Source organism: Dipteris shenzhenensis, chromosome 32 (genome assembly GCF_047967505.1).
Source record: "Dipteris shenzhenensis isolate YYH24624 ecotype China chromosome 32, Dip_SZ_1.0, whole genome shotgun sequence".
Lineage (NCBI taxonomy): Eukaryota > Viridiplantae > Streptophyta > Polypodiopsida > Gleicheniales > Dipteridaceae > Dipteris > Dipteris shenzhenensis.
In genome coordinates this window covers 32,981,417-33,053,505 of record NC_141627.1, presented here as the reverse complement: position 1 = coordinate 33,053,505, position 72,089 = coordinate 32,981,417, and positions in this window count along the sequence as shown.

Here is a 72,089-nt window from a genome sequence, read left to right as displayed (position 1 = left end):
AGGGTCAAGCTAGCTGATTTTGAATGAGACCTTGATGTGAGGGCATCCAGTAAGGCACGTATCAGCACGAGTTGGGGCTCCTTGCTACTGGTAGAGGGACTGGTTACTTGCAAGGTCTCTCCCATTGGCTACTAGCTGCTCTGAAAAGGGCCTGGTTGCGCAAGGTCTACAGGAGACAGGTCGGGGTCTACTCATTGAGACCAGCCTGGTCAACAGTGGTTGTTTTAATGTCTCAGTTGAGCTTTGAAGCACAGGCTGGTTGCATAAATCAGCTCACTTGTGTGAAATAGCTCTGGTAGCTTGCCTTGTTACAAAGAGCTAACTATAAGCTACTCTGAAAAATCAAATGGGCACATAGGGAATCTCGGCTTATTAGTGAGCCGATTTTGGTAGTCTAGCTGTCCGAACACTCTAATGCATTTACTGAACAGAGGAGCTCTCGGTGTGAAGTCCTCCTCCTGGTCCAAGATTCCATGGATGTTAGCTAAAAGTTTATGCTTCTTTCCTTACTCAGAGGGAATAGGTGATTGAGAAGGCACTTGAGGCAGTAATTTCATCCGCCTTTTTCACGTCTTCTGCTTAGATGGAGACCATAGTTGGATTGAGAGCTCTGTTGTTGTTATCTTTCATGAGCAGGATATCAAAGATGGAGAGCTTAGTTGGAGCTTACCATTGATTGATCGGTCATGGAAGGAATTGATAGCTCAATCTAAGAGGTAGAGTTTGATTTTACTTTTTCGCTTCCATGGGAAGAATGTTATGTACCTGGATACTAATCCTCAGATTTAGGGGAGTTTGGGATTAAGCCTAGCAGCTAACGTGAGGACTTGTGCAGTAGAAAAGGGCCAACTGTCTATATCTGATTGGGAATGCTATTTATAGTGGGATGCTATTTATAGCAAAAAAATGTTCGTCTATAAAAGAGGCCAAGGGCACTGGCTTGGACCAAAGGCCGAGACTTCGGCCATATTCATGCATATCACAAGATGGCATGTCTAAGGTTCCTCATGGACGGGTTCTAAGGTTCCTCATGGATGGGTTCACAGTGTCACTGATCTCTATGCAGCACCTCAGCAGGGTTTGACAACAGCAAGGTTGAGGTTTGTCAGTCTGTTTCAATAGTTCTATTCCAATTTACAGCTCAGCAGTTCATCTCTCAGTTCTCAGCCATCTCTCTCACTCACATAGTAACTACTGTTGGCAAGATCCATGGTTCGAAATGTATTCGAAGCTTTCATAGGTCATATCCAATAGTCTCTAGTCCTATTATTGAATTAGGATTAGCATTCATTTAAAGATATTGGTATCGAGGACTTCTTTCAAGGAATTGATATGTATCTCAATTGTCTTAAGGGTTTGCATTGCAATGTCTCAAGGGTTACAAATTTCACTATCTTAAGGATTTGAATCATTTATATATGCTTATGCATTTTATATTCTACTATCTTAAGGATTTGAAACATTTTGTATATACAGGTTTCATAGTAGTGAGCATTTTCATCCTGACAAGATGGCACCAAGGCGAAAGAAATCAACTACAAGAGGTAATTCTAAAACTTTTTGGTACTGATAACCTTGGCATTTCTATGATGGACGTGAGCAATATATAACTCATCCTTGCTGGTTGTGATATATATTCAAAGGAACTAAAACTTATGCATTGAGATCTAGACCATCAAGAAGATCTGTGAGTGAGGAGTGTACATCTCGTACTCCACAAAATGATGCAAATAACCCACACATGGAGACACTTGCAGAAACTGAGGCTACTATCACTCGAGAAGAGTCATCATCTCATCCCGTGATTAGTCTTGAACAACAGGAGGTGCAAGAAGAGCCTCGAGGCCAAGGAGAGCAAGAGAGTCCAGAAAAGACAAAAGAAAAAGCTCCAACACATGTAAGAGTACTTGGGAAGGAGATTCAAATTGGACTTTTGCAAGATGTCCTTGATCAGTTTCGGATGCAAAGAAGAATTGAACCCCCTCTGATTCCTCTCTGTAGATTGATTCTTAATGAGGCTATTCGAACATCAACGTCTGAGATTACTGTTTTGAGAGATAGTTCTAGAGGCTATGCTATAAATAGTGCACCTTTTCTAGTATCCTTGCAACGGCCAGGAAGTGATCAATTTTTCTATGTTACTGCACTTGATCGTTGGTGGGGGCCTATTTGGAATCAAATAAGTGAGGACTTCGACAACCAGCTAAGTAATGAGTGGCAAGACTTGAAGGGGAAGAAGTTCCTCGTTTGGGATGGAAATCATAGGTTGAAGGCATGATTTTCTCGGATCAAAGATGGTACTCTCTTGATAAATCTATCATGCATAAGGAAATGTTCTATTATAGTTTGCATTGCACATGATTATGTCATGCTTACTTGTGGAATTGATATGTTGTAGCTTATTCAATAATGCCAACTCGCCATATCCAAGTGAGATGCCAATTCATAGAGGTGCAGAAATCTCAAGAGGGAGAGCTACTTCTTGCCTTAAAATCAACCAATGAGTAAGATAACTTTTTATAATACTTCTATGTATAGCTAGTTTAACTTCTTCTCTTTAGAAACTAAGTCTATTGGTATTTATGTCTTTGACTTCTTCTCTTTAGAAAGTAATCCCCACGTGAATATATGTTGGTATTGCAGACTTGTTCGAGCGCATGTAGAGCATTCATATGGGCACGAGGTCTTCCTCTTTCAAAAATTTGGCATGGCAGATAAATCCTCACTTCTTGAGTTATTGAGAGTGAAGAGGATAAGAGATGGGTGGAAGTGGAGATGGCAATAGAAAGGAAGAATAGTAACCCATGGTACACAGCACCAGCTATTGTCTTGGCACAGCTTGTTTGGAAGGTATCTGCACGAACTATAAATATCCCTTTGCTCTATGAAAGGTGTCCCAAAAAGGATAATGTTTTGATTTCTTGTTTTCATGGAAGGTTGATTTTTCATGTGCAATCAAGAAAGCTACTCAAAATCTTAATCAATCGAAGATGGAGTCTGGAGGAGTATACTTATAAATTTAGTAAGGCTATTAAGAATGTGGAAGTCATCTTTCATGATCGAGCATACAATGTTTTGATTTCTTGTTTTCATGGAAGGATGATTTTTCACATGCGATCAAGAAAGCTACTCAAAATCTTGATCAATCGAAGATGAGTCTGGAGGAGTATACTAATAAATTTAGTAAGGCTATTAAGAATGTGGAAGTCATCTTTCGTGATCGAGCATACAAGATGGTACCTGTTGCCAATCCCACAAATGGTGATGGCTTCTTCGAGCTTCTATTTAGTTATAATTGGAATCAAAAGGGTGCTACGGCTAAGGACAAAGTGCATATATTAGCCTCATCACGTCTCAACCCTAATAGGTAATGTCAATTAATGTTTTTGCACAATCACTCCATAGTGATGCTAATATTTTTTTCCTTTGCCATGATATTAATAGGAAAAAAGAGCTTCTACAACAATTGATGATGGCACGTGGAAATGATACAGTTGCATCTGCTAAGTATGGGATGTGAAAAAGGAAACATATTGGCAATACTTGTTTGAGCGAGGGATTTCCATCATCAACAATTTGCGAAGCCATGATTTGGAACTGCCCGATGGGTTTGAGACATTTGCTCGAGAGCAAAGACGACTTCACCTCCAAGAAGCCTTCCCTATGCTTTGGAAGGATATGAAGTCTACTCTTGAAGCAAATAAGCAGCCAGAAATGCAAGAGTCATCCTTACACTTGGCGTATAGGTGGTACAATAGCAACCCTCTCCTTTCTCTTAGGATTAATAAACTGTTTTATTCATATGTCTACATTCTTTCATACATAATAGGTGGATACGGTCTTGGCATGATACCAATTCATCTTCAAGGATGCCATATGAGGTCATGGCATGGACAAACATGGAGAAAGAGGGAAGCATGTATCCCTTATCTTGGAAAGACAAGGGCATAACGATTTGGGAGATTAATGTGTGTCCTTGGTGGTTGGATTACCCACTGGGAAAAGTACATCCCACTAAGAAAAATAGACGTGAAGGTAATACTCCAAAGTTCCCTATTCCATAGGCATCTAGACCAATGTCTATATATGCGGGTATCTACCATATACTTAAGTTTGCAACATTTACTGCTCAGTCTTCAAGAAGAACATGGAAGACAATATGGATGAGGATGAATTGGATGCAGAGAACCCTTATGTGGATATCACATTATGACCTAGATCAACGGACGGAGAGTCAGCTATCAAGAAAAGACCTGTGAGACCTCTACTCCTCATACTTATGTAATAGTTAACAACTAACACTAAAGAAACAATATAGTATAACCTAGAGTCTTGTCCTTTGTAATTCTTACAAGTAGGTTCTATCGGAGAATGTAGAGTCCTCTAAGAATCGAGAGCTGAGAACAAAGCAACGACTCGATTTTCATGCTTTAAGAACCAATTCCATTAATCAACAACCGAGTTTATCTAGTGAGTATCACTCCTCTCTTTCTTGGTTATGATTTTTTGATTTTGCAGCCAAACTGAAGCTTTCATGCTAGGATTTGATGCAGATGTAAAGTTGTTTGCATATATGGATGTAATTACAGAGGATATCATTCAGTTGTCGAATGCACCAAAGCTGTAAGTGTTTCTTTTTTTAAGAAATACGTACATTTAAGAATCTATTTTGGAATATAAGTCATTGATCTAGGGAGATTGAATTTTTCTTTGTAGGGTTGATGAATTTTTAAGAAAAGTGAAAGCACCAGGTCTGTCACACAATGGTAATTCTTGTGTCGAGGTGGTTCGCTTGGTATGGGCAGATTTTCCCACAAGTTTGGCAGTGGAACTCATAAGTAGTACTACATGCCCAGAGTGGAATAGATTCTCCCTCAAGCTCTCTGCAAGGGTGGCAGAGTTTGCCAATGACTTCGTAGCAGACCAGGGGTGGTACGTGACTTGCTCTCTCCCAGAACATTGGGGCTATATATTTGCACATGCGAAGAGGGCCGAGTTCAAGCTCCGTCGATCATATACAATGCTTCTTGACTTTGGTTATTTACGTGATGATGGTGAGGAGGTACATTAAATCACCTAAATGTTTGTTTATATTGGTCTAATAAGCATGATTTAGATGTATCTAACTTGAGGTGTCATCATCCATTAGATTCGCAATCTACAAATGGGTATCTTCTGGCGTGGAAAATCTGACCTCCCACACATGGATCGACAGGCAGGTGCAAATGTCTCTAATAAGCTTTTTCCAGCAAAGACATCAGTGCTACACGAGTGTGACCGTAAACATGTCTCAAAACGGACACAAGTTGCATCAACTTACTTACGAGGAGGGGCAGAAAGATCAGATTACTTGCACGAGTAAGACCCTATACAAGCACAGATTGAATTTATGGGGTATAATTGAAGTTCTTTCAAGGAAAACAAATATGGATTGTCAAACATCCTCTGATCCCTTTTAGTGCTTCTTGTAGGTGGATACTCAGAACATTCACAGACCCTGGTGATTGCATCATCGATGTCTTTGCAGGTTGCTTTGGGATGGCGAGGCTTTTGTTGACTCAGCCACTAATATCCGATAGGTACATCAAGTGGGCATCATTTATACAGAGTTTTCAGCCCATGATTCAGTATCAACCTGGGAAGGAGAATGTAGTTGCTGATGCTCTTAGCAGAAAGACAAGTATTAATCACATCACTATTGTAGAGACCCAGCCTTTTGAAGGTATGAAGAATTCTTATCAAGGGGATCCAGACTTCTCCGATATATGGAACTAATTAGAAAATAACAATTGGAATCCTATGTTGGACTATTCCTGCAATGATGGATACCTCTTTCATCAAAAGAATTTATGCATCACTCGACCCTTTAGACAAATTGTAATGGAGGAAATGCACCAACCACCATATATGGGACATAGGGGAGTGACTGCCACTTTACAAGTGATAGCAAGAGAATTCCATTGGCCTACTATAAGAAAAGATGTGGCTAAGTTCGTAGCTGAATGCATCACTTGTCAGAAGATCAAGAGTTACAAAGGAAAGACCCCAAGATTTCTTATGCCTTTGCCTATTCCTATGCAACCTTGGGAACAAATATCGATGGATTTCATAACAGGTTTTCCTACTACAACGAATCAAAATGATATGATTTGGACGATAATAGATCGCTTTAGTAAGCAAGCTTATTTCATCCCATGCAAAAAGACTTTAACAGCTCAGCAAGCTGCACATTTATTCATCAAGCATATCTTTGTTCATCATGGCTTGCCAAAGATTATAGTGTCTGATCGAGATTCAAAATTTTGCAGTAATTTTTGAACTGCATTATTTCATAATCTAGGCACTAAATTAGACTTCTCATCAGCTTTTCATCCATAATCAAATGGACAAATTGAAGTTACAAACAGTACTATTTTGGATATGATAAGAGCTTATGCAGGAAGTCAACCAAAGACTTGGGACAAATACATTCATCCCTTACAGTTTGCCTATAATAATACTCCTCATTCTGCAACTGGAAGATCACCCTTTGAGATTATCTATGGGAAAGTTTTACCTATTCCTATCACACGATTGACCCATAGAGTGGAGATGCATTTACCCATGATTATCAAAATATTCTCAAAGAAGTTCAAGAAGCGATTGCAATAGCTCAAGAGAAGTACACAAAACAAGCTAATAAGAAACGAAAACACATGCTTTTTAAAGAATGCGAGTATGTACTTCTTCGGATTGATAAAAGAAGATTGAAGAGTGTTGAGAAATGGCCAGTAATCAAGATGTCACCACGTTTTTATGGACCATTCAAGGTGATTCAGAAAATCAATGATCTAGCTTATAGGCTTGAATTACCTGATAATTGGAAAATACATAATTCTTTCCATATCAGCCTCTTAAAGCCCTTCAAAGGACCTTTACCTTTTCATCCCATCTATGAAGAGGCTCCATTGATTGTTGATGAAGAAGAAATTCTAGAACCCGAATGCATTGTTGATCATCAACAGACCTCGACACGAAAAGGAAATGTCTATACTAAATACTTGCTCAAATTTAAGAACCATCCAAGAGAAGATGCTCAGTGGATGCCTGAGAGGTTCTTTCGAACTTTTCCAGACCTCCTTAGTTCCTATAATCAAACACGCAACTGAGGTCAGTTGCAATCCAAGCAAGAGGGATATTACGGAAATTATATTTATGATTTATCTTGCTTTGGATATTATTAATTTTAGTCAAGTGTGACTATGGCAAAGTACTCCATAGGAGCGCACCAGACGTGGCGGTGGTCCTAGTGGATACTTTATGTGGTTAGTTGGGGACGCATGACTAGCTTGTGTTTTGCCATGATAGATGATCGGTATTGTGGGTGATTCCATGTTAATACTGATGTCGCTAGTGTTATTGGTGTTGTGCTTGATTATTGTGCTTTGAGCGCGGTTATGTTGGGATCGGTTGATTCGGTGATTCATTCAATCGATTGTTAATAACTAATGTAATTGGCGGCTTGAGTACAGGTGATGGAACTCATAGCGAGGATTGGAGTTAGTGTGAGGGTACCGGTCGATCGAGGTGTCGCACGACGCATTATATATGGCCATGGGCCAATTTTGTATTTTTTAAATTATTGCAAGTTTGAGCAATATATTTTTGAGGACATAAATCATTTTGGGCCCTAAGATGGCTATGTAAAGCAAATCCCTCATTTTTGGATGAGAGGGATAATTTTGGCTCCTTGGTGCTTTTATGAAAAATCTTAAATACTCTAGATGAGGAAGCGTGAGCCACTCATCTAGGGGGGGGAGATTGTACCCATTCTGCTGTTGTTTTCATGGTGTGCTTGTGTTCTCTTACTCCAATTGATTAAGTGGTGAATTTGTGTGAAGATAATTACCTTCTGGTTTCACCTCTATAGAAGTGACATCTTATCAGGAGTAGATGAGTTCAATGGTACTGTGAAGGCAAAAGACTTCAGAAGCGATGCCTTATCAAGAGTTGATGAATTCACTCATGTCGAGAAAGATAAAGATATCATCGGTGAGTTCTATGGTAATGTGAAGGCAAAAGACTACAGAAGCGATGTCTTATCTAGAGTCTATGAATTCACGCATGTTGAGATGTGGTCTCCTCAAACTTGGATGATTTCAATGCACTTAACTATAGAAGTAATATCTTGTCAGGAGTTGGATGAGTTCATTGGTACCAATAAAGCAAAAGGTTTCAGAAGTGATGTCTCATCTGGAGGGGATGAATTCATACACATTGTCAAGGAGTGCAAAGAGTTCGAAAGTGTTGGCTTATCAAACATGGACAACATGGATATCGACTCAAATGGTCCAAAGATTGCTTCAAGGGCAAGAATGAAATCAACAAAGGACTATTCGGTATTTGACTTTGACAGTGATAAGATAAATGATGCAACATCTGATGAAAACACGGTGACAAATAAATTCAACATCTGATGAAAACACGGTGACAAATAAATTCAACAGTGAGAAGTGTAGAATTTCCAAAAACTTGGATGTACAGGAGAAACCAACAAAAGACTATTTTGTATTTGACTTTGATTGTAATAAGATGAAGGATGCAACATCCCATGAAAATAAAGTGACAAATAAAATTGATAAGGAGAAGTGTACAAGTGTACACAGTAGAAACATACATACATATGCATGAAAAGAAAGCGAGTCCAGGCAAATGTAGAAAAGAAACCCAAGAGAATAAGAGTATTGAATGAAGATGTTATGCTAAAAGAAATACGATCTACATGTTACAAGCGAAGTTGTATGCATTCCATTAACTTACTTGACATCAAGGGATGTAGAGAACAGGTGTGGCAAAGAAGAGGGAGCAAAAGAAATGAATACCTACTCACGAGGCTCTCTTGCTTTCTGGTAAATGATACGAAAAAGCCAAATTTTGAACAATAGATAAAGACTCGTATAAATGGAAAAAGCATTTGCAATAATGCATATCGCATTACTACAGGATTATCACAGGGATTATCACAGGGCACATACTAGGATTTTGCAAAAAAAGCAAAGTATAGAGTAAAGTTTAACATTCATGGAAACATAGGAAGGCCCAAAACAAGAGCCTCAACAGTCTCGACAATAGCAATTTTAAAAGACTACATTCGTGAAAATGCTTTACCTCATCCCCATCTATCTGAAATGCATCTTCCGATAGGTTTGACAAAAAAAGAAGTGTTTAAGTCTATTGGAGAAACACAGAGGCAAAGAGGGCATGCTCTGACATCTTTTCACAATTTTTATACTCTTTGGAAGAAGAGCTTTGTATGTTAAAATCCCAAAAAGGCAAAAAATGTCAAAGTGCAGTGATTGTGATGATCTAAAGCGAGCACTTGAGAGTGCAACGTCTCCAGAACTCCTCCAGAATAAAGAGAATCATACAAAAAAAAAAGAGAATTTCATCATGGACTGGTTCGGCATTCCATTTTAGAAGGAGCAAGCTATTTCTCATCCAAATGAGTACACGTGCGTTATTGTAGATGGTAAGGATCATAACACAACAACATTACCTCGATTCATAAATACTCCACCTAAGCTACAAGGAAAATACTTTTTGAAGACACATATATGTAGAGTGTTAGTGCATGGATTTAAGTTTTTTGCAGACATATGGATTGATTCCTTGCATCTACATGATAGCAATCAAGTTGTAACGTCAGTTATGAAGGCAATTCACAATGTACATGTAGAAAAAGGTCACCTACCAGCAAATTTGAGAATACAGGTAGACAATTGCGAATGAGAGAAGAAGAATGTACTCTTTTTTGCATTTTACTCAATGCTAATCGCTCATCAAATCTTCAATGAGATTGAAGTTGGGTTTTTGTTGGTTGGACACACACATGAGGATATTGATCAGGTTTTTAGCACAAACTCAAGAGAGCTAAAACACAAGGACATGGAGAGATGGTTGACTTTATAAGAAAATGTGGGAGGCAAGTGGTGGCTACAAGGAAGGTACAATATGCTCCATAGTTGAAAGGATGAATGATTGGAAGAGCTTTATTCTACCTTTCATACAAAAAGGTGGTGATGCCCTGGGTCATAGCGCTCCATACTACTTTTGCTTTTTATTAAAGGATGAAAACCAGTGATGCAGTGGCAACACTATTCTCATGATACAATATGGGAACCCAAAGAACCTTACTGTCTCTTAACTTCAATCCCGAGCAAAGAAATACATCCAATATGGGCTCCTATAAAAGAATTCAGCAAGAAATCTAAAGGTGAAATAGAAGGCTTAAAATCTTTTATTGCATATAAAGAGGAAATGCTTTGTAGATTTCTTGATTGGAAGCCCTCTTGGAAGGAACACACTGTTGTTGTAATTAAGAAGACCTATCAATTGATAAAGGACCTTGAGAAAATGCGAGCAGATGATGCCAAGGCAAAATGGCCTCTATTTTGGCCAAATGTTGGTAACGACTTGTGCCCAATATTTGATGTATTTGAGAATGAGTTTGATTCGCTACTCCCACGTCCATATTGTGGTCCAAGGAAGAGAGAGTTTATGCCAGAAGTAAACATAGACATCCACTGCTTTGTTGCAGTTCGACCATCGGATGATGAGCATGAGAATGTTAAGTTCTGGGTTGCAAAAGTGGTGGACGTGAGCATCGATGACAAGGGAAAAGTTGCAACATTTACAGCACTATGGTATGAGTGAAGGGGTAGGAAGGAGAACCACGATAACAATACACTGTATATTGACTGTTTGAAGAAGGAATGGGTTCCAAACCATGAAGTAGTTTCAGAGCTTTCCACAGAGACAGTCATAGTATCTTGGAAATCACGGACAAAGAAATCAAGGAAGCACATGGGATATGATGTAGAAGAAAAAATAAGAATACCGCTACCCATTATTTCGCACATTATAGAGTTTTTGAAGATGCTCGCTAAGGAGGAAGTAGAAGGAGATATCGCAAATGAAGAATGCCCATGACAATACCCAAGCAACAAGTGACGATGAATCGGACATTCAAACAAACTAGTTACCTATTTGTACTTAACACATTTGTAAAGGAAAAATTGAGTTATTGAAAAGATTGCGTGTGTTAGACTCCTTTGTACAAAGACTCATGGAGAGCAATATTTCTTGTAAGCATAGCTATGACTATTTTTGGAGCACATTTAAAGAGTCTTCTATGCCTCTTGTCTATTTTAACCTTTAAATTTTTTGGGCCTTCAAGAGTGTTATAGTTTTCTACATCAAATTTGAAGTGCATTCTTTTGGATTAAATTATATTAATAAGTCTTTATTTTGAAAGTGATTTTTCATGGATATAAATTAATAACTTATGATTTTCTTTTAAGGTGAATAGGATTGTTAAAAAGAAGAAGTACAAAAGTAGGATTTAATCAAAGTTTTGCATTAGTAGTGCACCATTATAGAGACAGGTTGTGAAATTTATTATGTGGAAATGATAGTGCCAAAAAGTGAACTTTTGATTCTTGAATGATATTTTCATAAAGTAAACTTTTCAATTGGGAAGGATTTTTGGGATTAGTCCAAGAGTAGACATATGAGTCCAAAATTAATGAAATAAGTGTTAATTGATGATATGGCCCTTGAGGGTCCCCTTTAAACACCATATTAGAGAATTTGGGAAAATCTTGATAATTTGGGAACTTTTGAGGGGTTGTAATTATGTAACATTTAATGTTTTTCATTGATTTTTCCCATAGATTTGGCAGTCCATCCAAATCTCGCAAATGTGCATGGTTTGCATCAACATAAATAAAATGTCAAATGTTGAGGTTTCGACCAATGCATGGTATTTTTTGAGGGGTTGCAATTACAATGCATTGAGTGCACTCCATTGACTTTCTCCCTGGATTTGGCCATGTATATGAAACTCACAATTTGGAGTGTGCTTGTTTTGCATTAGCCGAGAAAAAAACATCATATGTTTGAGTTTAACAAAGCATTTTTTGCATCTTCTCGGAAAAATGTGGTGTTCAGAAACACCATTTTAGTTTAGTTGGAGAAAAAGTAAGAATGCAACACTAGTCCTTGATATTTTGTCGAGTGTGCAGAACTTGCAACCACAAAGCAATGGTCTGCAAAAAAAAGATAAAGAAAAAAGATCAATGTCATACCTTCCAAATATTTGTCAGTATTCAATTAAATTATCGTTGTGCAAGGAAAAAAAAGTCATGCTTTTCAAGTACCTTCACTCCATTGTGGAGTCAGCATCAGAGTCAGAATCTGTTCTATGAGACAAATTGGATAAATCTCGCTTGCGTGCAATGGTTGGTATCTTCACCTTGATGGGGAGGTTGCTGCTCTTCGAGGAAACCTTCTTTGAGAGGTTACATTTTGGAACCCATGACCATACAATAGCATCAACAGATTCCCAACATGGAGGATCACCTTTATTGTGCATCCAAATCTTGTTCCAACAATCTGCATACACCTCCTCAATTTGTGCATTGTGTCTTTTGCATATAGGTGCCCAATATTGTATGAAAACCTTCTTGAAATTTTTAGATTTATTATCCTTCTGTACATTAGTTTGAGCAATGCCTAGCCAAATTGGGTAAATTTTTTCTGCTGGTCGAACCAAAAGAAAGTGTCCTTTTTGTACATCAACCATTGGATCAAATGATTGTTTTGGCTTTTTCCTTTGAGGTCCACAGTAGTGATCATTCAACTCTTCAATTCCTTGAAACTCATCGTTTTCATTATCAACTACTTGCACACAATCAATATGTTGCATCTTTGGCCAAAATCTCTCGTACATGCCCTCTACACTATTGTTTGGTTTATCAAGCTCATCAATCATGTTCTTCTAGTACTTCACTACCGGCTTGTAAAACTTTGTGAAAGATGCTTCTGGACCTTGCAGGTGTGCCCATTTTTCCCAAAAGCGTACATACTCCTTGATACCAACTATCACATCTAAGTGATCCTTCACATACTCGAACATGGTTACACAAGGCGGCTCTCCACTTGGTAGCATTGGATGACCATCCCGATGTCTCTTCCACAACTCAATGCCACCTTCACTTGGTTGCCAATCTAATGATCGTGGATGCACTTTATATTGCATGATAGGAACTTCATTTTGCATAAAGAACCGAAATTGGAGAGGCTTTGAGTGTCCCACTAAAGAATCTTGCCCATCGCATAGGCATCCATCAACATAGCTCTTGAAATAAGAGACTTCTGTTACCAAAAATGGCATTGGAGAAGACTCCTCACATTGTCTAAAAGTATCCATGAGATGTGCAAATGTCAATGTTTGGCTAGTTCTTAACCTCTCTGAAAACGTGCTAAACATTGCATGAATATCCTCATGTGTATGCCCAACCATCAAGAATCCCAATTGAATTGACTTGAAAATCCCTCGAGCAACAAGTAATGATAGGTATGCAAACAAGTACCTATTCTTGTTTTCAGAACCACAATTATCCAACTGCAACAATAGGTGTTCAGGTAGTTTCTTATAAGGATTTTCTTGATGGGAACTTCCAAGTCCAAGGTTTTTGAATGTTCCACCCACTGCTCCAAGATGAAGTTGTTGCTTGCTATTAGAAACATAGTGAGAATCCAATGCTTCTCTTGAGGTTAGTGCGTTAAGCAGAGCGTTGTCAGACCTTGGCATCCATGTTGAGAGTTCACGCTCAACATCATGTGATCATGTGTGCATAGCACCATCACGTGATCATATGTGCATAGCACTAACCTTATAGAGTGCTATAAAGGAAAGGGTTAGATCCCCTAACCCTAACCCTAAAAGGGTTTGTATATATTCTATTTTTTCAACTAATTCTAGTGTACAGTTATTCATTTGTGGTGTGCTCTCTAGCTGTGCCCTCTCTCCTCATCTCCACTCTTCTCCTCTCCCCTCTTCATATTTTGTCATGGTATCAGAGCTCCCTTGTCTTCCGCTGAGACATTGAGTTTCTTGAGAGTGTGAGAGAGATTGAGAGATAGAGAGTTTGTGTTCATTCTTTCACTTCCGTTGAGTGATAGAATTTCCGTCCATGTGAGAGAGATTTCTGTTCTTTCTATGAGAAAAAGAGGAGTCTATTCCCTTGTGAGAAATATTCGAAGAGGAAGAGAGGTTGTGAAAACCACAAGAAGGAGAGAGAGACCTTTTTTCAAGACTCTACAGCAAGCGGGTTCAATGAATGGCTCAACAAGCATCTTTGATTTGAGGAGTTCTTTGTGAAAGGTTCGGTTCTCTTCTACATCTACCCATTGGTTTGGTTCTTTGAGAGAGGGTGCTTATCTTTTTTCATGAAGGTTCTGTGAGGTCGCAATGAAGGTTTTGTGAGGCCTTCATCTACCAGCCGTCTATACACCTATTGCCTCCAATGCGACGCATCAGCTGCTCTAGCAGCCTTGGCCACGCTCCAACGCATACAAGCTTTCATAGCTCTAACAGGCTCCTCCGAGTGCTGCATAATGACCAGCCATAGAGTATCTCCTGCTATAGTAGCTCCATTTAGTGGAGCTCCTCAACTCCGCAAGGCACAGCCGTGCGAAAGCATACAAGCTCACGAGGCTCCAGGTGCAGCAAGAAGGTTTAGCGAATAGCTCTTTGCCTCCTACGAGCCGACTCCAATGAGCTCCAACCCATGCAACCTCCCGTGAGCTCCTAGCCAGCAACACTTCGAATGCCAGCAACAATACGCCTCTCAACGAGTCCTCACGAGCTAGCTTAGAGCCAAGCAAGCAAGGCTACGAAGCAAGCGACGCTCCTTCAATGGCTTAAACAGCCCGCCTCCGAAAACGACCCTTTCAAGGCCTTCATTTTGACTTCAAAGTTCAGCCTCTCCACCGACGGGTAGCCTAGAGCAAAAACTCCATCCACGGGCGTCCTAACGAGCCGGCTGACCTGACTACCTAACGAAGAGGAAGTGAACTTCTCGGCTGATTCCAACACCCCTCGGCAGACTTCTCGGCAGCATCTTCTACGATCGACAGCTTCATATGCCAGCCCCAACAAAGGCAAAATCAACCTACAGCCGACGCTCTGCAGCATAGCCTCCACTCAAGGCTCTAACATCAACTCTCCAGCGGCTCCCTTTAGAAATGGACTGCAGCTCCGCAACGCTCGTAGCTCCTCCAACGATGCCCCCTATTGTCGTCTTCAGTGCAACGCCAAGCTCTCTAATCCGTCTCGCCATCGCCAACCTGTAGCTGCAACGCTCACCTCCGCAACGACAGACTCCTGCGAAACGACCGACTCCGTCGCCTTCTCGCCGTGGACGTCAGAGAGCCATAACTATTCTCTCTCTACATTCTCTCACCTCACCACTAGCTGACACGTGGCAGATAGCCTTTCACTTGGGTTAGCGTACGATAACCAGAGGTTGGGTTATCCTCCCAGGGTTGGTTAGCCTTAACCACAGTTAACCCTTCACTACTGCCACCTCATGTGACACATGGCAGTGCCTGCCCACTGTGCCACCTCAGCACTGCCACCTCAGCAGTTCAGTCAGCACTGACCCCTGCAGGCACAGTCTCTTGCCAGGCACACTGTGCACACACTGCATGTGCACACTCCTGCCACCTCAGCACAGAGCTTCATTGGCACACCTCTTGCTAAGCACAGTGCCACATCATCACTGCATGTGACTCACAGTGACACATCATCATTGAGCACCATTTGCACTCCTTTTGCCCCTCCACCTAGATCAAGTCATATCTCTTGATCCAGGAAGAATTTGAGGGTGCTCCAAAAAGGAAAGTCGCTCATTTTTTTGTGCTCTACGCGCTCGTTACATCACGCGCACATTTCGGCGCAAGTTACACTCACATTTGAGCCTCGCCGACAAAACCACTTACTTCACGCACATTTGCCTCTACATCGACGCATCTGACCCAACACTTAAAAAGAACAAAAGAAAAGGAATTATTTGCTGCTCTTTCATCGATCGACGGTTGGTTTAGATCTAGATCAGAGTAGACTAGATCGCCATAGAGGGGACGCTTTAAATTCCCCAAGTTGCCAATCTAAGCCATGCCCGAAATTCCCGACTAGTACCTACTCGGAGTCAGTCCATACGCTCACATCCGATTTCACATCATTACATTACCTGAAACCTTACGTTCATCAGTTCAGTGAGCAGACTTCAGAGTTCAGAGGCATTGCAGATTGATTCAGTGGGCAGATAGCACTTGATTTCACACACACATGCCACCATTGTAAAGCCTATTTGGCTATCTCACGGCATCGTGCACATCATTTTTTCAGCCTTGTAAAGCCTCTTGGCTATTCCCGACATCATTGCCACAAGCCTTGTAACACAGGTCAGATCTTATTTACTGCAGTTCTATCTTCACCGATGGTACATAGATTTCACTTGGCATCTTCAGTGTATTTGCAGTTGATTCATACAGAGTTTTTCAGGACACTTTTGAGTACATTGTTTGCACCATGTCGACTAGCAACCTCAATCTGGAGGCATCTGCTAAGTTAGACAACTCCAATTACGGTACATGGAAATACCGAATGGAGACCATTTTTGTGCTTCAGGACAAATGGGAGTATGTCGATGGATCCATACCTAGACCATTGGCCGATCCAGCCACCAATAGCTCTACTCCATCTGTTGTCACAGCACCAGCAACGGGATCTACATCGGGATCTACATCTACACAAACAGTTTCCGCACCAGTAGCAGATCCTGCCATTGCCCGAGCTCAAGCAGAATGGGATAAGAAAGACAAGTATGCCTATCACACCTGATCAAGCAAAATGTGCAAGATGTCATGCTAGGACAGCTCAACACAGTCAAGACATCAAAAGAAGCATGGGATATGTTCGCAGCTCTCTACGAGTCCAAGAACACATCCAGGATTCTCACCCTGAGAAACCAGATCAACCAGAGTTTCCGCAATAGCAGTGAAACCGGTCATGCTTATGTACTCCGCATCAAAGACTACAACAATCAACTTGCAGCAGCAGGAGAGACTATGAATCCCGCAGAAATGGTTCAAGTAATCCTGAATGGACTAGGAGAAGGATATGAGAATCTACTCCAGAGTATTGCCATCCAACGGCAAATTCCAACACTAGAAGAACTTCAGTCAGTTCTACTTGGTGAAGAACTCAGGACTCAGGCCATTCAAGCACGTAAAGGTCACTCTAATGATCAGGCATTCACAGCTTCAGACAGAAGCAGAGGCAAAGGCAGAAACAGAGGTAGATCATATCAGAAAAGTGGTCATCATCAACAAAATCAAAGTCAGAATCAGCATCAGCATCAGCATCATCCTCAGCAACATCAGAATCAGCAAAGAGGAGGCAAAGAGGAAATCATTCCAACCGAGGAAGATTCCAAGGACGAGGGAATGCATCCACCAATGTGTCAAACATTCAATGCAACTACTGTCACAAGTTTGGACACTATGAAAGAGATTGCCGCAAGAAGCAGTATGACCAAGGCGGTCAATCCAGCGAGGGAATTCCCGAGGAAGAGGAAATCATCGTGGTGGACATTCTAGTCACAGTCATTTTGCAAATGAACATGGCAATATGTTTCTTGCAAGTTGCAACCATTTGAGTAGTTGTACTTATTACGGGAGCATCTACTGCATTTGTTTCACCAACAACATGTTGATGCAAATTATGTACTGCTGAGGTATCCATTACGTTTCTTCCACCAGCACATTGATGCACATTCAATGCAACATCAGGGGCAGATGTAATCTCCTAATCCCAAATGGAAAGAATCCCTTCTTGCATGTAGCTACTCTCCCACAGTACTAATTGCAGCCATAGGAATTGCATCAGACTGATACAATGCACCTAGACACTGATTTCAATCCCAAAGAGGATTTCAGTTATCAAGTCGACCAAGTGGAACAGGATCCTTGGTACATCGACAGCGGTGCATCATCTCATATGACAAATCATCAGGAATGGTTCACAGAAATGAAGCCATTAGAAGGTCAAAAGAATGTCATCTACATAGCAGACAATACACCGAATCCGGTTCAAGGGACAGGTGTTATCCCTATGAACAATTTCACTGGTACAAAAGGATTAGTCAAAGATGTGCTCTATGTTCCAAAGCTCAGCAAGAACATTTTGTCAGTAGGTCAAATGACGGAACACAACTACAAAGTCATCTTCGACGGTGATGAATGCACTATCAGAGACAAATCCAAAAGAGGTCAGCTAGTAGCAAAAGGTGTCAAGGAAGGACGCTTATACAGGATGCTAGCTACAGTACCAGATAAGCATGCCATGTCAGCTCAAATGCAACAGATGCCACTATCTGCAAAATGGCACAAGAGATATGGTCATGTCAACTTCAAGTACTTGTTAGATCTCAGGAATCAAAATATGGCAATTGGGATTCCGAAGCTACAGTTTCTTGGAAAAGTTTGTGAAGCATGCTGCTTCGGCAAACAAAAGCGAACCAACTTTGTCAGAAGTACCTCTCGTGCACGAGGTATCCTTGATTTGATTCATACAGATGTATGGGGTTATGCCCAGACCCGCAGCATCAATGGTTCACTTTATTACTTGACCTTCATCGACGACTACAGCAGATATTGTTGGGTCTACTTTCTGAAAGAGAAATCTGAAGTGTTTACCAGATTTCAAGAATTTAAAGCCATGGTAGAAAACCAAACAGGCAGAAAGATCAAGGTCATGAGATCAGACAGAGGAGGTGAATACATGTCTTCAGCATTCATGAACTTTTGCAAAAATCACGGCATTCGAAGACAATTCACATGTGTAGATACTCCTCAGCAAAATGCAAGAGCTGAAAGGAAGAATGGGACTTTAGCAGACAGTGCTAGAGCAATGCTTAGTGAAAAGCATCTTCCGAATCAGTATTGGGCAGAAGCAATAGCTACAGCTAACTACTTGCTTAATCGGCTTCCTACCGAACCGATACAAGGTATGACTCCTTATGAAGCATTCACTAGACACAAGCCACGCATTGGGCATCTCCGCATATTTGGTTGCATAGCATATGCCCACATACATGATGATCATCGCAAGAAATTGGATGCGAAGTCACGCAAATGCATCATGGTTGGCTACAGTGAAGAAAGCAAAGCATACAAATTGTATGATCCCATCAACCGCAAAGTCATTATCTCCAGAGATGTAATCTTCGATGAGGAATCAGAATGGAAAACCTCACCTACACAGGAGATAGAAGCATCGACTTCACAGTCACCTACATAACATGTTGATGAAGAAGAGCAAGAATTGCCAGCAACACCCCAATCAGCGCCACAGCAGCTCAGACGGTCTACTAGGGAAAGCAGACCACCAGCCAGATTGACATATGCTCAGAAAGGCAAAGCAATTCAGGTGGAAACCACCAACTATGCTCTTATGACTACCATCATGGCTACAGAAGAGCCAGTGTACTTCGAAGACGCAGTAGATAAGCCAGAATGGCAAACTGCTATGAATGAAGAAATGGATGCTTTGTATAAAAATAACACTTGGGAATTATGCGACCTTCCACCAGGAAAGAAGGCCATAGCCAACAAATGGGTATACAAAGTGAAGTACAATCCAGATGGCAGTATTCAGAGATACAAAGCCAGATTAGTTGCAAAAGGATTTGCACAACAATATGGCCAAGATTATGATGAGACTTATGCTCCAGTAGCAAAGATGGATTCCATACGGTTCTTGATATCACTAGCGACACTCAGTAAATGGAATGTGTATCAGCTCGATGTCAAGAATGCATTTCTCAATGGTTATCTAGACGAGGAAGTCTACATGCAACAACCAGCCGGTTATGTTGAACCAGGAAAAGAGAACAAGGTTTGCCATCTCAAGAAAAGTCTCTACGGCTTAAAGCAAGCCCCCAGAAGTTGGTACAGCAGAATTGACAAGTATTTTGCTGATCTGGGATACATGAAGTCCAATGCAGATCATACTCTCTACTACAAAGTTCAAGGGGAAGATATTACTATTGCACTTTTGTACGTAGATGATCTGATTGTGACAAGAAGCAAGGATAGCTTCATCAGAAAATTAAAACAAGACTTATCTGCAGAGTTTGACATGAAAGATCTTGGACTTATGCACTATTGTCTTGGAATTGAGTTCTGGAGAGATTCAGATAGCACATTCATGAGTCAGCTCAAATATGTTGACAATCTCCTGAAGAAGTTTCATATGGCAAATTGCAAGATTGCAGCCACTCCCATGGAACAGAGTTTGAAACTTACTAAAGATTCAGAAAAGCCTACAATCAATGACAGATACTACAGGCAACTCATTGGATCTCTTATATATCTGACAATCACACGGCTAGATATTTGTTATGCAGTAAGCTCACTAGCACAGTTTATGGCAAATCCAAAACAGTCTCACTGGAATGCAGCCAAAAGAGTCTTGAGATACATCAGAGGTACAAGACAATTTGGGATAGAATACAGAGGAAGTCATCCACGGTTGCATGGATACTGTGATAGTGACTATGCTGGAGATCATGAGACCAGGAGATCGACACAGGGATATGCATTTTTCCTTGGTCAAGGTGCTATATCATGGTTGTCCAATAAACAGCCAACTGTTTCTTTGTCTTCAACTGAAGCAGAATATAGAGCACTCACTACAGGTGCATGTGAGGCTATATGGCTCAGAAGACTATTGTCAGAAACAGATTACTTTGATGAGTCAAAGCCAAACAACAATATACTGTGATAATCAATCGGCTCAAGCATTAGCCAAAAATCCAGTATATCACTCCAGAACAAAGCACATTGATGTCAGAGAGCACTTCATCAGAGAAAGAGTGTTACTTGGTGACATCACACTGCAGCATTGTGATAGCAAAGAAAATGTTGCAGACATCTTTACCAAACCACTCGATAAAGAGCTATTCGAGAAACACCGACTAGCTCTTGGTTTGATGCAGAGGAAGGACATTCCCATTAAAGGGGTGTGATGGAATGTAATGCTCAGTCCTTCTTCGATTCCCCAGAATCATCATCTTGAGGGAAGGCCTACTTCATGATGTTGATCTTGAGGGAAGGTGTTGAGAGTTCACGCTCAACATCATGTGATCATGTGTGCATAGCACCATCACGTGATCATATGTGCATAGCACTAACCTTATAGAGTACTATAAAGGAAAGGGTTAGATCCCCTAACCCTAACCCTAAAAGGGTTTGTATATATTCTATTTTTTCAACTAATTCTAGTGTACAGTTAGTCATTTGTGGTGTGCTCTCTAGCTGTGCCCTCTCTCCTCATCTCCACTCTTCTCCTCTCCCCTCTTCATATTTTGTCAATCCCATCATGTACCAAATCTCCAAGTGCATGGTTATCGAATCTTTCAAGATTTCTCAAACACAAAGCCAATGAACCAATTGTGAAGTTAGGATCCGACGGCCACAAGGATAAAGAAAAGTGACCATAACATCCTTGACCATGTCCATGTCTTATCATGCCAGTCAAAGCCACTGGGAGCTGAAAGGATTTGTCTGTGTCCTTTGAACGATTGCATAATCTAGGGATGGCTGTCTTCTTTTGGTCCATCTTATCATGGATAATGCACAAGTATGTCTAAGGATACATTTCAGAACATCTGCGCCAAGTGTAGTACACATTTCTACAACTTTTTTGTTGTAACATGTGCTTTCTTCTATCTTCCATCAACTTATTATGTTCATTTTGGCATTTTGTCGCTGTAAGCTGAGCCTTGATTGCACTACATAAACCACACTTAGAGAATTCACTTGTTTTTGACAAAGTTACATGCTTGAATTCAGAGTTCCATATGCGGTTGAACGTGGAAGTTGACATCTCCTTACAACCCAAACTATGCTTTAATTGCATGTTAACTTCATAGAGAATATCAACCTGCTTGTATACATCCAGTATCACCAACTGTGTTTCCCTTGATCCATCCTAAAGTGTTGTACTTTTGTGTGGCATATGGTCAGAATTGTTATCCACAAAATCTTGGATTATGGCTCTACCCAGTTCTGTGTGGTCCCAACCTCTCCGCACGATTCCTTTATTACCATGCATGCACCTTCGTATACCAATTTCAAATTGCTCCCTGTATCAATAAAATGTTGTTTTTGGAATACCATGCATTTCATACCATGCTCTACAAAAAACTTGAATACCATTCAATGAAAAGACATATTCGAACTACCCATTGTCACCTTTTCGACAAGCAACCCCCCGAGTGTCATATACATAATTGGTGCGAGCCTCCAAACTTTGGCCCCAATATTCTATGCATAATTTGGATATCACTTGATGATCGGCAAATTGACAACAATTTTGTTTACAACAATCAATCATAGATACTTTTGTGACTGCATCCCTTGTGAGTCTAGATGATGCTAATGGCATGCCATGTTTTTTAGCTTTCCTCTTTATCATGCCGTAACGCCTCTTGTTTGTGGATTTTTCCATTGGGTCCTCATCTTCCATGTGCTTTTTCCCAGAACCACTTGGAGATTTCATGGTGTCATCGATTCTTAATGAAGTTCCATCTAAAAAGGTTATTTGTGCAATGGGCCATTTTATTAAGTGGATGGTATCGATGCCTGATACATCACTATGATACTTTTGAATTCCCACACCTAGATTACCTTCACCAAGCATCTCAAAATTTATAGGTTCAAATGGGTAGACATACAAAACAACACCCTCTGCCATGCTCTTGGTTTTTTGCTCATCCCATATTAAAACTTTCTTGTCCTTCCATGATTCTCGAATGGAAAACTCATCATATTCACATAGAGGTTCAACATCAATGGTATCTGATGTTATATCATTCATTGGTACAATAGTAGCTCCATTGACATTGTCCACACAACTCATTGATCGTGCTTTCCAACGAACAACACTACCCAAAGCCTCATAGACTAAGAATGCATCCATTGTAGGAAATGGAAGAAGTGCACTTTCATCCATACAAATATCGATCGCCACCGATACATTGTTTTCTCCCAAGGGCACACCTTGGCACATGTCATCATGTGATGTAGAGAATATTGTCCCAATGGCAACAATCTTTCCACTGACAAGCAAGTTGACTTTAACCCCCACTTTCAATGTGGCACCTGCATAGTACATAGCATTTGTTATAGTTCAATATTGATATCTGATGGTGTGACTTAGGATGAAAATGCTTTACAAGATTTCATTGCAAGACCAAATCTTCGTAAAGCTTGGTGCTTTGAATTTTAGGCAGCAAAATTTGGCTACATGGCCAAATCTTCACATACCATGGTGCTTTGAAAGGGAGATAGCAAGATTTGTCCACACAACCAAATCTCCCGAGATGCTAGTGCTTTCAAGAAGCCATCAAGATTTATCCACACATCCGAATCTACTTAGACCTTGGTGCTTTGAAAGGAGCCAAATCTCCACATACCCTGGTGCTTTGAAAGAAGCCCACAAGATTTGGCCACATGGTCAAATCTCCCCAGACCCTGGTGCTTTGAAAGGAGCCAACAAGATTTGGCCACATGGCCAAATCTCCTAAGACACTAGTGCTTTGAAAGAAGCAATAAGATTTGGCCATACGGCCAAATCTGCTCAGACCTTGGTGCTTTCAAAGAAGCTAGCAAGATTTGGATGCACGGCCAAATCCTTCGAGACCTTGGTGACTTCTTTCAAAGCACTGAGAAGATTTGGTTGTGGCGTTCTTTCAAACTTGGGGAGATTTGGTCGTGTGGCCAAATCTTGTAGGCTTCTTTCAAAGCACTAGGGTATGGGGAGTTTTGGCCATGCAACCTCCTTTTGCGTGCTTCTTTCAAATCACCAGGTTCTGGGAGATTTGGCCGTGTGGCCAAATCTTTCAAAGCATTAGGGTTTGGGAAGATTTTGCCATGCTGCCAAATGTTGCTAGCTTCTTTCAGATCACTAGGAAGATTTGGCCACATGGCCAAATCTTCTTTCAAATCACTAGGAAGATTTGGCCACATGGACAAATCTTCAAACGTTAAATTTAAAAATTGAAAATCCAGATTTTAAAATTTAAAATTTAAAGTTCAAATTCAAATTTCAAAATTTAAAATAAAAAATTCAAATTTCAAGTTTCAAGTTTCAAATTTTGAAATTCAAATCTAGAGATCCTACTTTCAAAAAAATCGTACATGCTTTTCATGATTCATGCTATTACACTTTAAAATCATACTATTACTTTAAAAGCAAACCAGAAAATCTAAAACTATTAAAAAACCAAAACTTTAAAAGGCAAAGCTAAACAAACCTTTTAAACCACGCATAAAAAGTAAACCTATGAGAAGGAATTGAATTCATCTTCATGGGGGATCAAGTGCTAGGCTCACCTTGTTCTCTCCCTTCCTAGATCTCAAATGTGTAACTAGGGTGGTTTGAGAGCCTTAGGACAATGTCTTAGAGGGGGTAGTTCTTGGAAAACACTCCTCCACCCTTGGTTAGCTAATTGCAAGCAAAAAAGTTCAAAACTATGTCAAAATAAGAGGTCCTCGGAGGCTCCCCATCCCAGTTTTGTCCTAACAGTGTGCACTTAACTATGTAGGTTTTAAACTTCCATTACCAATTCAACTCTCCATAGATTCCACATGCAATAGTTGGGTTAGAAAGAGGTCCTTTTTTTTTTCTTCTCTACATGCTTTTGGGGGGATTGCTCCTTCCCCCCAAAGCATGCTTTTTTGGGGGGATTGCTTCTTCTTACTCAAATCGCCACCCCTTTTGCCAAAATCCTTTCTGCGCGCCCCCTCCGTCTTTTTGCCGCTCACGAAATCCCCTCTTGACACTCCTCTCTCCTGGTCCATCCCCTCTTGCATTCCCCTCCGTCCTTCCTTCTGCCGCTCCTCTTGACAAAACCTTCTGCGCGTCCCAGAGTGAAAATCCCCTCTCCTCTTGCATGAAATCCCCTCAGTTCTCCTTCCACTCCTCTACTGGACGAAATCCCCTCTTGATGCTCCTCTCTCCTAGTCCATCCCCTTTTGCACGCTCCTCTGCTAGACAAAATCCCCTCTTGACACTCCTCTCTCCTGGTCAATTCCCTCTTGCACGAAGTGCCCCCTCCGTCCTTCTGCCGCTCCTCTTGACGAAATCCTTCTATGCACCCCTCAGTTCTCCTTCCACTCCTCTGGATGAAATCCCCTCTCCTCTTGCATGAAATCCCTGATTTCTAGCACTCTTCCCTGTGCGCTTCTCCCCTTCGGCTCGTCTTCCGTTTGCTAGCAAGAAAGACAACTCCTACAATTGCTACAGCTACTCTCTCTACAGCTCCTACGATTGCTTGAAATCCAAAGAGCACTAGCTCATGAACAACAATGGCTACTCAATCATCCAAGTAAGAAAATGAAAGAAATCGAAAGTGTACCTAATTCATGCATGTTCTCCATTTTTTCCATTTCGGAACACCACGATTTGAAAGAAAGAGTCTTGTAAAAGTAGGAATCTCGAAGTTTGATTTGAAAGTAGGGTCTTTAGTATATGATTTGACTTTCAGATCTTGAAATTTGAAATTTGAATTTTGTATCTAAGATTTTGAATTTTGAATTTTGAATTTTAAATTTTGAATCTAAGATTTTGAATTTTTCAAATTTGAAATTTGAATCTTAAGATTTGAATTTTAAATTTTAAATGGGGAGATTTGGCCATGCGGCCAAATCTTCTGGCTTCTTTCAAAACATACAAGATTTGGCTGTATGGCCAAATCTCCCTAGACCTTGGTGATTTGAAAGAAGCTATAAAGATTTGGCATCACAACTAAATCTTCCTAAACCTTGCTGCTTTGAAAAGATTTGGCCACACAACCAGAAGATAGCAAGACTTGGCCGCATGGCCAAATCTTCCTAGACCCTCGTGATTAGAAAGAAGCTAGCAAGATTTGGCCGCACGGCCAAATCTCCTTAGACCCAAGTGATTTAAAAGAAGCTAGAAAGATTTGGCATCACAACCAAATCTCCCCAAATCCTGCTGCTTTGAAAAGATTTGGCCACACGGCCAAATCTCCCTAGACCCTTGTGATTAGAAAGAAGCTAGCAAGATTTGGCCGCACAGCCAAATCTCCCTAAACTCTCGTGACTTATAAAAAGCTAGAAAGATTTCGTGTCGTAGCCAAATCTCCCCAAACCTTAGTGCTTTGAAAAGATTTGGCTGCATAGCCAAATCTCCCCAAACCCTGGTGCTTTGAAAAGATTTGGCCGCACGGCCAAATCTCCATAGACCCTTGTGATTAGAAAGAAGCTAGCAAGATTTGACCGCATGCAAATCTCCCCAAACCCTGGTGCTTTGAAAAGATTTGGTCGCACGGCCAAATCTCCATAGACCCTCGTGATTAGAAAGAAGCTAGCAAGATTTGGCCGCACGGCCAAATCTCCCTAAACCCAAGTGATTTAAAAGAAGCTAGAAAGATTTGACTAATTTGAAAGAAGCTAGCAAGATTTGGTTGCACAGCCAAATCTCTCTAGACCCTAGTGCTTTGAAAGAAGCCCACAAGATCTGGCCACAAGGCCAAATCTCCCTCAAATCTCCCCAAACTTTGGTGCTTTGAAAGAAGCCCATATGATTTGGCCACACATCCAAACCTCCCCTTCCAATGCTTTAAAAGAAGCCCATAAGATTTGGCTGCACGGCCAAATCTCCCTAGTGCAGCCAAATCTCCCTAGAATCTAGTGCTTTCTCAAATCTACTACTATGTCTAGTGTCAATTCTAGATTCTATTTCAGATATGTTTATCGATAATGTGTTTTGTCTAACATAAAAGATTATAAAGATGATAGTTTGTATATTGCTTGGGTTTTTTACAGGAAAGGCACAAATGTGAAGAAGGTTGAGAAAGTTGTAAGTGGATTTGGAGAAAAAAGCATACCTTGGTACTTTGACATATATAGTATTGAGGGAGCACAGTTGACACGAGTTCACTTATTTGTTTTGTTACCTAATAAAAGTGCATACACTTGTGTTGGATCGGTACATCAAATCACTGAAGATGTGGTTGGAAAAGAGGGAGATATTGGATTGTTGATCATTATAAATCAAAATAAGAAATTTCTCTTGGATCCCAACGATTATGAAGCATCTCGTATGAAGTCTGATGTAGATGACAACATGCACTCAAGAGGCTGGATAAGTGTTGAATCAATTGATGGAAATGAAATTGACACAGTGACAACAATCATTGAATCATATCGCAAAGTTTCAGCAACATTAAAGAAGCGTAAGAGTGGGGAAGGAACAAAGAAAGGAAAGTTGACTATGGTTCAAGCACCAGGTGGTAGCGGAGAAGGGGCAAAGAAAGGAAAGCTAACTATACTTGATGTACCACAAGAAGGAACACCTCCAGAGGGTATGCTAGCAGTTGTGGAAAGAAGCAGTGGTAGTGAATTGGAGCCAAGTGGAAAGTTCATAGGAAAAAAAGGGCAAAAGAAACCATTAGGCTTGGTGGAATATGAAAAATACTACCCATTCGGGTTGCATGCAACATTTCCAATTCCAGTTGCAAGATGTTAAAAAGCTCCTCCAAGCTATGTATATAGAGGGTTGAACAAAGAGCATGTGGAGAAGCTTGCTGCAGACTTCGGTTATAACTCTAGGCCTCCTGCTGCTGTAGCAGATTTAATGCCTTTCAATCCTGAAACAAAGCAGCCCCTGGAAAGGGTAGATAAAAAGGATTTAACCAAGTGCCACTACTGGATAGTATCTAGACAACATTCAATATATGCTGCTAAAATATTCACATCTAATGATGATAACAGCACAGCCCAAAGAAAGAACTACTACCGCACCCACCAGGTGAGCATTGTAGTGAATTGTCCCGCACGCTTTTGTGTGGAGATATCAAAGATGGCAAACCTAGAGTCTCAAATTATCTTGAGACAATCTCCATACATTGATATACTTAAGCAGGTGAGGGGACAATGGATTCTCTTTAACAGACCCAAGAAAGCACAACAAGGGCTTGCAAAAGGACATCCAGATCGTGAGAATTGGGATGTAAGTACAGATTTTAATTATGAATCATTTTTTACAAGTCTATTTTCTTAATTATTGCATTCTAATGGATTCATATATTTTGCAGGCTTTCATTGACACTAGCAAGGTAACATTGGGCAATAGCTTTGCCACAAAGGATGTACATATGATAATCACAAGCGATGCCATTTATGATGGTTGGATCTCCATCCTTGAGGATTACATTGCAGGCAAATATTCACAAGATGGAAAATGCCGTAGGCAACCCATTGTCTCAATGTTTAGATGCTTGCGTGGATTGAGTGATGATCAAATTGGTCCAATTCAAAATGACATTAAGGAAGGTAGATATTGAAGGACGAGGTATGCAGATCAAGAGAGATGCTGCAGAACTTTATATGTTTATATCGGTAGAACGGCCTTCTTTAATGTTAAAAAATTAGGATGAGTGCAGATTACATTTTAAAATTACTCCAGAATTGTATCATCGGATTCGTGGTTGCTCTGACTCATGGTTAAAAGTGAAGCTTCAACAGGGCAAGGAAACTCCACCATTGCCTGATCCTGCAAAGGGGTATCTGAGGTGGATTATGGGACAAAGTGAAGGTGCAAGTCCAAATTCCACCCAGCCTTGGAGGTTCTACACAATCGGTTCAAACATGGAGGGAATGGAATTTATACATAATGTGTACCAAGAGCCAATGGCAATAGGGGTTGCTTTTAATGTATGGACCAAGCAGAAGTAGAAATTGGAACGAGGATCGCTTTGAGTGTTTGTTGAAAAGCTTGATGACAATCGCTTCTCCCCCAGTGCAATTCCTTCTTGTGGTGTTCTTGACCATGGATCATGTATCATGTTTGAAGAATGCATTAAATAAGACATGCGGACAATATAAAATACACTTCGGTTGCCTTAATTTTGAAACTGTAGATATATTTGTCACTGGATCTATGGATTGCTTAATTGCCTGTGTACTGGTAAGCAAGGAAAAGCATTTCAACAATATTGAGCGCTATACCAATGCACAATTAAGCCATCAATATATGTTGCATATGAAAAATATGAAAAATCAAGTGGTGCAGAAGAATCAGGTGATGAGGATGATGATGATGAATTTGACATTGAATTGTCCTTGAAAAGAAAACGTTCAAGTATCATGAAAGACATGATCATGGGTGTCTGTCGAGAAGATGAGTATGTATTGGACTTGTTCTCTGAGGGGCTTGCTGCAATAGAATCTCTTTCTTATAAGAGGCGTGTTGTTTCAGTTGTTGAGACTTATGAGGAGTTGGCAAAGGTTGAAAGTATATGTTGCACGTATGCTTATAGTAATCATGAAATTCGACAATGGGCTGGCTTGCAAGAACCAATATTGGCAATAGAGGGGGTACTAAAAGAAGATGATACAACTGAAGGTGGAGGGGATAAAGAAATTGATACCATACCAGGACAAAAAGAGCTTCAACCCTTCAATGAAGAGCAGCAAGAGCATTTACAAAAACACGCTTCAAAGTTTTGGGAAACAGAAGAGGAAGCAACAGGTCCTTGAAATTGTCCTTTTATATGGTGTTCATGTTTTCCATATGTTATCTTGCTATATTCTCCATATGATGTATTAATTTTGTTCCAAAGATCTTTTAATATTACTTGGAAATTTCTTCTATCTCATTGCCATAATTCAAACATATGTACTGTTGCATATGTTTAATTTTCTATATTTCATGAAAAGATGTGTTTGCATGTTGTAATACCTTCGGAGTGTGATACACATCCAAATTTATTTATGAGTTCATAAATGTTAAAAAGTGTGTTGAGTCTTGATCGTGATGAATGAATTAGTGTACATTGTTGTTTCTATCATTATTCACTTCATATGAATGCTCAAATATGTTTTGGCCGCTTGGCCAAATCTTTTCTTAGTGGGAACACTCGGGCAATGCTAGATAATGTTGGACTCCACTCTATCTATTACGCAAAGGTTTTTGGCATTGTAAGGCTATGTAGTTTTGGGGATTAAAATAACTTGAAAGGTAATAGATTCAACAACTTTAGGGGGTATACTAAGCATATGAACATGAATGCTTTCTTTTTTTTAGTAATCCAATTTTGTTTTGAAAAAGAAAAACATGAATGCTTTCACACAAACAAATTGCATTGAGAGCACAAAACCTAACGTTTGACAATTTGGTTTTCCATCTTAATCTTCAGTTTGTTTCTACTTATGAATTTCATTTCCTTGTTTATCAACAGATCTTGGCCATCTCAATTTCACATCGCTAGAAGCATTGCCTGTACATGTGATACCTAATCCAATGTTTATCTATGTGCCTAATTTGAACATTAGCATGCAAGTTCCAAGCTCAACATGGTTGATTGAAAATGTTGAGGATGCAATGTCTGGAGTTAATGTTCCATTAACAAATGTGGATGCAAGCTTAGAAGGTAAAGGAGAAGATGCAATGTCATTGTATGAAGCCAAGGTGCAGGAAGAAATCTTAGAAGGTAAAGGAGAAGACATAATGTCACCCTCAGAAATAATGTCAAAAGAGGTGATAACAAAATTAAGACTAGCAGTGATAATAGATTTGAAAGGGTTATTGCTCGAGCGTTGTTTTTCGAAGTCAAATAAACATATGAGCTTGCACAATGGAAATCATTGGCTTGTTCTCCATCCTGGGTGTTTAGAGTTTCTACAATGGTTGCTCGATCACTACCATGTTGGCATTTGGTCCACTGGAGGAGAAAAGGGCATGGTGCAACACATGCTGGACACTTTGGAGCATCATGTTAACAGAAAGTTACATTTCTTCATGGTTTGGGGTGCGATGGCATGCCACAAGCATACAAAGAGTAGAATCATTCGACCAGATAGGATGAATTTGGAAGCGGAGTTTAAATCATTAATGAGAGTGTGGTGTTGTTTTAAAGAGGAATGCAAACCAGCAAGAATAGTGTTCATTGATGTTTTGCCTTACATGGGTTGTGTTAATCCAGCAGAAAATTGCATTTTCCCTACAAAATTTGATATAGATTGTGGTGATTCTATTTTGCTTCATGAGTTATTACCGTACCTACAGATGCTAGATGATGCAGTAGATGTGCGCAGTGCCATCTCTTCTAACAGATTTGGTCAAGCTCCGATTGTCGAAGGGCATGATATGTTCTATTATTTTCAACTAGTGATCCTTGAATTCAAAGAAAAAAACAAACAAGTGCTCGAAAGGATGAATGTCGAATCTCATATGTCTACTCGTAGTTCAAAAAAAGACACAGAGAAAGGTATTACTTCACCTATAACCAAAACTAGAGTGAGAGAGACTTGTCCTACTACAAGAAGTATGGTGCATGCTCAACATGTTACATTGAATGAAGAGGAAGAATGCATGCTAGGAAAATTGCCAAAATGGGGCCATTGAAAGATAGTAAGGCAAAACGCTTTGCTATGGTTCTTGGATGCAAGGAAAGGGGAATCACTGCCGATGCTGCAAGGGCATTCTTAGCCAACTTGATTCGATTTTATTGCATAGACAACCCTTAGTGAATCTGAGTGATCTTGTTAATTAGAGTTGCAGACACAAATGCTCAGCTAAAACATTTGTACCTACATTCTGATTTATATTTGGACAATATTTGGTTAGATTCGATTTGCAAAACATTATGTTTCAATTTGTTTTGTGAAAGAATTAATAGACATTGAGTTAGTACCTTGTCCAAAAAATGCTATGTGCTTTGTGATGTGAGTTTGTATTCCTCCACTAAAAGAATGATTCTTTGATTTTAAACATATGATAGGTTTTGCAGATTGTCCTGAAAAGTCGAAGAGCTATCTTATTACAAATTTTGATCCTGCATCCAATGGTTTATGGAAACATAAATTGCCCATACCCATTGAGCACGTGTTCGAAATGAATGGCATCCATTATGAAGTAAAGAAATCAACAATACCTGGGGCAGGATATGGTCTTTTTGTACATACGAGCATCAAGAAGAAACAAGATTTGATGGTATATAATGGTCCAAAGTATGATTATGATACTTGGAGATCTCTCCTCAAGTTTTTCCCAAGGATGAAGACTTATGGAATGTTTGAAGATCCATTCATTGAGCCATGATGTGAAATGTATTGTGGGAGGTGTATTGTATGGAAACATTGCTGGATATATAAATAGCTCAATGTATTATAAAGAAAGAACAAATGTTATATTTGTATACATCCCTAAACTACCACCTTGGGCTCAAAAGTCACAAGGAAATTTGAGTGCCCATGGCTACATTACTGTGCAAACCATAAAGGATATCTCCTTCGGAGATGAGCTACTTTGTGAGTATGAATACTAGTATGGAATTGTTAATGATTATGTTAAACGATGTGGTGCAAAATTGGCTATGTGTCAATGGTTTTGATTATATTTAGTACAAGAAAGCAATTTAAAAAAAGGTTTTTATCAAGACCATGTCTCTGAGTTTCATGAGCTCTATTGTGATGGAGAGTTTCATGAGCTCTATTGTGATGGAATGGTGTTTTTGAACACCACATTTATAAGATGGATGTCAAAGCTCTACCATAATCCTATTGCATATGTCAATACTGCAATTTATCAACATAGAAACATATGCATTTGACATTAATTTGATACATCTAATATACCAAATAAAAATTGACAGTTGTTGCAAGTTTAATTTTGTTTTTGAAGACCACATTTATATGACGGATGTCAAAGATCTATAACAATCCTATTGCATATATCAATATCGCAATTTAATTTACTCCAATGAATCTTCCTAACGCAACATCTATAAATTGGCTTTTGTTTGTGGTTTCGATGCATATGAAACAACAAACATCTTTCTTTCACTAGCAAATCAACAAATGTTTTGGCCATGGAGCCATGTTCAGATCTATTAAGGCCTTTTGCCATAGCAACACATGGAAGCTTTTTGCTTGGGTTCTAGGAATTGGGAAAGTATTGTGCATGGTCTAGTCTCCCCCAACATAATTGAAACTTGGGTCCTCAATGGAGCTAATGTTTCAATAAAAAACATCAAATTTTACTTTTGAAGTGACTATATTTTATTTTGTGGGAATTGGGATTTTCCCAAATTCTCTAATATAGTGTTTTTAGGGGCAAGGGCCATATCTACGTGCATGATACAATATCCAAGATGCCACTAGACAAAAATGGCATGTCAATATGGCCCTTGCCCCTAAAGGGGCCCCCTCAAGGGCCATATTGTCAATTGCATTTTTTGAAAGTTTAATTGTATTTTTCTAGATGTATCTCCATGCAACCACAATGGTGGGGTCGTTGGAGTTATTTTAGCACTATTTTAGTCATAAACCAAGGAAATTGTAGTCCTTATTTCTTGGTATTTTATGTTGAGATATCAAGCTCTACCCCCGATATATCTCCTGGATGACTATCATTTATGTCATCGCCTATGTTAGTTGTACTCGTGGTGTAGTTAGACTACCACGTATGTTTTTGGTTTGGGTTCACATATGAACCACGTATTCTAGGTTTTGACATATAGGGTATTTCCCTCTTCTATTGTATTGTTGTTGTGTGCAAAAGTGAAGAAAGGCTTCACCCTCCAACCTTGTGTCCTCTCTCTCTTTTGTGTGTTGTGAAGAAAGCTGAACTTGAGTCTCCTATCTCTCTCCCTCATTCTTTACATGGTATCAGAGCCTTGTTCGAGGTAAGGAGCTCAAGAAAGCAAGCCAAGTTTGTGGTGTCTTGGTAAGAGGACCAGTGTTGCTTTCCTATTTCGAGTTTGGGAGCAAATCTCTGCAGGTAGCACAGCCAGAAGTGCGGGAGTGCACTGTTTCAGATTGAGAGGCCCTTCGCGGTGTGGCGAGAGCGCAGTATATTTTTTGGATTTGAGGCCGTTTCGGGGCCCGTTTTGAAGGCGCAAGTTCTTCGCAGGCACTCAGAAAAAGGCCCTATTTTTGCTGTGCGACCACTGCGCGGCTAGTCAGTGGAAAGGTGCCACTGAAATTGCATCGTATGCCTGTGTGCAGAGATATTGGGAGTTGCAGATTCATGCCTGTTGCCTGTTGATGCAAAATCGTCACTAGGAAGTGACTGTGTGGAGAAATACCACTTTCGTCAGTGTTGCGGATCTGCCCCTGTGAAGCTGTTTGCAGAAGTTTTGCTATCTGCCCTTGTGAGGCATTTGCTGTGTTTACAGGTTGCTGTTGCAATTCGTGATTTGTAAAATGTCTGAGAATCTGTCTACCATTGTCAGTGAGAAGCTTGACAAGAACAACTTCCAAGCATGGAAGTTCAGGATGACAAACTTCCTTATGGGAAAGGGAGTATGGGATTACATCAGTGGTGAAACTACAGAACCAGTATTGGGTGCTGCTCCTACTCCTGCTGAATTGAAGGCCTTTAAAGAATGGCATGAAAAAGCCAGAAAATGCCTGTATTGGCTGTCTGTTAGCATTTCAGATTCTATGATTGTGCATATACAGGATGTAGAGACGCCTAAGGAGGCATGGGACACATTGGTGAAGCTGTATAGCACAAATACCAAAGCACGAAAGATGCAGCTAAAGCAGAAGTTGCACAATGTGCAAAGGAAAAATCTGAATATAAATGAGTATTCCTTGAAGGTGAAAGGCCTTGCAGATTCTCTTGCCTCCATTGGAGCACCTGTTGATGATGAGGACTTAGTGTCCGTGACCTTGAATGGTCTTGGGAAAGATTATGCACAGTTTCAGACATCCATTGGAGTCCGTGAAACATTTCCTAATTTTCAGGAACTTATTGCTCTCTTGCTGAGTGAAGAGCAAAGGAATGGTGGTTCAGCCACCTCAACTTCTCAAGAGACTGCTTTCTACTCGAATACAGGTAGAGGCAGGGGTAGAGGAAGAGGCCGTTTTGGTGGCCGTGCAGGAAATCAGAACCAACAGCAACAACAGGAAAACCAGTCCTATGGAGGAGGACGTGGTAGTTCGAAGCCAAAGAGGCCGTGGTTCATGGCAAAGGAACCAGCAAGTAAATAGCAGCACAGAATGCTATTATTGTGGAAAGCCTGGACACAAGGAGAATACATGCTATAAAAAGCAGAATGACATCAAAAGTGGGAAGTTGCAGCAAAGCAACTATGCATCATCAAGTGGGCATGGTGACGACAGAAATGAGCACCTTTTTGTGATGCAGCATATGGTTAACTCCATGTCAGGAGATGCTGCAGCTTGCAATGATGTTTGGTATGTTGATTCAGGTGCCTCTAACCACATGACCAGTCATGGTGAGTGGTTTCATGATGTTAGAAATTTGGATAAGCCAGGTTATGTTGAAACAGGTGATGATACTGCGCACCCAATTACGCAGGTTGGTAAAGTGCCATTGGCTATGCAGGATGGCAAAACGAAGTACTTGGCAGATGTACTTCATGTTCCAAAAATCACTAAGAACCTGGTTTCAGTTGGCCAGATGGTTGAGCAAGGTCTGCAGGTTAGATTTAATCCTGATGGATGTTTTGTTGAGGACTTGAAAAATAAGTGCCGCTTGGTTGCGAAAGGCAATAAAAATGGCAGAATGTTCACCTTGGATGTTGATATGCCTGAGGTAAAAGCTGCTATGTTTGCGCATGGGAGAGGTGTCATTGCAGATATTGAGATATGGCACAAGCGCATTGGGCATGTGAATATACAAAGGCTGAAATCTATGCAAACGAAAAACATTGTTGCAGGTTTGCCTAAATTCAGAGTTGAGGGAATGCAAAAGGTATGTGAAGCATGCCAAATGGGTAAGCAGGCCAGACATGCATTTCCCAAAAATGCTAAGGTGAGCAGAAGACCTTTGGAAGTGATCCATTCAGATGTTTGGACAACCAAAGCTGCTTCTATTGGTGGATGCCATTATTATGTGACGTTTATTGATGACTACACTAGCAAAGTGTGGATTTATTTTATGAAGCACAAAAGTGAAGTGTTCAGCCATTTCAAGGCTTTTAAGGCCATGGTTGAAAAAGAGAAAGGTGTGCATATTAAAGTGCTAAGATCTGATGGAGGGGGAGAGTACTTCTCAGAAGAATTTAGTGAATATCTGAAAGAACAGGGAATTCAAAGGAAGTACTCATGCAGGTCTACCCCTCAGCAGAATGGAGTTGCAGAAAGGAAGAACAGGCATATTGCAGAAGTAGGACGGGCGATCCTAAATGAGAAAAACATGCCTGATTATTTTTGGGCTGAAGCAGTAGCAACTTGTGTTTATATTATGAACAGAACCCCCACTGCAGCTGTCCATGGCATGACGCCTGAAGAAATGTATACAGGCCAAAAACCAGATATTTCTCACTTGAAGGTATTTGGTTGCATAGCTTATGTTCATGTTCCTGATGAGAAGAGAACAAAGCTGGATCCAAAGGCAGAAAAATGCATCTTTATTGGATATGCTCAGCACCAGAAAGGGTATCGCTGTTATAACCCTTCCACCCGCAAAATGCAAGTGAGCAGAGATGTTGTTTTTGATGAAATGAGCAGCTGGTATGCACCAACTGTTATGGTAGGAGATGCAGATGCAGGAAATGGGAATGCTGCAATAAATGCAGAGCAGCAATCTCAAGCCTTGAGTGGACCCAGAGAGTCCTCTACTAGTGGATCTAATGCATGGACAGGGAGATTGAGATCTAGTGAATCGTCACATAGCAGTCCTGATAGTGTTGTGCAGGTATCACATAAGGGAAAAGAAAAAGTGGACCATGCTCCAGTGTTTGATGTGTCTGCTGGTAGCTCTCATGTTGATGGAGAGTCAAGTGGCTCTGAAATGAGCCTTGATGAGGAACTTGGGATTCCTTCTGTTGTTACACCTGGTGCAAGGAAAAGCAGGCATGATTTAAAGACTCCTGCAACTGATCCAGTTGTACGGAGGTCCACTCGTATTAAGTATCCAGTTGACAGGCTGAGATATGATGGGTATACAGCACATCACTATGCTTATATGGTCAAGGTTCTAGAGGAGCCAGAGCCCACATGTTTTGAGGATGCAGCAGGGCATAAAAATTGGGAAGCAGCTATGGATGAAGAGATGGCTGCCTTGGATGCAAACCACACTTGGGATTTGATGCCTTTGCCTCATGATAAGAAGGCTATTGGCTGCAAGTGGGTTTACAAAGTAAAGCACAATGCTGATGGGTCTGTTAGCAGGTACAAGGCAAGATTGGTTGGCAAAGGTTTTGCACAGACATATGGAATTGACTATGAGGAAACTTTCAGCCCAGTTGCAAGGATGGCAACCGTGAGAGCAGTAATTGCTATGGCTGCTGCAAAGGGATGGTCTTTGCATCAGATGGATGTGAAAAATGCCTTCTTGCATGGTGATTTGCAGGAAGAGGTTTATATGATGCAGCCGGAAGGTTATGAGGATAATTCACATCCCGATTTTGTATGCAGGTTGCGCAAAGCCTTGTATGGCTTAAAACAGGCGCCGAGGGCATGGTCAGACAAGATAGGGCAATATCTTGTCACTATTGGATTTCAGATTTCCAATTCAGATTTTTCACTTTATGTGAAAAGGACAAACAGAGGGATTGTGCTTATAGTCATCTATGTTGATGACTTGATTATTACAGGTGATAGTGATGCAGACATTAATGAAGTGAAGCTGCTGTTGAAGCAGAAATTTGAGATGAAGGATTTGGGAGAGCTGCGTTACTTCTTGGGCATTGAGGTTATTAGATCCCCGAGTGGGATATGGCTATTGCAAAGGCAATACGGTTTGGACATGCTGTCCAAATATGGGATGACAGGCTGTAAGCCTATTTCTGTTCCATTGGAGCAGAATGTGAAGCTCAATGCAGAGACAGGTGAGCTTCTTGAAGATATTACTATGTACAGGCGCATAGTAGGTAGCTTGATTTACATGACTATAACCAGACCAGATTTGAGCTATGCTGTGGGGCTGGTGAGTCAGTTTATGCAGGCACCGAGGAAGCCACATTTGGATGCGGCTAGGCGCATACTGCGGTATGTGAAGTCCACATTGCATTATGGACTGTTTTATGAAGCTGGGTGTGCATTACAGGTACATGGATACACAGATGCTGACTGGGCTGGTAGTGTCTCAGACAGGAGATCTACTAGTGGTTTTATGTTTTCCCTTGGGAGTGGTGCCATCAGTTGGAGCAGCAAGAAGCAGCCAACAGTTGCCTTGTCGAGCACAGAGGCTGAGTACAGGGGTGCAGCAATGGCTGCATGTGAGGTAGCTTGGTTACGGAAGCTACTTGGAGATATGGGATAGTCAGTTCATGCAGCAGTTGTCATTCATTGTGACAACATTAGCAGCATCATGCTTGCTAATAACCCAGTTTATCATGCTAGAACGAAGCACATTGAGGTGCATTATCACTTTGTGAGAGAGAAGGTTCTAGCTGGTGAGATTGATCTTGTCTATGTCAGCACTGAGGAGCAGGTGGCTGATATTTTTACGAAGGCATTGGGTACCGAGAAGCTTCACAGATTTAGAAGCTTGCTTGGTGTACGTGAGATGGATTTGAGCTTGAGGGGGAGTGTTGAGATATCAAGCTCTACCCCCGATATATCTCCTGGATGACTATCATTTATGTCATCGCCTATGTTAGTTGTACTCGTGGTGTAGTTAGACTACCATGTATGTTTTTGGTTTGGGTTCACATATGAACCACGTATTCTAGGTTTTGACATATAGGGTATTTCCCTCTTCTATTGTATTGTTGTTGTGTGCAAAAGTGAAGAAAGGCTTCACCCTCCAACCTTGTGTCCTCTCTCTCTTTTGTGTGTTGTGAAGAAAGCTGAACTTGAGTCTCCTATCTCTCTCCCTCATTCTTTACATTTTAGTCCTTGTTGCAGTAAATATAAATGATGGAAAAAGTACAATTTATCGAGTGAAAATTGAGCAAAAGAGATTACAATGTACATTTACGTCCAATAACAGGTTATAAAAAAATTATCAACTTATATCGAGCAAAAATTGAAGAGAGGACTAGCCCTCTTCGAGAGATTCTGTGGGATCCGAGTAAGTGGTTTTGGCTAGTATGATAGGGCAGTCAGGGTAGTTGGAGGAACTGCCCTTCTTCTCATACAGGACATACATTGACCTACGTCTACAGTTGGAGGTGGCAATCTGGCTTCATCGAGAGAGAGCCTTGGGTTGAGCGGTGGGTTCCCAAGAGGCTATCTTATGTTTCTAGTGACCACGACTTTGGACCAGCCATAGGCCATGAAAGATCTTGTACTTCTTTTGGATGGTGGCGCATGGAGGTTTGTTGGCATAGTCTCAAGTAGATGTGCTTTAGTAGTAGATACCTCTGTTGTGTAGATTGAGATATGAAGACAATCCTGCTTTGTCTTTGGGGTTGCCCTGTAGCACTAAGGATTTGAATGAGTGCCCTCTGGATTGTTGCCAGGATGCAATGGATGTAGTGTAACTTCACTTGGCTCCATTGATCTAGCCTCTCTAGCTTATAGGATCCAAGGACGCCCTTTGCCATCGTCAAAGGATAGTGTATGGGAGACACTATCCAACATCACTACTTGGAATATTCATATTTCCTAAGGCAATGGTAAAACTCAAAAATTGCTGAGAGCCTTAACAAAAGATTATGGGTAGCGGCCATAACCATTCAAATACAAATATAAAAGTTAACAACAGTGCATATTGAGAGCCTCAAATTGAACAAAAAGAGATTACATAAATGCATTAGAGACCAAAACATTACATCCAGTGAGCCAAAAGATTGTCGAGAGCCCAAAAGATTACATCCAGCCATTGCTGAGAGCCTTGTCTAAGCAAGAGGGAATGTACAACTCAGTTTTCCACCAATCTAGCTTGTTGCATTAAAATTTTTTAGGGAGCCAAAGGAGGATACGATGGAGAGGCACATTGCCAGGACTTTGGTCTAAAAATATTGAGGCCTTTGTCAACATCTAGGGGGAACCCATACAGCACAACCATAAAGAGGCCCTCTGTGAGCATGTTATCTGAGGTGACGACATTCATATGTGTGGGGAGTCACCTGTGGGAATGAAGGGTCTCCACTAGTGCTAGCATTTCTACTCCAGGTGAGTGCAACGCAATCACCTTATATGAGAAGGAAGATATTATTGGGATCACAAAGCATTGAGGGGGGGTGGTACCAGGCATGCTAAAGATGAGTGGGTGAGCAGAAGATGAACATTGAAGCACATGCAGTGACAAGAGCTAGAGGAGGGAGCGTGGAGCAAAGTAGAGCAAGGGTGGAAAAGAGCTAGAGGAGGGGTGTGGAGAAAAGTAGCAAAGCATGTGTGGATCAAAGCAACGTAGTATAATGCCAAATGCCACAGATCTTATATATATTATAAAGTTCGAGCCACCACGGTGGCTGGCCTGGGGTTCCATCCATATTAATTGCAGGCCACTGTGGTGGAATCCCCCAGACGGGCTAGTAATCATGAAGAAGACGCCATGTGGTGCCACTTCGGTGGCTCGTAATTAACTACCATCCCGGTGGAATCTTAGCCATGATAGACATGGCTGATGAGAGCCACCACCACCGAGCAGTAGTTCTCATTACCATGTCTAATCACTCATTACCATGTCCAATCACTCATTACCATGTCTAGTCACTCATTACCATGCATGCTAAAGCGCAGTGGTGGGTAAGCGTTGGCACGGTGCAATCGTAGCCAGGACACACCTGGCTGATGACAACCACCACCATCGGGTAGTAATTCCCATAAAAGTAAATCATGAACCCTAATCACCTCTAATCCCTCATTACCATAATTTACTGCACTCGTAGTAATCGTGCATGCAACCCCGGTGGTGGTAACTAGAAGCTAAGTAATTGCGGGCCACTGTGGTGGCTGGCCCAATGGATCTTAGCTGCCACCATAGACATGGTTGGCTCTTCCTACAACTTCTATCCCCTCTCATAATGGACCCTACACAGTAGTATGGGAGCTCCTCACACAATCTTTCCTCCCCCTCTTTAGCACAGTAAGAGAGCCCCTCCTCCCCTGATCTTGAAATCGTGACATATGGGAGCTTCTCTCTCACTATTCAAAAGCCCGATTTGGATGCTCTCCAAAACTTCACCAGGATGGTGCAGGAGGTGAATGTGAAGGAGGGGCAACTAGTTTGTCAAGGTCAGAAGATTACCATCAACGAAAGGATGATTGATAAGAACACTTTTGCGGATGAAGTGAGAACTATTTCATAGAAACAAGAAATAAATGGAATATTCTTTTTTATGCCGTTAAAATTTACCATTTTTAAGTCATTAAAAAAAAAAGGCTTACTATTATACATCCCAAAAAAAAAAACACTAGAAAATTGGAATTCTTGTTTTCACTGGATTTGCATGAATACATAAAATTGAGCACATTCTCCATTAAACAAATGTACACACAAGGAAGAAAGTTAGCATGATTGCAATTTTATCATATCAAAATAAAAGAAGATTCTACCCATCATAATCTCTGCATATTTTTGTATCCTCATCAAGTGCGTATTTTGTAATTCCTAGATGATGCCAGCATATATTGCATCCTCATCTATTTGTGGAAGTTTAAATTTAATCTCCATCTCAGAACCTATAGGTCACGAGGAAAGTTGATGCTATTATAACTCATAGCTCATGATAGAAGTTGATGATGTTATCAAGTTATGTCATAATTTGAAACAAAATAGCAATTATCCATAATATGATTTGAACATGGGCAATAATAGCTATATCTATGCTAGGATTATTGCTTGATGCTAGTAGGGTATATGTGTTGGCTAGATAGAATTTCTTTCTATAAGGAATTTTGTAGTAGATAATCACCACCTTACATTGCACCCGATTTTCGATGTAATTCAAATTCAAGTTTGAACAAAAAGCCAGAACATAGTTGTACAGCCACTTGTGCTCTAAATTTTGAGTTAAAAAGCTCCCAAAATGGAGTCCTGGTTCAAAAGTTATAGCCATTTTACTATTTATGTCATTTTTATGACAAAATTCAATGATGTTATCGAATTCTATCATAACTTATGACAAAATTCGATGATATCATCGATTTTTATCATAACTTATGACAAAACTTGATGCTATTATTGAGTTTTATCACAATCATGCCAAAATTTGATGAGATCATTGACTTTCATCATAACCTTTGCTACAACTTAATGCCGTCATCAAATTTAGGTTTAACTTTATGACATGGCTCGATGATATCATCAAATTATGTCATAATTTGCAAATTCTTTTAGGGTTTAGGGTACTTTTTGGGTGAAAAGTGACATGCAAGACCATATTCAAAATTAGTTTTTTTGCAAGTTTTTCTCTAATTGCCTCTCTTTTTTGCAAAGTTTTTCCCTAGTCGCCTCTCTTAGAGAGTTGCCTACAATATTCCAAGCATGATTTTTTACCTTAGCCACATAGAAATTGCCTATGATCTTCCAAGCCGCTCTTAGAGAGTCGCTCGTGATCTTCCAAGCCTAATTTTTTATCTCAGCCACTTAAAAGTTGTAGTTAATAATGATCAGGTGCAAGCATCATCATCAGAATTGCAACCTCCCCTTCATGATGAGGCTTGTAAATTTGTTGAGCTAGAACATGAAGCTATTGAGAAAACTAGAATAGGTTCAACTATTGTACAAGAAGGAGAGATTGCTACCACTATTGATAAGACAGGCATATATAGTGTTGATGTTTAGTTAGACATTTGGTTTTTCATATAAATTTTGACATATGGACATATTTTAAGATATTTAAATGATGTGGTTTTCTATTTGTCATATGGATTTCCCATTTGGTACATATTTCACATGTATTTCATTTGCTTTCTTGGTTATAATATAAATAATAATATATCTCATGCTCATTTTGTTTGAATTACATTTATGTACCATGAGTGATGATGAAATCTTAGCGTGACTTTGTGGATGTAAAATATTTCTTTCAACATAACACTAAGGAAAAAACGGTGTATAATGCGTGATCAACCATGCATAGCATATCTAATGGCCACAATACTCTGCACACACCTCAACCTAGGTGGTATTGAGTTGCATGCAATGTTGTGCACCCATCCGATCAATACTTGTTGGAATAACACACGAGTGTGTTTTTTTATGGATGTGAATCACACTGAGCCAAAAACGGTGTTTAATGCTTAATCGACAATGCAAAGCCTATCCGATGGGCACAATAAATTACACGCACCTCAAACTAGGTAGTTTTGAGTTGCATGCAATGTGTTGTGCCCATCCAATAAGTTCTTGTTGGAATAACAAACTTACGAGCGTGTTTTTTTACGGATGTGGACCACAAACTAAGCCAAAAATGGTGTTTAATGCTTAATCAACAATGCAAAGCCTATCTGATGGGCACAATACTTTACACATGCCTCAACCTATGTGGTATTTACTTGCATGCAAAGTGACATGCCCATCCCATAAGTTCTTGTTCGCATAACACACTTGGGAGCGAGGTCTTTTAGAGTTGTGCATAACACTAGGGGAAAAACGGAGCATAATGCGTGATCGAGCATGCAAAGCATATTTGATGGGCACAATAATCTACATGCACCTCAACCTAGGTGGTATTGAGTTACATGCAATGTGGCGCACCAATCCGATAAGTACTTGTTGGAATAACACACCTAGGACAGTCTTTTTTTACGCTTGTGCGTGACACTAAGGCAAAAACAAAGTTTAATGCCTGGTCAACCATGCAAATCATATCTGATGGACACAATACTTTACATAGGCATCTACTAAGGTGGTATTGACTTGCATTCAAAGTGGAATGCCCATCCCATAAGTACTTGTTCAGATAACACACCTGGGAGCGCGTTTTTTGATGGTGGTGCATAACACTAGGAGGAAAACGATGTATAATGCGTGATAGACCATGCAAATCATATCATATGGACACAATACTTTGCACATATTGCAACCTAGATGGTGTTGACTTGGGTGCAAAGTGACGCATCCATCTGATAGTACTTCTAAGGATAACACCTAGGAGCATGTTTTTGACGGATGTGCATCACAATGAGCAACCATGCATATCATATCTGATGGCCTCAATACTTTGCACAAGTATAAATTCAAGTGATAATTACATGCATGAAAAGTGGCATGCCCATCCCATAAGTGCTTGTTCGGATAACACACCTCGGAGCGCTTTAATTGACGATTCTGAATAACATCAGGAGGAAAACGTTGTATCATGTGTGATTGAGCATGCAAATCATATACGATGGACACAATACTTTTCTTGCATTTTAAACTAGATGGTATTGACTTGCATGCAAAGTGGTGCGCCCATCTAATAAGTACTTGTTTGGATAACACACCGGGAGCACATTTTTTGATGGTTGTGCATAACACTAGGGGAAAAACAATATATAATGCGTGATCAGGCATGCAAAGCCTATCCGATGGGCACAATACTTTTCATTTGCCTCAACCTAGGTGGTATTTACATGCTTGCAAAGTGGAGCACCCATTCGATAAGTACATGTTGGAATAACACACCTAGGACCATGTTTTTATATGGTTGTGCATGACACCAAGGCAAAAAGGATGTTTAATTCTTGATTGACCATTCAAAGCATATGTGATGGGCATAATACTTTTCACGCAGATCAACCTAGATGGTTTGGACTTGCGTGCAAAGTTGCGCACCCATACGATAAGTTCTTGTTCGAATAACGCACCTAGGACTATGTTTTTCTATGATGGTGCATAACACTAGGGGGAAAACGGTGTATAATGCGTGATCGACCATGCAGATCATATACAATGGACACAATACTGTGCAAGTTTATCAACCTAGGTGGTATTTATATGCTTGCAAAGTGGTGTGTTCATCCAATAAGTACTTATTGGAATAACACATGTACGACCATGTTTTTATATGGTTGTGCATGACACTAAGGAAAAAACAATGTTTAATTCTTCATCAACCATACAAAGCATATCCGATGGACTCAATACTTTGCACACATATCGTGCATACCAGCTGCTCATTTCATCAAAAACAACATCTCTGCTCACTTGCATTTTGCGGGTGGAAGGGTTATAACAGCGATACCCTTTCTGGTGCAGAGCATATCCAATAAAGATGCATTTTTCTGCCTTTGGATCCAGCTTTGTTCTCTTCTCATCAGGAACATGAACATAAGCTATGCAACCAAATACCTTCAAGTGAGAAATATCTGGTTTTTGACCTGTATACATTTCTTCAGGCGTCATGCCATGGACAGCTGCAGTGGGGGTTCTATTCATAATATAAACAGCAGTTGCTACTGCTTCAGCCCAAAAATAATCAGGCATGTTTTTCTCATTTAGGATCGCCCGTCCTACTTCTGCAATATGCCTGTTCTTCCTTTCTGCAACCCCATTCTGCTGAGGGGTAGACCTGCATGAGTACTTCCTTTGAATTCCCTGTTCTTTCAGATATTCACTAAATTCTTCTGAGAAGTACTCTCCCCCTCCATCAGATCTTAGCACTTTAATATGCACACCTTTCTCTTTTTCAACCATGGCCTTAAAAGCCTTGAAATGGCTGAACACTTCACTTTTGTGCTTCATAAAATAAATCCACACCTTCCTAGTGTAGTCATCAATAAACGTCACATAATAGTGGCATCCACCTATAGAAGCAGCTTTGGTTGTCCAAACATGTGAATGGATCACTTCCAAAGGTCTTCTGCTCACCTTAGCATTTTTGGGAAATGCATGTCTGGCCTGCTTACCCATTTGGCATGCTTCACATACCTTTTGCATTCCCTCAACTCTGAATTTAGGCAAACCTGCAACAATGTTTTTCGTTTGCATAGATTTCAGCCTTTGTATATTCACATGCCCAATGCGCTTGTGCCATATCTCAATATCTGCAATGACACCTCTCCCATGCGCAAACATAGCAGCTTTTACCTCAGGCATATCAACATCCAAGGTGAACATTCTGCCATTTTTATTGCCTTTCGCAACCAAGCGGCACTTATTTTTCAAGTCCTCAACAAAACATCCATCAGGATTAAATCTAACCTGCAGACCTTGCTCAACCATCTGGCCAACTGAAACCAGGTTCTTAGTGATTTTTGGAACATGAAGTACATCTGCCAAGTACTTCGTTTTGCCATCCTGCATAGCCAATGGCACTTTACCAACCTGCGTAATTGGGTGCGCAGTATCATCACCTGTTTCAACATAACCTGGCTTATCCAAATTTCTAACATCATGAAACCACTCACCATGACTGGTCATGTGGTTAGAGGCACCTGAATCAACATACCAAACATCATTGCAAGCTGCAGCATCTCCTGACATGGAGTTAACCATATGCTGCATCACAAAAAGGTGCTCATTTCTGTCGTCACCATGCCCACTTGATGATGCATAGTTGCTTTGCTGCAACTTCCCACTTTTGATGTCATTCTGTTTTTTATAGCATGTATTCTCCTTGTGTCCAGGCTTTCCACAATAATAGCATTCTGTGCTGCTATTTACTTGCTGGTTCCTTTGCCATGAACCACGGCCTCTTTGACTCCCCCTGCCTCTAGAACTACCACGTCCTCCTCCATAGGACTGGTTTTCCTGTTGTTGCTGTTGGTTCTGATTTCCTGCACGCCCACCAAAACGGCCTCTTCCTCTACCCCTGCCTCTACCTGTATTCGAGTAGAAAGTAGTCTCTTGAGAAGTTGAGGTGGCTGAACCACCATTCCTTTGCTCTTCACTCAGCAAGAGAGCAATAAGTTCCTGAAAATCAGGAAATGTTTCACGGACTCCAATGGATGTCCGAAACTGTGCATAATCTTTCCCAAGACCATTCAAGGTCACAGACACTAAGTCCTCATCATCAACAGGTGCTCCAATGGAGGCAAGAGAATCTGCAAGGCCTTTCACCTTCAAGGAATACTCATTTATATTCAGATTTTTCCTTTGCACATTGTGCAACTCCTGCTTTAGCTGCATCTTTCGTGCTTTGGTATTTGTGCTATACAGCTTCACCAATGTGTCCCATGCCTCCTTAGGCGTCTCTACATCCTGTATATGCACGATCATAGAATCTGAAATGCTAACAGACAGCCAATACAGGCATTTTCTGGCTTTTTCATGCCATTCTTTAAAGGCCTTCAATTCAGCAGGAGTAGGAGCAGCACCCAAAACTGGTTCTGTAGTTTCACCACTGATGTAATCCCAAACTCCCTTTCCCATAAGGAAGTTTGTCATCCTGAACTTCCATGCTTGGAAGTTGTTCTTGTCAAGCTTCTCACTGACAATGGTAGACAGATTCTCAGACATTTTACAAATCACGAATTGCAACAGCAACCTGTAAACACAGCAGATGCCTCACAAGGGCAAATAGCAAAACTTCAGCGAAAAGCCTCACAGGAGCAGATCTGCAACACTGACGAAAGTGGTATTTCACCACACAGTCACTTCCTAGTGACGATTTTGCATCAACAGGCGACAGGCATGAATCTGCAACTCCCAATATCTCTGCACACAGGCATACGATGCAATTTCTGTGGCACCTTTCCACCGACTAGCCGCGCGGTGGTCGCACAGCAAAAACAGGGCCTTTTTCTGAGTGCCTGCGAAGAACTTGCGCCTTCAAAACGGGCCCCGAAATGACCTCAATCCAAAAAATAAAGTCACCAAGGGCTTTGCCCTCTCCCGCAGCATATACTGCGCTCTCGCCACACCGCGAAGGGCCTCTCAATCTGAAACAGTGCACTCCTGCACTTCTGGCTGTGCTACCTGCAGAGATTTGCTCCCAAACTCGAAATAGGAAAGCAACACTGGTCCTCTTACTAGGACACCACAAACTTGGCTTGCTTTCTTGAGCTCCTTACCTCGAACAAGGCTCTGATACCATGTAAAGAATGAGGGAGAGAGATAGGAGACTCAAGTTCAGCTTTCTTCACAACACACAAAAGAGAGAGAGGACACAAGGTTGGAGGGTGAAGCCTTTCTTCACTTTTGCACACAACAACAATACAATAGAAGGGGGAAATACCCTATATGTCAAACCTAGAATACGTGGTTCATATGTGAACCCAAACCAAAAACATACGTGGTAGTCTAACTACACCACGAGTACAACTAACATAGGCGGTGACATAAATGATAGTCATCCAGGAGATGTATCGGGGGTAGAGCTTGATATCTCAACATAGCTTATTAAATGGGCAGATCTTCCTAAAAAAGTTCCACCACACGCCCCAACGTCCTTCAAGACTACTTGGGCGGGCGGGTGGTCTCACGCCAGCTGGGCACATTACCACCTTTGGGCAAGTTTTAGACAAAAAAGGCAATTGGATGCTATCGGATGCTTGGCTGATGCAAACAGACTGCACAAGGACCGGCAAAAGGGTGTAATGGAGAACCAGGCAATCGGTGCCTAGGGTTGAGCAAGCTTCCGACAGATTTTAGCTTGCATATGCCCCTGATGCCGCTAACTCGAGCCTTAACGGATTGCAATTGGAATTCCGAAGCCTCTCATCTGCAAGATCTATTTGGCCCTTCTTAGGGCCTTAGCACATGGATGAGGCTAGCATGGGTTTAGGATGGGAATCTTTTTGTCATCATTACTTTCATCCTAAACCAAGTGGCCTAGGATGGATTTAGAATGGGAGTAGCCACTTTTTCTCCCATCCTAGACCATGGCCTTCAGACCCTAGGGCATCAACTCAATGTGTAATATGTTACTACCCTCGCCAATAATCCAAGGTATGGGGGGACAAGGTCCATATATAATATGCATGGATTTCCTTTAAAAAATCCAAATATGCAAGGGAAAAATATGAAAATTTTATGTCCCCCCTCCCACAAAATATAAGGTATATACCTTGAAAAATATGCAAGATTTTAAGATTTGTACATATTTTTCATAATATGTGAGGCCCAAGGGGGGGGTCTTTTAGATGAGGGGGGGTAAAACAAAAAATACACTAAAATATAAAAACCCATCTCCTTTCAAATGAATGTAACTTTTTCATGTGTTACCCAAATTTCAAGGTGTAAAGACATATTTAAAGCTCTTTTAGTGTAGAACACAACCATGTTAATTTGAATAATTTCTACTCATGTCATATTGTTAAATTCATCTCATACTCAAGATTTTGATAGGTTTTCTTACTAAAGGGAGTTGGCGCCCCAGGCTTTAGACCCTGGAAACTCGAACAGGTTCACTTTTTTCGGGATTCAAAAACATGGAAGTCCATGACATGTGTCCTTGTCCCCACGTGTTCCCCACCTCCTACTAAACACATGAAATGATGCCATGTGTTCTCTTCCTCCTAAACCCATCCCTAGTTTTGTTTGGCCCTACAAGGGTCTTAGGGAAAGGTGACTTCTTGTGCCTTGGGTTGAGAAAACGGTGGGTTTGTGTGTTGTTGGTCAATTTGACCAAGTTAGTGGAGCTAGTTGGGTTAGGTTATTGTTAGTAGCATGGTTAGTGGAACTAGTTGGGTTAGGTTGTGGTAATTTGCATGGTTAGGGTGAGGTAAGTATAAAAGGTATGTGTGAGCTTACCTTCTCTTTCGCTGTGCTCTCCTTCTGCTTCAGTTCTCTTTTGTGGCATTGTCCCTTCCTATTTGTTTGCTTAGCTTCTCTTTATTGGCTCCATAGATAATTGTTTGATCTCCAATGGACTATTATACTCTCTCTCTCTCTCTCTCTCTCTCTCTCTCTCTCTCTCTCTCTCTCTCTCTCTCTCTCTCTCTATCTCTATCTATCTATCTATCTATACACACACACACACACACACACACTTGTGGATTAAGAAAGGGGTTTCAAGTTGTGTGGAAGTTTATAAGCACACACATGCATCTGTATAGTCAATAGAAGTTTATGCACATAGAAAAGTCTCATATCTACATAGTTGTTTAAAAAAGGCTATGATATGGATGCATCTTTCATAATTTGTGCAAACAAATGCTTTTATTTCTTGTCAAATTGTAACATCTACGCTTTATGAGATTAATATAAAGTTTGAAAGCTATGTACCTAAATAAATTAAAATTTTACTACACCTAAGGGTACTAAATAGGTTTCTAAAATGTGAAGTTTTTTATTAGAAATTATGAATTCATAATCTAGAAAGTATTTCCTATAGCAACTACATTAGGATTGATAGATGTAGCTTTCGAATTAGCATAAGATACCGAAATTACAATAAATGTGTATTTCAGATTCAAGTAGGTACTACAGTAAGGACGATGCAGTAGTCCCTGTTGAATCTGATGTGGAATCATCAAACTTTGATGTTGTGACTATCAACAAGAGCTCTATAAAAAGAATGTACAATGCTAGAGAAGACAAACAAGTAAAGTTAGAATCTCCACAAGAAGATAGGGCTTACCATACTTTAACTATAGAGTGCTCATATGAATTGAGCATCGAAAGTGAGTACTCATCTTCGACTAGGGTCAAATGTTCTGAAACCTTTACAATTGACCCAATATTTTCTCTGACCACTAGTATCTGCAAATATAAAGAAGATTGCAAAGAGGTAATTAGCAAAGGACAAGGGAACTACTTGCCACTGGCTATAGTCACAGTAATGGTGATTAATTTTGGAAGAGGCTTGGAAGCTGCATGCATCAGATGGATGAACTAATTGTCAGCGACGGTGAAAATGCAGATGATCTCATTATGGTAATTTGTTATTGCAAATCGTTAGGTTATCAATCGCAATGAGATTTCTACTCTCAGGTTAGGAAATATTGACGTACGCCGCCATTGCAGTTGACTTTTTGGAACAACCGGCACCTCAGATCATGTCAAGATCGTCGATAGGTTTAAGGCTGTGGGTTTTTGCCATTTTGTTCTCAGAAACATAGGAGCAAAGAAAAACAATCAACCAATCGCATTGAATATGCTTGATCTGACTATCATGGCACCTGCACGAGTTTCGTCAATTTTTGTAAAATTAGCTCGAGTGTTTCATCGACATATTCAACAGATCGGCTACGAAAATCAAGTAACATTTAATTTGTGTACATTAGTATATAATGTTGTAGAACAAACTATAATATATTGATAGTTAACACTCGCTATGTTACATTAATAGATAAGTGGCGTTCTTACTGTTACAGGCCTAAACTCAACATTATATGAGCTTGTGTGCCCATTTTGCAAAGAAGGAAAGATCTTGAAGGAGAACACTATACCTCGATGCTTGACATGTGATCACATCACGATTCTAGAAAAGATTCCTAAAGTGAAGGCACTTATTACAAGCTTAGATGGTGCAAGCATGGATGTTACACTGAAGAACACATGGGTCTATAAAGTTTTAGATTTGCCTCAGCCTTTCATATAATTCCTGGAAGATAACACACAATTCCTAAAATCGGAATTATTCGACTAGAGGATCGAAAGAAGATTCTTGGTCAACATGCATGGTCTTATTGCGGGCTTTATTCCTTTAAGGCATAATGGTGCATGAGTGCCTCATCAACCAAGCATACAACGCATGACATAATCCCCCCACTGTACAATGAAAGATCATCAGCTCAGTTTGTTTTCAATAGAGTGGTATCCCAATGTCTTGTAGCTTCAGTTTCCTTCAGTACACAGTTCAAGCTTTTCACTGAGAGTGTTCTTTACATACCGTAGAACGCAAGCTTGTAAGTTTGGTTATTTCTTAACATAGTAGCACTCACTACTACATGTTACTTTGTAAATAACTCTTTTTTAATTTTTTTTTAAATTATACATTAAAAAAAGTTGCATTTGCTTTTATGTTATTTTAGATATGTTGCCACAAGCTTATTGCTTCATCGATACAATTCTATTAGATTAACAGAGTTAACATATTTGCGATATCAAAGTCAATCTCACTTTAGCTTCTTTGCAAAATATTATTCATAATATAATATTTTTTTTGCCTTCCCAAGTAATCCTGCTTATCTGTTATTGTTTCTCATCAAATTGCTAAACATATATTAGAAACTCTTAATCCAATGAAACGTTTCATTTTTTCATGTAATAACTTCTACGTTATTATCCGCTTCTAAATCCACCTCTATGTGTTCCAAATAAGAAATACTTATATTTATTATCACATTTATTTTTTTTAAAAATAACAAACATTTATCTAACAATATATTCTCATCGTTAATTGCAACTACGAAACTATAATAATAAAAAAATGTCGACATCTCTCAACAACTTAGCCTTTTCCTCTTAAGAAAAGCAATGTACATGCAATGCACAAAAATTTCGAAACAATTTCAATTCAAGACAACAAAATGGGATCAACAATTCTTCGAGTCTAAGTTGTTTCAACAGCTGTACTGGGAAATCAAAAGCATTAACCAATACATCGAACGATTACTACGTAATAACTATTGCTATTGCATCAAATACTTGGAGTGCATTTAACTTTAAATTAGAAAAAAGTGCTAAAAGACCACTTGTAGACCCACTTGTGCTCTAAATTTTGAGCCAAAAAGCTGTTGAGATATCGAGCTCCACTCATTATATGCCAGGGTGACCGTTTTGCATTTATTTTACCGACTTGTTAGCTGCAAATGCGGTTGGTACACCGCCCATGAATAATAGCTGGATGACATCTATCTTTATGTACTCTAGTTAACACTATATTAGAGAATTTGGGAAAATCCCAATTCCCACGAAATAAAATATAGTCACTTCAAAAGTAAATTTCGATCTTTTTTATTGAAACATTAGCTCCATTGAGGACCCAAGTTTCAGTTATGTTGGGGGAGACTAGACCATGCACAATACTTTCCCAATTCCTAGAACCCAAGCAACAAGCTTCCGTATGTTGCTATGGCAAAAGGCCTTAATAGATGTGAACATGGTCCCATGGCCAAAACATTTGTTGATTTGCTAGTGAAAGAAAGATGTTTGTTGTTTCATATACATCAAAACCACAAACAAAAGCCAATTTATAAATGTTGCATTAGGAAGTTCATTGGAGTAAATTAAATTGCAGTATTGATATATGCAATAGGATTGTTATAGAGCTTTGACATCCATCATATAAATGTGGTGTTCAAAAACAAAATTAAACTTGCAACAACTGTCAATTTTTATTTGGTATATTAGATGTATCAAATTAATGCCAAATGCATATGTTTCTATGTTGATAAATTGCAGTAGCAATAGGATTATGGTAGAGCTTTGACATCCATCATATAAATGTGGTGTTCAAAAACACCGTTCCATCACAATAGAGCTCGTGAAACTCTCCATCACAATAGAGCTCATGGAACTCAGAGACATGGTCTTGATAAAAACCTTTTTTTTAATTGCTCTCTTGTGCTAAATATAATCAAAACCATTGACACATAGCCAGTTTTGCAACTAAATTTTGCATCACATCGTTTAACACAATCATTAACAATTCCATACTAGTATTCATACTCACAAAGTAGCTCATCTCCGAAGGAGATATCCTTTATGGTTTGCACAGTAATGTAGCCATGGGCACTCAAATCTCCTTGTGACTTTTGAGCCCAAGGTGGTAGCTTAGGGATGTATACAAATATAGCATTTGTTCTTTCTTTATAATACATTGAGCTATTTATATATCCAGCAATGTTTCCATACAATACATCTCCCACAATACATTTCACATCTGTTAATGGCTCAATGAATGGATCTTCAACCATTCCATAAGTCTTCATCCTTGAGAAAAACTTGAGGAGAGATCTCCAAGTATCATAATCATAATCACAAAACAAATTGAAACATATTGTTTTGCAAATCGAATCTAACCAAATAGTGTCCAAATATAAATGAAAATGTAGGTACAAATGTTTGAGCTGAGCATTTGTGTCTATAACTCTAATTAACAAGATCACCTAGATTCACTAAGGGTTGTCTATGCAATAAAATTGAATCAAGTTGGCTAAGAATGCCCTTGCAGCATCAGCAGTGATTCCCCTTTCCTTGCATCCAAGAACCATAGCAAAGCGTTTTGCCTCACTATCTTTCAACGGCCCCATTTTGGCAATTTTTCCTAGCATGCATTCTTCCTCTTCATTCAATGTAACATGTTGAGCATGCACCATACTTCTTGTAGTAGGACAAGTCCCTCTCACTCTAGTTTTGGTTATAGGTGAAGCAATACCTTTCTCTGTGTCTTTTTTTGAACTATGAGTAGAAATATGAGATTCGACATTCATCCTTTCGAGCACTTCTGTGTTTTTTTCTTTGAATTCAAGGATCACTGGTTGAAAATAATAGAACATATCATGCCCTTCGACAATCGGAGCTTTGACCAAATCTGTTAGAAGAGATGGCACTGCGCACATCTACTGCATCATCTAGCATCTGTAGGTACTAGCATCTGTAGGTACGGCAATAACTCATGAAGCAAAATAGAATCATCACAATCTATATCAAAATTTGTAGGGAAAATGCAATTTTCTGCTGGATTAACACAACCCGTGTAAGGCGAAACGTCAATGAACACTGTTCTTGCTGGTTTGCATTCCTCTTTGAAACAACACCACACTCTCATTAATGGTTTAAACTCCGCTTCCACATTCATCCTATCTGGTCGAATGATTCTACTCTTTGTATGCTTGTGGCATGCCATCGCACCCCAAACCATGAAGAAATGTAACGTTCTGTTAACAGTTCTGTTAACATGATGCTCCAAAGTGTCCAACATGTGTTGCACCATGCCCTTTTCTCCTCCAGTGGACCAAATGCCAACATGGTAGTGATCGAGCAACCATTGTAGTGGCTCAGTTAGTATGCCACCTAGGTTAGCTGAGTTTGGTTTGAGACCCACAAATAGGGTTCACCTATTTCTTTTGTACTTAGAGAGTTCTTTTGGCTTTCACAACTAAGAAGACGAAAACTGTTTTCAGCCTCCACCTTTGTGTGTATTCCCCCATTGTGTATGTGAGAAAGTTGCAAGTGAGACTCCTTACTTCTCTCCCACTCTCTTCACAACAGCTCCCAAAACGGAGTCTTGGTTCAAAAGTTATCATCATTTTACTATTTCGATATTAGTTATGACAAAATTCGATGATGTTATCGAATTTTGTCATAACTTATGAGACAAAATTCGATGATATCATCAAGTTCTATCGCAATCATTCCAAAATTTGATAATATCATTGACTTTCATCATAACATTCGCTACTACAAGTCGATGCTATCATCAAATTTAGGGTTAAATCTATGACATGGCGCTATGATATCATCAAATTATGTCATAATTTGTGATTTTTAAAAGTGCTTATGGTACTTTTTGGGCAAAAAGCAAACTATGAAACCATGTTCAAAATTATCTTTTTTACAAGTTTTTCTCTAATCGCCTCTCTTTTTCGCAAGTTTTTTCCTTGGTCGCCTCTCTTTGAGATTCACGTACGATCTTCCAAGATTTATTTTTTATCTTAGCCACATAAAAATTACCTATGATCTTCCAAGCCTCTCTTATAGAGCCGCTTGTGATCCTCCAAGCCTGATTTTTTATCTTAGCCACGTAAAAATTATAATTAATAATGATTGGGTGCAAGATAGGCAATAATTCAATCCATTGTTGATAAGATAGACATAGATTGTGTTGATGTTTAGTTAGATATTTGGTTGCCTATCTTGCAAAATTATAATGAATAATGATCAAGTGTACAAGGTAGGCATAGATTGTGTTGATGTTTAGTTAGACATTTGGTTTTTCATATAAATTTTGATATATGGACATATTTTAAGATATTTAAATGATTTGGTTTTCTATTTGTGATATGGATTTCCCATTTGGTACATATTTCACATGTACTTCATTTGGTTTCTTTGTTATAATATAAATAACAATATCTTTCATGTTCATTTGATTTGAATTAAATTTCTATACTATCAGTGATGATGAAATATTAGGGTGACTTTGTGAATCTAAAATATTTCTTGCAACCTTTAAATTTATAAACTTAATAATCTAGCATGTGTTTTGAAGATGATATTCATGTATAGTCAAGTATGAAATCCTAAGCATATGTATCTAGTTTATCTTAAAAAGTTGTGTTGCATAAATTTGTGATGTTTTGTATAATTGATTGTTTTTGGAGATGGACCAATGAGAAAATAACATAATTTTTAAAAGTGGCCAATAATCCTAATATTTTGAACGGAATATTTTTTTGAGAATCCATGCGATGTTCTGTGTGTTATCTGAACAAGTCCTTATGGGATGGATGCGCCACTTTGCATGCAAGTAAATACCACCTAGGTTGAGGCACGTGCAAAGTATTGTGCCCATTTGATATCATTTGATATGCTTTTCATGGTCAATTCTTGCATTAAACAATGTTTTTGTCTTACGGTGATGCACATCCATCAAAAACACGCTCCTAGGTGTGTTATCCGAACAAGTACTTATCGGATGGGTGAGCCACTTTGCACCCAATTCCTGTTATGGTAGGAGATGCAGATGCAGGAAATGGGAATGCTGCAATAAATGTAGAGCAGCAATCTCAAGCCTTGAGTGGACCCAGAGAGTCCTCTACTAGTGGATCTAATGCATGGACAGGGAGATTGAGATCTAGTGAATCGTCACATAGCAGTCCTGATAGTGTTGTGCAAGTATCACATAAGGGAAAAGAAAAAGTGGACCATGCTCCAGTGTTTGATGTGTCTGCTGGTAGCTCTCATGTTGATGGAGAGTCAAGTGGCTCTGAAATGAGCCTTGATGAGGAACTTGGGATTCCTTCTGTTGTTACACCTGGTGCAAGGAAAAGCAGGCATGATTTAAAGACTCCTGCAACTGATCCAGTTGTACGGAGGTCCACTCATATTAAGTATCCAGTTGACAGGCTGAGATATGATGGGTATACAGCACATCACTATGCTTATATGGTCAAGGTTCTAGAGGAGCCAGAGCCCACATGTTTTGAGGATGCAGCAGGGCATAAAAATTGGGAAGCAGCTATGGATGAAGAGATGGCTGCCTTGGATGCAAACCACACTTGGGATTTGATGCCTTTGCCTCATGATAAGAAGGCTATTGGCTGCAAGTGGGTTTACAAAGTAAAGCACAATGTTGATGGGTCTATTAGCAGGTACAAGGCAAGATTGGTTGCCAAAGGTTTTGCACAGACATATGGAATTGACTATGAGGAAACTTTCAGCCCAGTTGCAAGGATGGCAACCGTGAGAGCAGTAATTGCTATGGCTGCTGCAAAGGGATGGTCTTTGCATCAGATGGATGTGAAAAATGCCTTCTTGCATATGGTGATTTGCAGGAAGAGGTTTATATGATACAGCCGGAAGGTTATGAGGATAATTCACATCCCGATTTTGTATGCAGGTTGCGCAAAGCCTTGTATGGCTTAAAACAGGCGCCGAGGGCATGGTCAGACAAGATAGGGCAATATCTTGTCACTATTGGATTTCAGATTTCCAATTCAGATTTTTCACTTTATGTGAAAAGGACAAACAGAGGGATTGTGCTTATAGTCATCTATGTTGATGACTTGATTATTACAGGTGATAGTGATGCAGACATTAATGAAGTGAAGCTGCTGTTGAAGCAGAAATTTGAGATGAAGGATTTGGGAGAGCTGCGTTACTTCTTGGGCATTGAGGTTATTAGATCCCCGAGTGGGATATGGCTGTTGCAAAGGCAATACGGTTTGGACATGCTGTCCAAATATGGGATGACAGGCTGTAAGCCTATCTCTGTTCCATTGGAGCAGAATGTGAAGCTCAATGCAGAGACAGGTGAGCTTCTTGAAGATATTACTATGTACAGGCGCATAGTAGGTAGCTTGATTTACATGACTATAACCAGACCAGATTTGAGCTATGCTGTGGGGCTGGTGAGTCAGTTTATGCAGGCACCGAGGAAGCCACATTTGGATGCGGCTAGGCGCATACTACGGTATGTGAAGTCCACATTGCATTATGGACTGTTTTATGAAGCTGGGTGTGCATTACAGGTACATGGATACACAGATGCTGACTGGGCTGGTAGTGTCTCAGACAGGAGATCTACTAGTGGTTTTATGTTTTCTCTTGGGAGTGGTGCCATCAGTTGGAGCAGCAAGAAGCAGCCAACAGTTGCCTTGTCGAGCACAGAGGCTGAGTACAGGGGTGCAGCAATGGCTGCATGTGAGGTAGCTTGGTTGCGGAAGCTACTTGCAGATATGGGACAGTCAATTCATGCAGCAGTTGTCATTCATTGTGACAACATTAGCAGCATCATGCTTGCTAATAATCCAGCTCGGGGGGGTCACTCATCATATGTAACCCTATCACGTGAGTTCAACAGAAGGATATTTTTTATTCCTAAAATTTACAGAAATAAATATACATAAGGGACTATTTAAAATAGTTTTGAAAAAAAATTACAGATTTGTATAGAAAAGGGGTACATTTTATTAATGAAAAAATTTACAGATAAGGGATTTTAAATATAGGCCTTGAACGCACGTGATATAGAGGGTTTATACATAGTGACCCCCCCGAGTAATCCAGTTTATCATGCTAGAACGAAGCACATTGAGGTGCATTATCACTTTGTGAGAGAGAAGGTTCTAGCTGGTGAGATTGATCTTGTCTATGTCAGCACTGAGGAGCAGGTGGCTGATATTTTTACGAAGGCATTGGGTACCGAGAAGCTTCACAGATTTAGGAGCTTGCTTGGTGTACGTGAGATGGATTTGAGCTTGAGGGGGAGTGTTGAGATATCAAGCTCTACCCCCGATACATCTCCTGGATGACTATCATTTATGTCACCGCCTATGTTAGTTGTACTCGTGGTGTAGTTAGACTACCACGTATGTTTTTGGTTTGGGTTCACATATGAACCACGTATTCTAGGTTTGACATATAGGGTATTTCCCCCTTCTATTGTATTGTTGTTGTGTGCAAAAGTGAAGAAAGGCTTCACCCTCCAACCTTGTGTCCTCTCTCTCTTTTGTGTGTTGTGAAGAAAGCTAAACTTGAGTCTCCTATCTCTCTCCCTCATTCTTTACAATTGGTTGAGTGGGTAGGGGGCCAGTTGGTGCAGGTTCAATCCCCAGTAATATCATTTCGCAGTTTTACAATACTAGATGGGCGGCCTTATGGAGTCCGAAATCCCATTCGAGCCCTCCTTTTTCATTTGTCCAACTCAAAGCACACGCCCTGTTACCAGGCGGGTGTTGTGAACCCCCCATAATTCCCACAACCCATCTCTAGCCTTAGTTTATAGATCCACCTTTGGAAGAGAATGCACGAGCACAACATTTTTGGCCTGCCCTAAGGTAGGTCTTATTAGAGGTGTTGCATTTTGAGAAGCTAAATTCCATAATTAGTTTTTTGAGGGCATGCCCCTATTTCTCTCCCCCTTTTTTGGGCTTGCTCCTTTTTTCTCTACTTACTCCCCCCTTCTTTTGAGCCTCTTGATTTGATTGCACTTAATGGTCTTCTGACGAGTTCGACTAAAACATTGCAACTTGTCGGCTAAAACACCACAAGGGGATCTATTTTCGGCAATCTTCTCACTGACATAATTCAATAATGGGTTCCTCTACCTCATCATGGACCTCCCTCATATTCCTCTTTCAATCTCATTATGTCTACTACTTCTCTCTCACTCTCATCATCTTGCCCTCTCTCGCAATACTCCTATGAGGCTTCCCTCTAGCTGCTTCCCTCACCAGCCCTTCCTCCACCTTTCTCTGATTGTAGCTAAAAGAAAATAGCATCCATGCTCACTTCTCCACCAACCATGTACACTGAGTCCTCCTTAGTGGCCAACTCCCCTGGTTAATAGGTGAGGCTACTTTTGATGTCTTCCCATACTGACTTTGCTAGGATCACGCCTCATTCTGAGCTCCACCCATCCCCAGCAAAATGAAGTGAAGCATGTATCGTTGGAAAACATGCAAGTGAAACAAAATTGTTGCATACAATTGAGATTTTTGAGATTCTACATTTTGTGTTCTACATCTCAAATAGATGAGCTTCATCATCAATATACTCATGCACTCAAAAGGCTAGTCTCTACTCTATTAGGTTACAATCCTAGGTGTTTCTCTTAGGTCATGTACTTGTTGGCATTGTATCTCTGGTGCCGCAACTTTTCACTCTGTGGATGAAGCCAAATTCAGTATTCTTTCTTCTAATATTGATGATAGGGTGTGATGCATTGTTATCAAACATTTGCCTATAGTTGCAATTCACAGTGATGTTCAACTTCCAGTCCCCAGTCCCCAGTCCTGCACTAGTAGCTAAATCATTGTACTCCCAAGACTACCTTTCAAAATCCTCCCCCCCCCCCCCCCATGTAGGTGGATATGATATTCTTCGAAACTTTGTGCTTGTAAACTCCATTGTTCGAGCGGCTCTGTGTGACATGATTGTGGGTAATTTCTTTGTGCCCAAAGGGGTGGGTCTTTGGATACCCATAGCTGTCGTCCTAGATATGGATCCGAAATAGTGTGGGGACAGTGTGTATGAATAAAATCTTAACCATTCTACATGTGTGATTGGAAAGTTTGAATAAGGCACCTCGAAGCATGTTATTTGACACTTTGGCATGACGGGTGGTGAAAAACAATGTATAATGCATCCCCGACCATCCAAACCATATTAGGTGGGTAGGATACTTTGCACAAAGCTTAAATTTGGAAATATTTATAATCTTGCAAATTGATGTGCTCATCAAAGACTCACGCATTGGAAATAAGGCACCCAAAAGCATGCTTTTAGCCTTGTGCATGATGGCGGGTAGTTTAAAAACATGGCATAAGGCATCCCTTGTTGAGATATCAAGCTCTACCTGTTGACTCTGTGCCAACATGAACTTATGAAGAAAGAGAAGGTGATACAACTTTGTGATACAACTTTGTGTTACAACTTCTAGACACAACTTTATGTTACGACTTTGTGTAACAACTTTGTGTTACGAGTTTGTCTACATGAAGAGAGAGAATGTGTTACGACTTTGTGATACAACTTTGTGACACAACTTTGTGTTACAACTTTGTGTAACAACTTTGTGTAACAACTTTGTGTTACATCTTCTACATGAAGAGAGAGAATGTGTTACGACTTTGTGATACAACTTTGTGACACAACTTTGTGTTACAACTTTGTGTTACAACTTTGTGTAACAACTTTGTGTAACGACTTTGTGTTACATGCAGAGAGAGAAGCTCTCCAACTTGTATAAATACCCCATAATGGAATGAAGCCCACACTCTTGGGGCATTGTGTTGAGTCTACATTGGTATTCCAAGCATTTGTCTCAAGTGTCCATGCTTCCTTGCACTGCACGTCCAAAAGCATGTCCTAACCTTGCAACCCTTCTCCCCTCTCCTCCAACCCTGCAACCCATCCTCTCCCTCTCCTCCTCCCTTCTCCCTCCTCCTCCTCCTCCTCCTCCTCCCTCCTCCTCCCTCCTCCTCCTCCTCCTCCTCCTCCTCCTCTCTCCTCCCTCTCCCTCCTCCTCTTCCCTCCTCCTCCTTCCTCCTCTCTCTCTTACTTCACCCATGCTCTTACACCTTCTTCCTCTCCCACTCCTATGCTTTCCTAAACCCTTAAACTCAATGATCTACGAGGGAGACGAGTTCTCCACCATGTACTCTACTCTGAACCTTGGATCCTTCTCCTAACCCTGAACTCCTTCTAAACCTTGGAACCTCCTTCTGAACCCTGGAACTCTTTCTAACCCTGAACTCGTAGGTATAAAAGCCACATGATGTACAATTAGGCTAGGTAGTGAACACGGTTGCGTAGAGCTTTCAATTACGATCATTTTACCTTTTTACAGAAAGGCAAACCGAGCACTCCATAAAGAGTTATGGCTCGGGAAGAGTTTAGGGTGAAACCCTAAACCTAAACCCTAAACCTAAAATCCAAACCTATAAAAACCTACTCCACCCCCCCCTCATTCTTCATCTCACACTTTTTGCCTCCATTCTCTTCCTCCTTCCGAGCCCCACGCAAGACACTCCTCCCTCTCCATCGACCGCCCCCTTACTCCTATCCTCGCCATGTAAGTAACATCGAGCCCTTCTCGCAGCAATGACCTAGCCTTCCACCCACCGTCCATTGTTCCGCGACAATCCCGTTCCATCGAGAAAGACTTGGAAAGCGTCAGGTAACCACTTCGCCTTGCTTTTCAATTTCCGTCTTTCAGTTTTTTTTTTTTGTTGCTCTTTTACCCCTCCCTCTCCACCACCACCTCCCCCCTCACCCTCTCCCACTCCCCCTCTCCCCCACCCCCCCACCTCCCCCCTGCACCACCACCTCCCTCTCCACCACCACCTCCCCCTCTCCACCACCTCCCCTCTCCCCCTCCCCCTTCATCTTCCCCCTCCCCCTCTCCCCCTCCCCCTCTCCACCACCACCCCCCCCCTCACCCTCTCCCACTCCCCCTCTCCACCACCCCCCTCCCTCTCCCCCTCCACCACCATCTTTCCCCCCTCTCCCCCTCCACTACCACCACCACCTCCCCCCTCCCCCTTCATCTCCCCCTCCCCCTCCCCCATCCCCCTCTCTCCCCTTCATTCTCTCTCCCACCCCCTCTCTCTCTCACTCTCTCCTCTCTCCCCCTCATTCCCTCCCCCACTCCCTCTCTCTCTCACTCTCTCCTCTCTCCCCCTCATTCCCTCCCCCACCCCCCTCTCTCTCACTCTCTCCTCTCTCCCCCTCATTCCCTCCCCCACCCCCCTCTCTCCCCCTTACCCCCTCGCCCCCCACTCCCTCTCTCCCCCTTACCCCCTCGTCCCCCATCCCCCTCTCTCCTCCTTTCCCCCTCGCCCCCCATCCCCCTCTCTCCCCCTTACCCCCCTCGTTCCCCCATCCCCCTCTCTCCTCTGTCCACCCCCTGCGACCCCCCACGCCCCGCGGCGGCGCACCGCGCCGCCCCCGCCCGCAACCCGGTGGCGCACAGCGCCGCCCTTGCCCGCCGCCCCGCGGCGGCGCACAGCGCCGCCCCCGCCCGCAACCCGGCGGCGCACAGCGCCGCCACCCGCGCCCGCCCCTGCCGCCCCGCGGCGGCGCAGCCCCCGCCCACCCCGCCCACGCCCCCCGCCCCGCGCCACCCCGCGGTGGCGCAGCCCCCGCTACCCCGCTCCCCCGCCCCTGCGCACCGCCCCCCACCCTACCCCCCGCTACCCCGCTCCCCGCCCCCCTACCCTACCCCACCCTCCCCCCGCGCCCCGCCCCGCGCTGCCCGCCCGCGCACCCCCTAACCCCCCGCCCCCTCTGTCTAACCCCCCCCGCACACCCCCCAACCCCCCGCGCCACCCCCCGCCCCCCCCGCTCCCTCTGTCTTACCCCCCGCCCCCGCGCACCCCCCCCCTGACGCCTCCATCGGGGAACCCCCCACAGGAACCCCCCCAAAAAAAAAAAAAAAACCCTAACCTAAACTAACCTACAGTTACTAACTACGGTTAGGTTAGTTGGTAGGTTAGGTTAGGTTAGTCGGTTAACACTAGGCTTGTTAGACTAACCCAGCTAGATTAGGTTAATCTAGGTTAGTTAGCAGAAACCTAGACTAGGTTAGTTTTGCCCTTGGTTCGGTTAGTTAAACCTAACCTCAGTTAACTTAACTGTAGTTAGTTACACTAACTCGGCTAGGTTAGATTAACTGATTCTAACTAGACTAGGTTAGTTTCTTTACCTAGAGTCACTTGGTTTCAACCCCTCAGTTGGACCTAAAGTCCATTCACACCATCCCTAGGACCCCCCAAAATGCCAAATTTACCCCTCCTTTAACCCCTCGAAACTCATCCGTTTGGGACCCAAATTGAACCCCGTTTGAACCCAGATTTCACACACGGAAACACCACGTTACGGGGTATTTTTCCAGCCCATTGCACACCATTTCGGCATCCCTAGCACACGTTCGTTCGCGCCCCCGTGTGGGCCTCATTTTGCAATAATTCACTCGTATTTTCACGCCGCGACCTCCGATTAACGCTCCGTCTGCACCGGCACATTTCCCTACACACGTAGGACAATCCTAGGCACATTATTAACACGACGGTCCCTACACATATTAACATCACTCTAACTCTCCTAACGACACCACCTCCACGCCCGCCCTTGGGGTAGCGATCCCCTTAGCAAATCACACACCATCTGCATGCAGTTACATTCCGGCCAACGACTTCGACTCCAACGCTCGCCCAATCCGCAAATTACTCCACTGCCACAACTGCCCCCGCCAATCCTCTACCCCGAATTCCCCCCTGAGATTCAACAACTTCCTTTAACTCCTCCACGACCCAACATGGCTGGACGCCGTCCTGAGCATGATGGGGACATCGAGCTCGATGCCGAGGCTGACAACTTCTTCAATCGACGAAATCACAACAATCACGGCCGACGCCCCTTGGGAAAACTGGAACTTCCCAAATATAATGGTAGGGGAGACCCTGCTCGCTTCCTCCAACATTTTGATGCCGCATGTCGAGCAGGTGGTGATCAATCCCATGAAACTAAGGTGGCTTGGTTTCCAATGGCCTTAACTGATGAGGCGTCAGAATGGTACCTCGACCTTCTTGTGGAAGAACGTGCCACATGGGACCTACTTCAAACCGAATTCAAACGTCGCTTTCAAACGGAAAGGCTACAAGATGATCCCGCTCTCCAACTCAGCAAGATCGAACAAGGCCGGAGGGAAGATGTACGCACATACCTGGGAAAGATGAAGAGATTGATCGCCAAATGTGACCCACGCCCAGATGCAAAGTACCTCACGGCATGGTTCATAGCAGGTCTAAGAAAGAAAATCCGCAAGGATATGAAAAAGATAAGTAGCTATGAAACATTCAGTGCTGCTCATGCGGTAGCCATTGACATCGAAGATGGCATGACAGATTCAGACACTAGCAGTGATGATGCCAGATCAAATACACGAGATAAGCACTCGAAAAAAGGTAAATCAAAGGACACTGCCGAAACATCCAATGAAGATCGCCTCGAGGCCATGACCTTGAAGCTGAAAGAAGATATGATGCAGGCCATGGATCAAAAACTTCACTTGTCTCAGCCGCCAACTCAAACATATCCACGGCGAGAAAATGTCTGGTGCCCACACTGCTTGGCAAATCATACAGCAAATGAATGCCCAGTCCTAAGAGCAAGAATCCATGCACAAGCAAATCCACCGCCACGGTTGTGGTGCCATATCTGTGTCGTCGGCGGCCATGATGAGACCAGTTGCATCTTCAACATGCGCAACAATCCGCCTCGACCACCACAATACCAAGCGGCACCCATGCCAGTATACAGGCAACCGGCACTTGCACAAGCGTCCCCAGCTCCGAGACTAAATCATGTTCCCGTTCGAACACAAGTCCCACAACTACTCAGGAATCCGAATCCACGACCGTATCCAAGAGCAGCAAATCCAGCTCCTCAGGCAGTTCCAATACATCAATTACAAGCTGAGGAAGTCGACTCGCTATTTGAGTATGAAGCAGAGTACCCAGTGTACTACGTCAAAGGTGCAGAGGGTTTAATACCAGTCTATGCAAATCAAGTGCGACCCAACACATTTCGCGCACCAATCAAGTGTTACGGTTGTGGAGAAAATCATAGAATCGCAGAGTGCCCTCATCGCGGTAGCCCAGCCACTTTCCAACCACTCTGCAGAGATTGTGGCATAGGACATGCCTGTATGGATTGTCCCATGAAAAATAAGGTCCCAGAACAAACAGAGGTTAAGCCTGACGTCCCCATCGGCATCATTGGGGTGGACCATCAAAGTCTGGGTCCGGCAAGTCTAAGGTCACAACCTATCAATGTAATTACACGCCAACAGAAAGCGGCTACGAAGGACCCTATCATTCCGATCCAACCGAAGCGACTTCTGAGAAAGAAAGCACAAGTGCCTCCACCTCCGCCAAGCAATGAGCAGCCGAGTTCATCCACATCAACTCCCGAGCCTCGAATAAAAGAAGCTCCATTCCCGAATGCAGAGGTGGAAAAGGCTCGTTTTCAGGCACTTCAGCAATGGGTCCAAAATGAACAAGCTCAATTTGAGGCTCAGAAACAAGCTCAAGACCCACTCCATGACTTGGCCCCACAAAGTATTGATACTGTACTCGAGCCCTTGTTCCAACAACAAACTCCACAACAGAATGTACCGCCACGTCAACTTGAAGGAGCTGCACTCTCTAGCATCCTGAGTTGCCATGTGTCCATTCCCATCGGAATCCTCTTACGAAATTGTCCCAATCTCTGGGAGAGTTTCAAAGGATGGATTGAACTCGCAAATCCCCCTCCACCTATGAACGACATTGATGATATCCCTGTGCGGATGGGTGAGAAAGATGACATACGCAACATCACTGTGCCTTTGATCCACAAGGCATATAATGAAATCCAAGCCATAGTGGATGGTGGAGCAGGTGTCAATGTCCTATCAAAGGAGCTTTACGAAGAATGGGGTCTCCCACCAATGCAAAAGGCTAATTTCAACATACGCCTTGCCGATGATTCACGGGCGAAACCCTTGGGAATAGTGAATGGCGTGTCCACAAAGATCGCAGGAGTCCGCTTTTCCCTTCAATTCACAATCTTGGATCTCCCCAAAAAATCCTATCAAATCTTACTAGGACGTCCTTGGTTACGGGAAGCATCAGTCCTCCATGACTGGGGAACGGATAGATTGACAATCCAGAATCGAGACACTGCAGTCAGGGTGAATGTGGGGACAGGAGTTATTAAACCCATTGTTCCTAGAGCATTGGATGACACATCTTCCACGACAATCTCGAGCAAATCAGATCCCTTGCAACAGCATGCCATCGCAGGTGACTCACAAAGCAATGTTAATAACTGGATACAAACATTGGCAACCATCGACAACTGCCATTCATTAGACCCCATCTTCTCACAGATAGATGTTAACGCACTACAGGTCGATCCTCCACCGACACATGAAGAACCAATCGATCTAGAGATGCCTTTCTTTATGGCTGACCTCGAATGGGATAATGAACCTGAAGAAGGTACCCATACCAATGATGACTCAGATTTTCCTTGGGACCTTGAAACAGAGGCTGCAAATGCTGAAATTGAAGATCAAATCTTTGATAATGACCTAGCCATTTTGCATGCCCTAATGGCAGTTGAGCTCCCAAAAGTTGAACCTCTACAGTTGCATAACAGCAGAAGATCCCGCAAGAAAGCTGCCGGAGGAAATCGCAGAAAAGCCAAGGCCGAGCACTTCAATGAATTCGAACGAGTCCAAACACGGATTGTGGAATTGTATCTTGCAAAGGCAGTCCCCTCAAAGTCAAAACCACCACCTCTTGAATGGTCCCCTGAGGGACTGGAAGGAGTATGTGCAGCACATGAACCCTTACTTGGAAACACCTTGCCAGTGGAAAAGTTACCCCACAGTTCCCAACGTAAGAAGTTTCGGAAATATAAGCCACATGTGCGGATGAAGCTCGATCAAGAGACTTCAGACAAAGAAAGGAAAGAAGAGCCTAACAAATTACCTCCAAATTACTAAATGCAACTATGCCACCCAGTACTCATGACACATCTCAGGCTAGTTCAACCCCATCAGAGGCCGATCTTCGAGCAGTGCCGAAATACTTTAAGAATTATACAAGTGGCAGTGCACCAATAGCAATGCCAAGACCAATAAGAGAATCTGAAGTTCAAGAAACCGATAGCATTGGAGAACCTCCAATCTATGAGGGACCGGCAAAAACACGCACAATAAACCTCACCCTTGAAGGGGAGGAAGAAAAGTTGGTTTTCATTGGGAAACAGCTCCGTCAAGAAGATGAAATCAAACTCAAAGACCTCCTAATGGAATACCGTGACTGCCTAGCATGGTCATACAAAGAGATGAAAGGAATTTCACCAGAAGTGGCAGTTCACACGATCCCTATAAGGGAAGGTGCTCGCCCTAAGGTATGTGGACCTTATCGCACAAATCCTAAATATGGCACCATGGTTTATGATGAGCTGGAAAAACTCCTAGATGCCGGATTCATCTACGAGATAGAGCACACTGATTGGGTTTCACCCATTGTCATTGTGCCTAAACGCAACAAGAAGCTCAGAATATGCGTAAACTTGAAAAATGTGAATGCCGCCACAATTAGGGATCACTACCCCCTACCCTTAACAGAAACAGTGTTGGAAAAGGTGGCAGGATCCGAAATATATAGCTTCTTGGATGGCTTTAGTGGCTATAACCAGGTACAAATTGCTCCTCAAGACCAATCAAAAACAGCATTTGCTACAGAATGGGGTATTTTTGCATATAGAGTCATGCCATTCGGCCTTTGTAATGCCCCAGCCACATTCCAGCGAGTCATGTTCACAGCTTTCAAGTCATTTTTGACTAAGTTTTTACAGGTCTTCTTGGATGATTTGTGCATCCATTCAACCAAACAGGACCACTTCAAATGTCTGGAAGAAGTACTAATCAAATGCAGGGAGTATGGCATCTCCCTAAATCCAACAAAATGTCAGTTCATGGTCACCCACGGAGTTGTTTTGGGACACATCGTCTCTCAACATGGGATTGCAACTGACATGGACAAAATCAAAATCATCATGGAATTGCCTCCTCCTACAAATTCCAAAGGTGTACAGGTCTTTATGGGACATGCCGGCTATTATAGAAGATTTATATTGCGGTATGCCATGATAGCTAGACCACTTTACAAATTATTAGTGGAGTTCTTATGGACCGAAGAGTGCGACCAAGCCTTTGAGCTTTTAAAGTGGCGCCTAATCACAGCACCCATCCTTCTATCTCCCAATTGGGATATTGATTTTCATGTTCATACTAATGGATCCAAGTATGCAATTGGGAGTGTGCTTTGTCAACCTGGTGAACATAAGAAAGACTACCCCGTCTACTTCGCCAGTCGACAACTCAATGATGCAGAGATCAACTATACAACCACAGAAAGAGAAGCCCTAGCAATGGTGTACAGTGTAAAGAAATTTCGGCACTATCTACTCGCAAATGATTTTGTCTTCTACACCGACCATCAAGCATTGCTTTATCTTGTGAACCGTCCGTGTACCACAGGAAGAATAACCAGATGGCTCCTCTTGCTACAAGAATTCAACTTCAAAATTGTGGTCCGCAAAGGTGCCCAACACTACATTGCCGATCACATGTCTCGAGTCAAGACAGGAGAAGAAGCCACTGGAATAGAAGATGACTTACCAGATGCCACACTATTTCAAATAGATGCTGTTCCAGAATGGTGTGGAGATATCATTGGGTACTTGATGGCAGGAAGACCACCCCCTGACATGAAAGCAGTAGATGCCAGGAAATTGATTCTAAAGGCTGCACCATATCAACTCATTGCAGGACAACTATACAAGAAGGGCAAGGACCAGATATTAAGAAGATGTGTAATGCCTCATGAGATCCTGCCAATCCTGAGTAAAGTCCATGAAGGCATTGCAGGAGGACACTTCCAAGGGGAAGCCACAGCAAGAAAAGTTCTCCTCGCAGGCTACTGGTGGCCAACACTGTGGGCAGATGCCTATGAATATGTAAAAGGCTGTGATGTATGCCAACGAACTATTAAACCACAACACAAAGACTTCAATCCCCTAACAACAGTTGTTGCACAACAGCCATTTGAAAAATGGGGGATTGATTATGTAGGTCCCATACATCCAGCAGCAAAAGGAACACAGGCACGCTACATCATTGTGGCCACTGATTACTTTACAAAATGGGCTGAAGCTAAAGCAGTCAGAAAGGCAGATGCCAAAAGCACAGCAAGATTCTTGTACGAACATGTGATCACCCGATTCGGATGCCCCCTTGAAATTGTGTCGGATAGAGGCACACATTTTGTCAATGAGGTAATCCAAGAACTCTTGTCTGGCTTCATGGTCATTCATAGAAAAAGCACACCCTACTACCCCCAAGGGAATGGACTAGCAGAATCCACAAACAAAATCATATGCAATATCCTCACCAAGGTAGTAGAACCACAGCGTTCTGATTGGGTAGAGAAACTAAATGCAGCCTTATGGGCATATAGAACCACATTCAAGGTCAGTACAGGGAACACACCTTTTCAATTGGTGTACGGCCTTGAAGCCGTGGTCCCACTTGAATTTGTAATACCAAGTCTACGCATCGCAATACAGGAACGCATGGGTGATCATGAGTCCTTGAAAGAAAGGCTCTGTCAGTTGGAAAAGCATACAGAGACAAGACTAGTCGCTTATCATGCCATGACAACAGAAAAACGTCGAAGAAAGGCATGGTTTGACAGGAATCTGAAAGCTAAAGACATCAAGGAAGGTGACTTAGTCCTGTTATACAATGCTAAAGTACATAAGGGAAAACTGAAGTATCTAGGTCAAGGACCCTACCGAGTACGAAAGATGAATCCCATTGGAGCTGTGCTACTTGAAACACTAGATGGAGTCCAATTCAACACAACAATAAACGGGAGCTGACTGAAGCGCTACTACATCAACACGCGAGCCATCCCCGACAAAAACGAAGATTTGGGAAACCAAGTCTTCCTTAGTTAGGATTAGATTGTATCACAAGCACTCACTCGCATATGCACGTTTTTGCACATATAGTTTGCACTAGATTCTTACACGCACACTCACTGCATACGCACGTTTTTTGCACATTAGGGATGTTTGAGTCTTAGTTTCCCTATCAAATCCCACGAATAAGCATATAGTTAGACACATCACATGCACTCACATGATTTTGCATAGGCACATAATAGATTGCATAAAAAATAGTATCACACACTTTCATTCCATACTCTCAAAGCATGCTATGAATTCACACGCACTACACAAAGCTATGCCAAAACTCAAGATAAATTGGCAACAGAGTCTGCAGCCTCCGCAACGAGACCCCCGCCAAACATCACAGCCGTCTCCTATATGCAAAAATATCAAACTTGCATACTAATTATCTACAAGCTCAATGCTACGGGTGCAATCGCATCCAACATGTATGCAAGATAGCAAGAAATGACAGCCTCAACAACGAGACCCCTGCCAAATCTCTTCCCAAGAAGATTCGATGGCAGCGTCCGCAACCTCAGCAACGAGATCCCCTCTGACATTCATAGTCATCTACCCCTCCTTAAGTGGTGACAAGCTTCTTGACCAACATCCTTTATACCAATCCTCCACAACGAGACCCCCGCTAAACCTCTTCCCAAGAAGATTCGATGGCAGCATCCGCAACCTCAGCAACGAAATCCCCTCTGGCAATCATAATCATCTACCCCTCCTTAAGAGGAGATAAGTTTCTTGACTATTGACTACAAATTGTGTGGTGCAAAAGCATTATAGCAGGAACGACTCGCATACCACAAGCTAAATAGCCACTGAATTATGCACATGGCATCCCAACTCTGAAATCAAAATAAGCCATAACCCGAGGACGGGTAATAAAATGGATCCGGGAGTATGTTGACTCTGTGCCAACATGAACTTATGAAGAAAGAGAAGGTGATACAACTTTGTGATACAACTTTGTGTTACAACTTTGTGTTACAACTTCTAGACACAACTTTATGTTACGACTTTGTGTAACAACTTTGTGTTACGAGTTTGTCTACATGAAGAGAGAGAATGTGTTACGACTTTGTGATACAACTTTGTGACACAACTTTGTGTTACAACTTTGTGTAACAACTTTGTGTTACATCTTCTACATGAAGAGAGAGAATGTGTTACGACTTTGTGATACAACTTTGTGACACAACTTTGTGTTACAACTTTGTGTTACAACTTTGTGTAACAACTTTGTGTAACGACTTTGTGTTACATGCAGAGAGAGAAGCTCTCCAACTTGTATAAATACCCCATAATGGAATGAAGCCCACACTCTTGGGGCATTGTGTTGAGTCTACATTGGTATTCCAAGCATTTGTCTCAAGTGTCCATGCTTCCTTGCATTGCACGTCCAAAAGCATGTCCTAACCTTGCAACCCTTCTCCCCTCTCCTCCAACCCTGCAACCCATCCTCTCCCTCTCCTCCTCCCTTCTCCCTCCTCCTCCTCCTCCTCCTCCTCCCTCCTCCTCCCTCCTCCTCCTCCTCCTCCTCCTCCCTCCTCCTCCTCCTCCTCTCTCCTCCCTCTCCCTCCTCCTCTTCCCTCCTCCTCCTTCCTCCTCTCTCTCTTACTTCACCCATGCTCTTACACCTTCTTCCTCTCCCACTCCTATGCTTTCCTAAACCCTTAAACTCAATGATCTACGAGGGAGATGAGTTCTCCACCATGTACTCTACTCT